Below are 72089 nucleotides of genomic sequence, written 5' to 3'. Positions count from 1 at the left end.
GCGCAGTCATAAAAAATTAAAAGTTATCTGCCAGTAAAAACATGTTTTCTACTTTGTTAGGAGAGATCTCGAGTGCCCATGTGAATATAATTTACTACATTAATAAAGTACTCTTGTGGATATTGTTTTATGATTGTTTTTACTGTTTCCCATAGGCTTAATAAAACCTCTGCAGAATACTTTACTTGACTCAGGGGCCCATGGTGCAAAAATAATACATTCTGTTAAAGGGATCTAGATAGGAGGATGACTGGACCTAGTTTATGGGTTTATACTTTGCACATCATAAATGAGTTGGAGTTCCTTTTTTTTAAAAAAAATCCCATCTGAGTCTAAGACTGAGCAAAAGATGGTCTTCCAAAATCATCCATGCTCCTTGTGGTTAGTCACATTGGCAAAACATTTAACAGAAACATCTGCTGTTGTTTTGAATTGCCTTTGCCCACACTGTGTTCCTCCCTGCTCGCTCCCATGCCATGGCCACTGCTGTTGTGTAACCTCTCCTTCACTTTTGCTCTCCTATCTGACACGACATCATTCATGGATTGTGATGTGGCCCTAGAACTCCTCCAGTGGCGGTTGTGCAATGACATTCTTACATTTTACTCCAATGCATTTTATTCCTGCATTCTGCCTTCCATTGGAGGTACATTTGTGCAAAATGCAAAGTCTGATATGTGACGCAAGCTGACCATGCTTGAAGGGCTATTATAGCTTAACAAATACCATGAAAACTTCCACTGCCTATAAACTGACACTGTTCAGATGAAGAGATAAATGCAAAATATTCAGAAGGTGTTATACATCCCCCCAGGGTTTCTTTCATGCAGTAATACATTATAATATTATACTTCCAAGATAGCTGGCATATGGCATCTCAGTTTCTGCCACATCAAGGCATTTTTAGAAATGTTTATCACTTTTTTCTTATTCCTTTTTAAGTATGCAATGAATATGAAATAATGATGTGTAAAAATAGATTTATTTGCCAACAGTGCCGCCTGGAGGGCCTATGGTATGTTCATAGGTGGGATGCAAATATATAAATAAATATATTTGGCTGGTAATGGTGCTAGGTTGTGCTTCTCTAGGTGTGGTTGAAGATCACATGGTCCATCAATGGCCTTACAAAATCAACTCTAGAAGGGCAAGACGAGTTAACAGCAAAATAAATAGTGGAGCATTCAGATTATTCTCTTTAGTTTACATTAGGGATCAGTGAGTCAATGAGCAAGGAAGTATTACTATATCAAGAACCAGAATGATAGCACTGGCTCTCAAACAGAGCTTTGGCAATTGCTGTGTTTCAACAACCTCTGCACGAGCCATACCCAACATCTTCAGATCCTTCAAGTGTCCCCATTTTCCAGGGACATCCCTAATTTAGAGAAGATGTCCCAGTTTCTGATTTGATCCTGTATAATGTCCCATTTTTCTGTAGGAGTTCCCTATTTTCATTGGAGAAATGTTGGAGGGTATGGAGTTATCCAATCCCCCTAGCCATTTGAAGGTAATCCTGTATAGGGAAGCTTTTTAAAATGTTTAATGCTTTATTACTTTTTTATATATGTTGGAAGCTGCCCAGAAGGGATATAAATAGTAAAATTATCATTATGGAATGGGGCATCCCTATTTTCACCGGAAGCTGTGCACCTTCCATTCCAGAAGTTTTGCTTCTACAGTCTTAGAGCGAGTTTTCATGTGCAGTCGCTTTTTGCAGCCCTTTCATGTTTAGAAATTTTATACTGTATTGTTTTAATATTCGTTTGGAAGCTGCCCAGAGTAGCTGGGGGAACCCAGCCATATGGGGGGGGGGTATAAATAATGAATTATATTATTATTATACTGCTATGTGTAATAGAGAAAAAGACTTGCATTGACCATATGGGAAGCTGTAGATTCCCACCTATACTGTAAATAACTCTGCAGAGAGGACATTTAGACTGGGAATATGGGGCAGGGGGTGATTTACACCCCCTCCCCATGCTGTAACCCAGATTTGAAACTTTCCATTCCACATACCTTTTTAAGAAATGTGGGAGGTCTGTTAGTTCTACCATGGCCCTTAGAGTCATGCACACAGCATCCTAACAAGGATGTAATTATGAAAGGGACTTCTCAGTATTTGTTTCAACAAATTAAGTTGAAAAATAAGAATTGTTCTGCCAGAATGTCCCACTAGAGTCAGATCTGATGGTAGAACCTACTAGGAAATATCCTTATTAGCATCAGATTTGCAATAACATTTTTCTTCAATGACTTGTTTACAATTCCTTTCTGAACCCATCGGGTATCAAAATGCATATAATGTTATGCACATTACATCTTTCAAGGCAGCATAGATGTAGCTACAGTGGTACCTCGGGTTACAAATGCTTTGGGTTACAAACTCCACTAACCCGGAAGTAGTTACCTCGGGTTGCGAACTTTGCCCCAGGATGAGAACGGAAATCACGTGGCGGCAGCGCAGCGGCAGCAGGAGGCCCCATTAGTGAAAGCGCGCCTCAGGTTAAGAACCGTTTCAGGTTAAGAACGGACCTCTGGAACAAATTAAGTTCGTAACCAAAGCTACCACTGTACTAGGTGTTGGGAGCTTCTCAAATAAGGCTAATGCCAACATGTGAAATTGTCTGCCAGTATGTAAGAAACACAGGGCCATTTGTACAATATTCAGTGGGACACCTATATATGTCATTTATTAACTTTATCATCATTCATGCAGTATTGTTACACTTTAGAGAAATAGTTTGAGGAGAAATGGGGGGGGGCAGTTCAACTCAGCCCAATGTAAAGCACATATTAAAAATCCTTTATCTCTGAAATCTTTAAAAGACACACCTCAGCATTTGTACAGGGTCTTGTGATGTCTTTCTGCTTCCCCCAGAGTTGTCTTCCCAGGGAACTCTTGAAATTGTAGCTGTGATGGGACTAGAGATCTTCTAACAACTCTTAGTACCCTTAGCAAACCACGATCCCCAGGATTCTTTTGGGAAACACATGGCTGTTTAAAGTGATATGGTGATGCCTTAAAAGCAGAGCTTTCCAAACGTTTCATGATGGTGACACAGTTTTTAGAAATGCATCATTTCATGACATAGTAAATCAGTTTTACTAGCAAACCAGAGGTTAAACTCAGCGGCAGAGCAAGCCGATCGGGCGCCTGGGGCGGCGCGTGTGCCCTGTGCCCAGGGGTGAGGCCAGCTGCCCGTGGGGGTGGGGCCAGCTGCCTGTGGGGCAGGGCAAGCTGGGGCAGGGCAAGCTGGGGCAGCTGCCCTACAGCTGAGGGGGAGGCTGTGGGTGGACCATTTGGGGCAGCACGGAGCCTGCGGACACCCAAGCCACCGCGTCACTCCCAGGAGAGACGCATGGCTCAGGAGCACTGCAGGCCCAGCAGTGAGTGCCACCCGGTATTTTGTCACCCTCCATAGTGGTGACACCTGGGGCAAACCGCCCCCACCACACACCCCTTTCTCTGTCCCTGTTTAAACTAACCCCTTTCCAGCCCTGGGAGGAACGCAGAAAGTGTTCACACGGCACACCCACATATTGCAGCCGACTCACTAGCATGTTGGGACGCACAGTTTGTAAAGCTCTGTTTTGAAGTATAGTACATCTGGGGCCAAAACGGCTATCATGGAAGTAACCTTAGTCTCCAGTGCAGGCTCTGACAGACCTATGCATCAACTTATCTTTCTGGCACAGCATGCATGGACCTAAATAATAGTCATGCCATGCACACATAATTATCTGTGATTATCTCCAGCAAAGAAAGAAAGGAAAGGCGTTGCAGTGGAGCAAAGTGGCATCCGATGCTATTTTAAAACGTCCAGTTCAATTAGTTCTCGGAGACTTGATTCAGCTTCTGCTTTGGGTGACGCCAAGTTGATTGAGTTTATAGCACCAGGCAGGGTCAAGTATAAATGGGCCCAGAGGTGGGGGGAGAAGAAGGGGAGGTCAAAATGGGGAAGAATCATTATCACTGCTAGGAGGTTGATTTGAGAGCAGCTCTAATCTCCCTAATAGCTCACAGCAGGTTCTTCCTGCTCCCTTTGAATGGTAGTTGAGATATGCTGTCTGCGCTACCCAATACTTTCAAGTTGAGATTCTGGGTTGATCAATTATGTAGGACAAGTGGTGCCAAGCCGCAACAGGACAAGAAGATATGGAGCTGTAGATCTAGCTATAAGCAGCTACTGACATCCAAGGATTTACTGGGCTGGGAAGGGGTGCTTTTTATCTGTATTTAAATTTTAAAGCGGAAAAAGGAGGCAAGGATCTGGAAAGGCTAGGTGCTACAGCTGACTTTGATGCACTGTTTTGATTAATCTGTTTTGTCAGACCAGATTCAACTACTGCGTCTCAGCCCACCGACCTGCTATTCATGAATCATGAACTAATGTGGCTGGTTGCAATTAATACTTTATTTCAGCTGCCTAGCTTCAAGAAACTGGGAGGCTGAAGATGGGAATGCTTGGAGAAAAAGCGAAAAAAACTGCTCAACAGAAAATAAACACTGGTCCGGTATATTCTTGACAGTAAGGTTGCTAATCCTATGCACACTTTCTTGGGTGTAAGCATGTTCAGTCCCAGAGGGCAGGGAAGGGAGGTACATTTGCTCCAGGGCTCAAACATTAAGATACACCCCCTCCAGTCCCAGTAACATCTCTATTCTCACTTCATATACGGTACCTGAGATTGTTGTTGTTGTTTAGTCGTTTCGTCATGTCTGACTCTTCATGACCCCATGGACCAGAGCACGCCAGGCACTCCTGTCTTCCACTGCCTCCTGCAGTTTGGTCAAACTCATACTGGTAGCTTCGAGAACACTGTCCAACCATCTCGTCCTCTGTCGTCCCCTTCTCCTTGTGCCCTCCATCTTTCCCAACATCAGGGTCTTTTCCAGGGAGTCTTCTCTTCTCATGAGATGGCCAAAGTATTGGAGCCTCAGCTTCATGATCTGTCCTTCCAGTGAGCACTCAGAGCTAATTTCCTTAAGAATGGATAGGTTTGATCTTCTTGCAGTCCATGGGACTCTCAAGAGTCTCCTCCAGCACCAGAATTCAAAAGCATCAATTCTTCAGCGATCAGCCTTCTTTATGGTCCAGCTCTCACTTCCATACATCACTACTGGGAAAACCATAGCCTTAACTATACAGACCTTTGTTGGCAAGGTGATGTCTCTGCTTTTTAAGATGCTGTCTAGGTTTGTCATTGCTTTTCTCCCAAGAAGCAGGTGTCTTTTAATTTCACGACCGCTGTTACCATCTGCGGTGATCATGGAGGCCAAGAAAGTAAAATCTCTCACTGCCTCCATTTCTTCCCCTTCTGTTTGCCAGGAGGTGATGGGCCCAGTGGCCATGATCTTCGTTTTTTTGATGTTGAGCTTCAGACCATATTTTGCGCTCTCCTCTTTCACCCTCATTAAAGGGTTCTTTAATTCCTCCTCACTTTCTGCCATCTACCTGAGACTATGGGAGGCAATATGCATTCCAAGTTTGTGCATTCCATCTCTTTTCTTTATCAGACTCTCTTGAAATAAAACGATTGTCACATGCTTGTGTTGATCTCTGTCATGTAGCTGCCAATAATATAACCTTTTATGTAGAAAGGCCTGAGGAGCAATGGGGGAGAAATTTGATTCAGTACACATTGATAGGTAAAACAACTTAGTTTGTACTTGCCACAGGGATTTTTTCAGCTGGAACTCGCTGGAACTCAGTTCTGGCACCTCTCAGGTGGGTGCCATTGCCATTACAAGAGAACAAGATATGTTCTGGCACCTCTTTTTCTAGAAAAATTGCACAGACTTTCCAAAACAATAGACGAAACAAAATACAGCCATTTCTCAAATTTGCATGTCTCAGAATTTTGCAGTGCAGCTCTCACACTAGGTAATATAAAGCAAAATCCATGTATATCTCTGAAAATAACATAAAATGTATTATATTGGGGAAGTTACTAATATGTGTATAATTGGGCAAAAAGATATGCATATTCAGAGGAATTTGCACTGGAATGTTATGACTGCAGAAATGACAAACCAAGAGAAACCGGAATGGCAGTTTCTGCAGGTGTCCCTATTTTCCAGGGACAGTCCTAGATTTACAGAAGCTGTCCCAGTTTCTAATTTGATCCCAGAATGTCCTGGTTTTCCTTAGGACGTCCCTATTTTCATCAGAGAAACGTTGGAGGGTATGGAATTATCCGAGGGTATGGAGTTATCCAACCCACAAGCCATCTGTATATGGAATTTTTTCAACTTTTAATGTTTTATTATGTTTTTATATATGTTGGAAGTGGCTGGGGCAACCTAGTCAGATGGGTGGGATATAAACATTATCATCATCATCTGAGATTCCTGCATTACGGCGGGTTGGCCTAGATGACTCTTGGGTCCCTTCCAGCTCTGCAATTCTGTGATTCTTTTATCATTATTGAATAGGATGTCCCTATTGTCATCAGAGAAATGTTGGAGGGTATTCAATTGACAGATTTGTCCATCTCTAGACCTGAGCAATCAGTAAGTGCACAGGAGACTCAATAGCCTGTGATTTAACTTATGGGCTGTCCACATATTATGTAGAGGATACTGTAAACAAATAAAGCCATATTGTGTGGATGACTTTAGATGTGCTGTAGATTTCCAAAGTCAGCATGGGGACTGGGTCCCTCAAAGATGTACAGTATAAATTGCAGGTACTCACACTGTATGTACCTGGATTTGAGTTCAAATCTCCATTCAGTCTTGAAGCTTAGTGGGTTACTATGTTTTAGATTGGGATGCGGGTGGCGCTGTGGGTTAAACCACAGAGTCTAGGACTTGCCGATCAGAAGGTCAGCGGTTCGAATCCCTGCAATGGAGTGAGCTCCCGTTGCTCGGTCCCTGCTCCTGCCAACCTAGCAGTTTGAAAGCACGTCAAAGTGCAAGTAGATAAATAGGTACCGCTCCAGCGGGAAGGTAAATGGCGTTTCCATGTACTGCTCTGGTTCACCAGAAGCGGCTTAGTTATGCTGGCCACATGACCCGGAAGCTGTACACCGGCTCCCTCGGCCAATAAAGCGAGATGAGCGCCGCAACCCCAGAGTTGGTCACGACTGGACCTAATGGTCAGGGGTCCCTTTACCTATGTTTCAGATTAATCTACCACACTGGACAGCAGTGAGAATAAAGTAAGGGATTGGAGGTCCATGTACATAATCTTGAGTTCCTTGGGTGGGGGGGGGCAAGATATAAAAGCAATAACTAACATAACACTGAGAAATGACTCAAGTCACTTTATGATAAGGAGCATATCTTGATAACTCACTAATAAGTCTTCTTGTCTAGCAGTTCTACAAACAGTGAAGTCATTTTCTCTTTCATCAGAGACAAGGTGTGCCCAGTTTCTAAGCACTTCATTCAACTGACTCTCTCACAAGAGCAGCTATTAATCAGCTTCAGAATACATATAGACATTTAAGGTGTTTATGATGTTACTAGCTCAGCAACCATGGCAAAATTAGTTCCATGGGAAATATATAGCTCACCTTTTCCGGTCGGCACAACTTCATTATGTGTTTTGACAACCTGAAGGAAAAAGTCATTACATTTGGTTATGAAAGTGGGCCATCTCTGCAAAGAATTCCATTATCACAAATAGACATGCAGTTCAGAGATCGCTAGTACCTAAGGTGCTACTTACAGACCTAAACACCTAAAAAGAATAGAGGAATTGAACATTTCATGCCCATTTCAAAGAGAAGACTAAAATTCCATGTTTTAGAGTATAGGTGACCCAAATAATTCTGAGCACCTAATTTAGGTGATCTTAAAGTAGCCCATTTAGCCTAGCATTCTGTTTTCACAGCGGCCAACCAGATAGATTTGGGTGTTAGAATTACTGATCTATGATTGCAGTCATAGGATTGTTGTCTTTCACATGATGGTATATGTTTTGACTCCTCAAAGTGGGAAGTGACAAAGACAGGATGTTTGTGTTACTGTGTTCTGTGAAGTGGGACTATTGTCCTTTGTCCTTTCTCTCTTTGCTGTCTGATGCTAGAGAGGGAGGGAGCCATGTTGCAGTGCTCCGTGTGTGTTTATATGTAAATAAAGTAGATTAGCCAAAATGCTGAGTTGCTGAGGTCTGTCACGCGAACTGCGCAGACTGTGCGGATCCCTAAGTGTGCCGATGTCAGTTGGCATCAGTCGCTGTGATGTTTGGGCTGAAGAAAGCTTATGAAGCTCCTGAACAATCGACCAGGAGGGAGGGAACATGCCAGTCGGGCATGTGTCTCTGCCAGGGTCCTACTCGAGTGTAGGCTGAACTCCTGACATTGGGAAGCCAAGAAGCTTCTTATGGAGCCAAGCGACGGAGAGATTTGCCCCCATCAAAGGTTGTAGTACATTTTCCTTCTTGAATAATAATTACATTTAACACGCTCCTAGCTTTATTTTGTACTTTGAAATTAGCACTGCAGAGTTATACAGTGGTTGCTCTTGCAATTAATTTCATGAGCATGGAGGGAGAGAGAAGGGAGACAGCCAGGGTAGAGCATCCATTTTCAACTGTCTCTCCCATGGCAAAAGTTATTCACATTAGAGATGTGCTGGGTGCCAATGGAGACAGAAAGCTTTTCTACAAATATTTTTGCCACACAGACGAACCAATATCATCTATGACTCCAATATGTATTATTTTGTGTTCATCTGGAAATAAACAATGCCATAAAAACAAATGAAGCCATTTCACAGTGGCATTTCCTATCATAAAGCACAATAACGGATTTCTCTCTTAGCGGCAAAGGCTCACAAGATCCTAATGATTTTTTTTTTCTGTTTGAGATAGGTTTGGGAGGGAGATTCTCCCCCTCCACAAAAGCATATTAGCTATTCCCCAAGGGGACATCGGTTTGTGTGAGCAGAGGAGAAAGATGTTTCCTTAAGGGATATGCATGTCAGCTGTAAAATGAGTTCCATTAGAATATGTTAAATTGTGTTGATACCAATGGATTTGAACAATGATATGATGGGTATTAGAGTCAATTGAGGGCCAGCCTGTGGTTAACAAATAGAAAGAAGAGCAGAGAAGGACCTAAATGATTTCTTTTTAATAAAGTCATTTTCTAGTGGTAGCAACAGGGCAAATGTGGCAGGACAGTCACACAGTATAATATACTCACTAACACTCAATGTATGTAGATCTATCTATCTATCTATCTATCTATCTATCTATCTATCTATCTATCTATCTGAACCATTTTCATTCCACACTGCAGTCAAGAAAGGCAATCAAAGCAGCTTATAAATCTCAGTGATAAGCAGTGGGTTTTTTATATATAGAAAAAAGGTGTCACTCTTTTAACATTTGGTGGAGGGAGTGTCAGTACTGTGTGCCCTTGAGTAACCCTAGGAAAAAAGCACTGGTGTTAAGGCAGTCCCTTCCCTCAGGATTACAATCTAAACAGCATGACACAAAAGGAAAAGGGATTGAGAGAGAGGCAGGCAGGGGAAAGAAAACCCTAGGAGGAATTCCCACTTAATGGCTGTGGCAATCGTTTCATCAGTGCAAACATTTCAGCTTGCCAGATGGAACGATCCTCCCCTCTCTTCCTGCTGTGTGTTATTCCGGGGTTCATTAATTGAATCTCGCCCTCTGATATTGGTCACACACTTCTGTGGATTATTTGCAGGCTTTTGTATATCTGATGGGAAAACACCAGGAAATGTTCATACCTCAGACTGATATTTGATATTAACTTAATCATCATGGTTAAGAAGATAAACTGATACGGCTTATTGGACTAACCTATCATTCCAAAAGTTACACTTACATATTCATTCATTTGATTTCTGTTCCCACCTGTGGTCCAGAAATATTTCCAAGGGACCTACAGAAGAAAAATAATATATTATTATGCTACAGTTGCTTATTTGCAATTGATTGAAGCTTTTCTGGGGAAACCCACCCACACACACACACACACACAAGTTATCCAGCATATTTTTAGACTTATAGGTGAATCATTTCACTGTGACCCATTTCATTGTTCTAGTGCCTGGTAAAATTTGCTTCACTAGCCCACTTTTTGTTCCTGGGCTCTAAGAAACCAGTTTTTATGTTACTGAAAGTAATGCTACATAATACTGTTATCACACAAGCCCATCTCCAATCGTCCCTCTCTCTCTTTGAGGGAAGCCACATGCTTTGAACACACACTGGTCATGCATGAAAGGTGGATCTGCCCACCATATATTCTGTTGCAAGGAAAATTTAAGGATTGCTTCCTAGCTTTTTGCTCAGAATTTGCAGCATGAATACCACCATGAGAAGTTGAATGGCGATGTTTTTACCCATTTTTTACATGTATAGTTTCTCTTTCCTTCAAGGAGCTCAAGCATCACCTCCCCAATTTCATCTTGACAACGACAATGCCCGGTAAATGAGGCTGAGAGACAGAGACTGGCCTGAGGTCACCTTCATTACTGTAGGAAGGTTTGAACCCGGGTCTGTCTCTTTTCCTACAGCAAAAAGCATGCCAAACAACAAGACAGAGAGAGGCAGGGAAGCTGGCTTGCTAATTGATTCCTGGATTGAAACAGAGGACCACCGGGGCTTATCTGGTTCAGAGAGATTCAGTGATGGCATTCATCAGGGAATAAGAAATAGTAGTAATGGACTTCAAGAGAATGGCTACTTCAGTGCTCAGTAGTCAAAAGTTCATTATTAGTATCGGTTCCCTCTAAATATAGCTTTGAAGCACATGGGGGGGAAAGTATGAGATGTCTCAGAACGGGGTAAATTAAATGTTTGTTTTAGGAATCGAAGGTTTCCATTAATTACAGAGCATTTTAAACACTACAGTTGCTACATCTCTCCATTGTTTGAGTTCCCAGAATTTTTAAAGCCCATAGTATTTGCCAAAGACCAGCAAATTCATTTTCCTAGCATTTGTTTCTGTTCAGTCTGATTGTTTATAGGAGGATTACATGAGACGGCCGCAGATTTTGCCATTTACACAAGGCCAAGCTTGCAAATTATGATCACAGTGATTGCAACACAGCAACAAATTCATTTGCCCAACATTTGTTTTCATATATCCAGTGGTCTCATGTAATCCCTTTATAAACGACAGCCAATTTTCTGATGTTGAAAAGGCCAAACTTGGTAGTTATCAGTAATTTCAAATTCAAATACAGTGGTGTTTCCAACACAGTCATTCTGATAGAAAACAATGGTACTGTGGCAAGGCAAAGTCAAATATGTTGAGTCTCTGCAACCGACCTGTTCCTTATGTGGAACACTGTACTATTTAATTCTCTGTTGGGAGAAAAGTTGACTTCACCAAACTGCTACATGGGTCAAATGGAGCCTACCAAAAACTTAACTGTTACCAAAATTGGGTGTCACCCCCCACTCTCTGCAAGATTCCAGGGACTGTGTTCCTTTGGAGAATTGAGACACGGCAGGGACTGCCATAGCTTTATGACATATGGTTTATTCACCTATTTATGCCTTCAGTGTGCATGGAGGGAGTCCAGATCTTACAACATGGTTATTTCAAGAGGGGCTTGTCTCCCACAGCAGTGCAGCCCTGGAGTCCAAGGCATCTCTGCCAGCCAACCTAGGGGTTTTTTTTTGATGTGTTCATTGGGGAACATGGAATTAACTAGCCCTGAGGCTCGAATATCAAAGCAGTAAATCTCAGTTACCCTTACATGGACCCTTTTGATGATTACTAGTTTGTCAGGTTACTAATACAACCATCCATCTCCAAATTCTAGTGTGATGGCAGCACAATATCATTAACAAACACAGTCTAGACCTTAGGCATGGTGGCATACAGAAAGGCTGCTACTTCTGTGGGATGGAAAAAGAAATATGGATAGAGATCACCCATGTGGGGTAATTAATAAAGGAATTGGCTGGCCCCCTAGAGCCAAAGTGTAGGGTTAAAACACTCTCCTGCAAGAGACAGCCCCCAGCAGAGTTACAAAACACAGAATCATGCAGCAGAGTGAAGCATGAGGACTATAGGCAGTTAGACCTTCTAAATATCCCATTTAGCCCGCTTATAGTCCTTCTTCTCTTGACCCTTCTCACAATGAAGAAGCCACACCATTAGTAAATTTAAATGCTTTACCTACAAGTGTCAAAGGTCAGATTCATGCATTAGTCCATGCAGCAGCAAGAAAAACATAGGCAGAAATCTTTAAGTGTATAAAACACAAAAATATATTTCTGAGCATGCAGTCTGTGCACGAAGCAATCAAGTCCAGATAGTTGCTTGGTTGGTGTCACACAGTGGAAAAGAATGAAGAAAGAAGATTCATTTTCTTCTTCACCAAAGGTGAAGGGGCAGGACCTGAGTCCGACAGTGTAGTTCTGTGGTCTTAACCCCTTCATACATTAACTAGACCTATGCTCGCTAGTTATATTTGACTACAATTTTCCACAATTCAATCATCCCTAGTAGGATTTTCATCTAGCTTTTGAAAATCTTCCGGCTGGTTTCACTGGGCTTAGTAACAAGTCTGTAGTAAAATAAGTAATAAAACATATAAGGACCAAAGTGAAGAGGAAAAAGGGGGGAGATTTTATCTTTTTACAGAAATCCTGAACAAAGCATTTCTCTGTGTAAACATGTATAAATGAAGCAGTTTCCTTGAGTTCCAGCTGAACCATAACTTGACCCAGTCACAGCATGATTTTCTATTGCCTATCACTCACAGCTGCATGGTATTTTCTTCAGAGGCAATTACTCAGATCTGAAAAGTACAGTCAGCCATCTATTACTGGTAGATGACCTAGCCTGCAGGTGTGTTAATTTCTTGAGTGAGTGCCATAGATCCAAGAACTGAAACAGCCTTCTCCGGGCTCCATAATACAGTGGAAATGTGGCACAGGTCAATCAAGTGGCTTTGGGTATTTACCCCTCGGTGTTCAAGTCATTATCTTGACTATGGAAAAACTAACAACTTGCCCTTGATTTCCTCAAGTACAAATCCATTTTCATGAGATATGATTAAAGAGAATTTTGAATTGCCTGCCCCTTTGAGATGACACCAAACTAACCCAAATTAAGCTTTTATAAATTGTTAATGTTATCCCCCTCACTTTTAAAACCCACAGCTTTCTAGTGCAGGACATGCCAAGACCTAAAGTTGAGCGTGCTCTCCTAGTAATATCCATGCAAATAAATGCAGTCGTACCTCGGAAGTCGAAAGCCTTGTGAGACAAACGTTTTGGCTCCCGAACACCGCAAACCCGGAAGTGATTGTTCAGGTTTGTGAACGTTCTTTGGAACCTGAATGTCCGTCACAGCTTCCTCATCTTCCAATTGGCTGCAGCAGCTTCCTGCAGCCAATCAGAAGGCGCGCCTTTGTTCTCAAACATTTTGGAAGTCGAACGGACTTCCCGAACAGTTTCCATTCCACTTCCGAGGTATGACTGTAATTTCAGATAACAACAGGAAGAAGAATGAGCATGCTATAATACTCATTGTGGAGGAAAGGATTTTCCTTCCTCCATGTTTAGCTTGGAAAGCGGAACAACCCATCCTTTCCGCACCAGCATAGAATTATGTGCACACATGCACATGAAATTCCTGGCTACCATATGGGTTAAGAACAACGGACTGAAAAGCTTATCTAGTCCAGCATGGTGTTCCAACAGAGGGCAACCAGATGTCTTTGGAAAGCCTACAAGCAAGACAAGAGCACTCCCTGTTCAACTTATTAAATATTATCACCATCATATAAAATTGAGTAAACTTCCCCCAAGTGTCTCCTCACTCTTCATCAATCACCACTTCTTTGCAAAGCTGATTTTCTGGCCTGGAAGTAGCTAAAGGAAACTTGTCTGCTCGCAAAAGACTTTCTGCCACTTGCTGAAAGAACACTTGTCTTCTCCTCTGGCCTTGGTACCCTCAGACATTTTGAATTCCTCATGTTAGTTTTTAATGATTCAGCATAAATTTATCTCTGAAACTGCAGTCACAGTTTTTCTCTAACACTCTAGCTCAGAGGTACCCAGTCTGACATTCTGAGAGGTGGCTGGTGTAAACTCCCATCTGCTCCAGCCAGCATGTCCAAGCTGTATCCTGATCCACCAGCCCAAAGATGGGCTCATGGGATGTCCAAAATGGCAGCACAATACATTCTAGTGCTTTATTATAAGAAATAGCAAGCTTACAGTAAATCAGTCTGCCAGGCCTTGCTACCATTACAGATGCAGGACTGACAACACAGCAGTTAGAGCAGACCCTCCAAATGTCCCTATTTTCCAGGGACATTTCTGGATTACAGACGCTGTCCTGGATTCTGCTTTGATCTGGGAATGTCCCGCTTTTCCTTAGGATGTCCCTATCTTCACTGGATAAATATTGGAGGGTATGGAGTTATGCCACTCCCAAGCCAGGGAGATAAGTAACTTTTAAGTAACTGTTTTTGGACTATAACTCCAATCACCCCTAGCTAGCAAGACAAGTGGTCAGGGATGATCGGAATTATAGTCCAAAAGCAGCTGGAGACCCAAGGTTGGCTTTAGAAGACATCTGAAGGCAGCCCTGTAAAGAGAGGTTTTTTATTGTTTAATGTTTTATTGTTTTTTTAAAAAAAATATGCTGGAAGCTGCCTAGAGGGCAAATGGGCAGAATACAATAATGATAATGGAATAGTATGACCCTATTTTCATCAGAGAAATGTTGGAGGGTATGTGAGAGGTCAGCATGACTTCTCCGCACCCAAGCAAATGTTGATACAGCCTTTATACAGTTTTCTTTTTGCCCAGAAACTCTCATCACACCTGGCCTGAGAGGCCATAGGTGGCAGCTATCCAAAGCTTCTCCTTTCTGAGCCTAGAGCCTAGCATCCCAAGGTCCACAAATAAGCACAGCATCAATGCCAGCTAATTAGCACATATCAAAGCAAGGAAACATACACATATATGAGCTCATTCTCACAACAACTACCAATTGCAGTGGTATCTCTAGTTCCAAACTTAATTCGTTCTGGAGCTCCATTCTTAACCTGAAACTGTTCTTAACTAGAGGCGTGCTTTCGCTAACGGAGCCTCTTGCTGCCGCTGCGCTGCCTGCACACGATTTCCGTTTTCATCCTGGGGCGAAGTTCTCAATTCGAGGTAACTCTTCCAGGTTAGCGGAATTTGTAACCTGAAGTGTTTTAATCTAAGGCATTTGTAACTCATGGTACCACTGTATTTTGACTACCCAGATGCTGTCTGCAGCTATTCCAGAACATTTCACGTTGGAGCCAAGTGAGGATTCCCAGGTAAGATCCTCCCTCTATTGTGTGGGCAGGTAATCACTCCCCTACCTGGCCTGGTCTCCTTGGCAACGCTTCCCCCAGGTGGGATTGGACAACTGACTGAGGTAGGCGGAGACCTCCAGGTATCCCACCTGAGGGAAGGCAAAGCCAAGCCTATGCTGATGGAGCCGCTCCAGATCTAGGGGCTGCACGCGTCCACGCAAAGGGCGCCCCCCGTTTTAAACGGGGAGCGGTCATTCCAGAACATTTCACGTTGGTTCAACACAATGGGTCAGGGATTGTGGGGGTCCAACCACCTCAATAAGACATCACACAAGCTATTCCTGCACAAGATTACTGTATCTTTTAAAAATTATTGTATCTTTTAAAAATGCAACATTTCAGGTTATTTTAAAGAAAAGAGGGGAAAGACTGCAGGAAGAGAAACATTATTTCCTTGTTTAACAGAATTTATATACCACTTAATCATCCATAACCTTTCATCAATTTGCATAGAATATTAATTACAAACTTAAGTAGATATTGAAAGCACAAATATCGTTTGTCAGTATGAAGTCCGTATCGAAATGTCATCGTCAGGCTCTCTACTTACACAATAAAAACTGATTATCAGAGTCCAATTAAACAAATTATGTCTCACATAACTCAAACTCTCCCAGTGAAGGGCAAATTAGCAACATGGAGGGAGAACTAAATTTGATTTACTGCTTAAATAACATTGGTGGCATTTGCACTTGTAGCTAAGTACCCTAAATTACTCATGAACTCTTTTTCTAGAGACTTCCATGAAACAGTTGATCTCAAAAGTCACAAAAGTTAAAGCTTGACACATAGTATCAATGGCATCACAGGAAGCAAAGTCATGAAATAATAAAGCTGTAACATGGGGGGGGGGGACCACAAAATATGGAAGTAACAGATCAATCTAGCCGTAACAATATCTAACTATTCAGAAATCTTACTCATGTGTTCTTCCAGTGCATGAGCGGATGGAGGGTAGTGCTGCTGTCAGGAGGCAGAGGAACCAACCTCGCTGGCAGGCTACCAAGAATGGACAAGACCAGGAAAAGTCCTTACCATCTGCTTTTATTCAATATTCACAGAGAGAGGCTTGAGAATGCAGCCTCTCAAAATAATGGCATTGCCCCAAGTGAATCTCCACCTCCTCTGTCTCTACCACTTCCTCATGAGTCATCACTATGGGTGCTGAAAGGTGCCCTCTGCCTTTGAGCTATTTGCTCTCCTACTTTCAAGGCCTGCTGGGTTCTGGGTGAGGGGTCTGGAATGCTTTCTAACGACACCGAGTCTCCTGGTGCTTCACCTCCTCTCCCATTATTTCCCAGTGTTCCCCCTTATCTGCCTCTGAGCTGTGACCTTCCTCAAACCCCTGTTGTAATTCTGAACTGTCTTCTTCTTCTTTGAAAGGGCTAGGCTGGGGAGGTGGTCTCCACCATTCCTCCTCTGCTCAGTCCCTGACAGCTGCATTCTGTAGCCATTTCATCAACATCACATGGGCTGAACAGCCATGACCCCTGGAATCTGTACATAGAGCCTAGATGTCTGCAACGAGAGAGCTTTCACAGATATGGCTTCCCTATTATCTGGAACCAGGCATGATCTAGGTTCCGATTTGATTGGACCCCTTCACAAATACAGTCATATCTTGGGTTAAATGTGCTTCAGGTTGAGCGTTTTCAAGTTATGCTCCGTGGAGACCCAGAAGTAACAGAGTGCGTTACTTCTGGGTTTTACTACTCACGCATGCGCAGACGCTTAAAATGACATCACGCGCATGTGCAGAAGTGGCAAAATGCAACCCTCGCACTTGCAGATGCACAGCCACATCTTACGTTCTACTCAGGATGCAAACGGAGCTCCAGAACGGATCCTGTTTGCATCCAGAGGTACCACTGTACAGCTTCATTCCTAAAAGATCCATCTTGGGATTCAGTGTGGTGTAGTAGTTAAAGTGTCAGACTATGACCTGGGAGACCGGGGTTCAAACCCCCACTTGGCCATGAAGGGGTCTGGGTGACCTTGGACCACTCACTGCCTCTCAGCCTAACCTTTAATCACGGGGTTGATTAAAAGGGGAAGGGGACAATCATGCACACCATTTTGAGCTCCTTGGAGAGAAAAAGATGGGATATGAATGTAGTAAATACATTAATAAATCTCTGCAGAGATTTACACATATGATGCCAAGTGACATGGCTGGTTGGTGCACACAATGTTTGGGGCAAGGCTAGTCAGTGTGTGTGATGCTAACATATGAGAGTGCTGGAGGTGAAATAGTTAAACAGGTTACCCAATCAGAACCCAGGGGGGTGGAGTCAGAGGGACTATAAAACCAGCTCTGGGAGGGGTGAAGGGGGAGTTCATTGGGAGTTGGGTGATTGGTTGGAGTGGGAGTGAATTGGGATAGAGTCTGTGGGGAGGTTGAGTTAGTGTAGCGAAATAAGCTGAGTCAGGAACAGTTAGGGGCTAGGAAGACAAGTAAATATCTGAGAGGTGGTTTAGTGAGTGAGAGCAGGTAGCGGAAGTTACAGGTCTGGCTAGGAACCCCATGAATGTAATTGACTGATACCGTTTATGAAACCACACACTTGTTAAACTGCAATAAATAAACAGAAGTTTATGTTCCAATTTAACCCTGACTGGACTCAATATTGTACCAGGTAGGGCCTGGGTGGTGGCAGCGAGACATAAAGTGGTGGCACAGGGATCAATAGATGGTGAAACGTCCAGGGACCTGTGTGATCGCCACAGTGTGAAAGCTACATCTGGATAGGGCTAAAGTTCACCTGCACTTGTCTCTGTATACTCACTGACCCTATGTTATTAAGGAACTCTGAAAGAGAAGGCATGGTTTGGACCCTGCATTGTTCTTCCACAAGCAGAAAGGCATTTAAAAGGAGATTTAAGTTCTCCTAGAGAGCTTCTACAGCTTTCTTTGCCATGGAAGTGAAGCAGGCTTGGAAAGGAGGTTTTGATGCCCGGAACAGCATTGTCCAGAACATCCTAGTTCTCCACAGTCTCCATCAGACTGGCTATGAATATCCACTGGATTTTCTGAATTTTACTAGAGGCAAAAACCTAATGGCAACTCTGGACACTTGCCATTCCGTTCCAGCAGGCCAGTGGGAAATCAATCAAATCTGGAATGCAAATACAAGAGTCAGCATATTATGCCTAAATGTTGCAAGAACTTCTCTGCATCACTGCTGTTGAAGTGTCTGGATACTGCTTACTTAAAGGAGGAAGATGTTTAGAGGGTGGACTGTATTGGATTAATATTTAGTGACAGGGAAGGAATATGTTAAAAAACCAAAACCCCAACAACAACACATTGATATGAAATCCATCCTGAATCCTCTCTGTCACTTTTTAAAGCTGAGAAACCTTGGACACACTTGCATCTGGCTAAGAAAGAATTTCCTTGTTATAAATGCTTCACTGTTATTAGCTTTCAGAGGCAGCCCATCAGTTCTCATAAGCATGGCTTGGGTATCATTTATTTCAGTTCCCATCAGTGAAAAGAAGATATAACTTGTCATAGGCTTTAAAGGCTCATGAAACAGACAAAGTTATTTCCTTTCTCCCCTCTTTCCATCCCATTCAAGATAATTCTGAGGCAGCACCAAGCTGACAGGAATTATTCCTTTCTTTACAGGCCAAGGAAATGATACACTTTATATACAGAAAACAGAAGTCAATCCCCTCTCCCACAGAAACATAAGAAGCTGCTTTATTTCACATCAGAACATCCATCCATCTAGCAGACACTGTCAGGCAGTGGCTCCTAAGGCTTCAGGCAGGAATCTTTCCCTAGCCCTACCAGGAGACTCCAGGGATACAACCCGGGATCTTTTGCATGCATAGCAGAACTTCATTGATCAAGAGTGGGGAAGGCGACATGAATTCATGACAAAATTATTCTGATATGAATAAACCTGGTTCAGGCTTCCTGGGCTAATTGTGTATACCAGAACTTGGTTCTCCATCAGCTTTCGCATTTCTTGAATCTTACAATGCTGTTTTCTTTTCTTTTTAAAGTATCAAATACACATTGGAGAGAAAACACATATAGAAATAAGTTTTAAACATGTTATCACTATCAGTGGCGTGCAGTCAGTGGACTAGGAGACTAAGATAGTCCCCTAAATGGAGTCACAATGTTCACGTACAGCATCACACTTATGGCATGATCTCTCTCTCTCTCTCTCTCTCTCTCTCTCACACACACACACACACACACACACTCCTTGCCCTCGCAAGCTGGCGCCTCTGGCCCTAACTGTTCCTTTACAAAAAACAATCAACACACGCCACTGATCACTATTAATCTTCTCTATTTTATTTTAAAAAATCACAGCTTAGTGAGGAAATGGGATGAAGCAGACTTATAGATGAACACATAAGAAAGGAACATGAACTGGAAATAGACAGATTCTCCCATTCATTCATGCATAAGAGAGCTCTTTAGTGTATATTAAACTAGTGGTACTCTCCTAGGTTGATGTTGACTTGTGGTAGGGAAGCAGGTGGCACTGTGGTCTAAACCACTGCACTTCTGGGGCTTATTGATCAGAAGTTTGGTGGTTCAAATCCCTGTGATGGGATGAGCTCCTGTTGCTCTGTCCCAGCTCATGCCAACCTAGCAGTTTGAAAGCACACCAGTGCAAATAGATAAATAGGTACCGCTGCAGCAGGAAGGTTAATGGTGTTTCTGTGTCCTCTGGTTTCCGTCATGGTGTTCCGTTGTGCCAGAAGTTGTTTAGTCATGCTGGCCACATGACCTGGAAAGCTGTCTGTGGACCGAGATTGGCTTCATTATTACCAAATAAATGAAGTTTTTAAACAGGACAGGAAAATTGGTTTCCAGGTGGAGAGATCAAAACTAGAAACAGAACTGTTGGAACCCAATACTAAGAATTTGTCAAGAATGTATAACTTGCTGTTGAAATGGAATACACAGGATGAGACGGTTAAATCAGCTATGATTAAATGGGCACAAGACATTGGTCATGACATTATGTTTGCTGACTGGGAACAGTTATGGACTACCGGTATAAAGTTTACGGCATGTAATGCCTTAAGAGAGAACATTATGAAAATGATTTATAGGTGGTACATGACCCCAGTCAAGCTTGCAAAAATCTATCATACGCCCAATAATAAATGCTGGAAATGTAAGGAAACTGAAGGTACTTTCTACCACCTTTGGTGGACGTGCCCAAGGATCAAGGCCTTCTGGGAAATGATCTATAATGAAATTAAGAAGGTACTTAAGTGTACTTTTCATAAGAAACCAGAGGCCTTCCTCCTGGGCATGGTAGGCCAATTGGTGTCAAGGAAAGATAGGACGTTCTTTATGTATGCTACAACAGCAGCAAGAGTTCTTTTAGCAAAGTATTGGAAGACACAAGAACTACCCACGCTGGAAGAGTGGCAGACGAAGGTGATTGACTATATGGGACTGGCTGAGATGACTGGCAGAATCCGTGACCAAGGGAAAGAGACGGTGAAAGAAGATTGGAAGAAATTTAAAGTTTATCTTAAGAACTGTTGTAAAATTAATGAGTGCTAAAATGTCATGGGTAATGTAAAACAGAATTGCAGTGATAAATAATTGGGTAAGAGGAAAAAGATTAGAAATTGAATTACAAGTATTGAAAATAGGGGTTGCTGGGAAAATTTAAAACAGGGATGCAGAAAAGGGAGGTATGGGGAAGTCGTTGAAACAAGGTTCAAGAAAGAGAGGTTAAGAAATTATATGTGTTTGCATGTTTGTTTGTTTATGTGTTATGTCGTTAATTGTTAGTTGTTTTGTGTTTTAATATATGTTGTAAAACCAATAAAAATCTATTATAAAAAAAAGAAAGCTGTCTGTGGACAAATACTGGCTCCCTCAGCCTGAAAAGCAAGATGAGAGCTGCAACCTGATGATCACCTTTGACTGGACTTAACTGTCCAGAGGTCCTTTGCCTTTTTTTTTTGTACTTGACTTGTGGTGAATGTGAGCCAAAAAGTGATGACCCTGCAGTGGAGGCTTCAGAAACAGCCAACCACATTCCAGTAAGCCGGGGTGACAATGTTGTTAGGAAGTCATCACTACTAGCTGCTCCTGCCGACTATGTGAAATATACATATTTGTGCCTATCATTTTCTGTCGTTAACCAGGACTCTGTCTCTCTCTGTGTGTTGAAATTGCGACTGTATTTCTGATGTTCCCACATCTGAAGTTGGTCCCATACTATATGAGCAGCAATAGAAAAGACATAAGAGCTTCCTGAGTGGAGAATGCAGCCGCCATCATTCAGAGAGTGAGTGGGAAATTTCGATTAGATAGTATTTATGATATTTTTTTACAGGCGTAAAATTCGGATCTCTGCTAGCAGGCATTTATTTTGTTCACTTTTTGTTGTGAAGTTGTGTTGGCTTTTGAAGATACAGCATCCGCCGGGGTCATTGCTCAAAACTTGCATTTTATGGAGGCGCACCATTTCCAAGAAAAACAAAAATACCATAATTCATTTCAGAAATGCAATACAAGAGAGACCTACTCTCAAAACTAGTTTGAGCAATATAGTAGGAAGGATTTTGACAGGGTGGTTTAGTAGTATTTGCTTTGCGGTATTAAAAGCTCTTGGCCTGAGGATTAGGTTTATTAGCTGGTGATAAACATTTTACAGCCCCCAGAACAGTAGTTGGTTTTAACCCCACATAAGATTTTCAGGGATAGCTATTCTTTGAGAATACATCTTAAAATGACTGTTTTTGACTGGGAAGAGGCAGATGAATTGATCCTTTACCTTTTTCTGATGTTCAAAACATTTAATTTGGCATTTCATTATATACAACTAAATTAAGAGTTGTGTCAGATAAATGTGTGAATTCATGTTCAGAAGGGGGAGCAAGACCACTATCTCTGCCCAGCAATTTCTGCATGCTCAGTATATATAGGTCCTCTTTCCACAATCAGTCATGAAGTCTGTTGATGTGTTTCTTCCTTAAAAAAAAGTACAACCTACCTGCCAGATGGACTCATCAATGTATTCTACGGGACATAAGAGATGATTTCAGATGTTCCTTTTCGTTTTTCATTTCATTTTTTTGCAGGAAGTTACCTAATAACAAGAGTTTTTTAAATGGCTCAGTAATTGCTTAGTAATTGTTATCAGAGGCCCTTCTCCTTGTGTTTCCTGCAAGGAAGTGTGGACAGTCACAATGAGAAAACAGGCCTTTTATTTGAGTGGCGGCTCTCAGTTGTCAGCTGTCAAACTCTCCCCTGGCACAGGGTTGCCATATTTAAAAAAGTGAAAATCCGGACACAAAAGTTGTCAAGCTTTTGAGCTATTTCTAATGAAATTCACCAGAATCTACACTTCTGACATGGACTGCCATATGTTTGGATTTTCCCAGACGTTTCAGCGATTTCCGCCCAGATGCTGTTTACATGGGCCGAATACCTTTGTCTGGGAAATTCTGGATGTATATAGCAGCCCTATCCTGATACCAACTTATTCTTTCAGTCATTTGGATCTTGATGGGTTTGAATCTTGGTGCTGTTCTCAGTGCCTATCTTTTGGATAGTTGGGTAATGGTATTCCCCTTGATACTGGTTGATTATTGATGAACAATGCTAGCATTTGCATTTTAATGTATTTCTATAAATTTTATTTTTTTGTAAGCAGAGCTCTTTTCTTGTGACAGTACTCACCAGCATTCAGTACCATGACTTCCCCAACCCGCCTCTGGCAGCCATTTTGTGCTGACACCCACAGCAGTGATATCAATGTTAGTAGCGGGACCTTTTTTTAAAAAAAAGCACTGGTTGCAAGTAGTTGTGAGACTCTTTCTGTAAAAAGTGATGGATAAATAAAAATAACTGTTTGGTACAGATTAAAGACCAAATTTACACACCAGTTGAGAGGATGCATTTGATATGAGACACAGCAATAAATGAGTGCATTCTATGGGCACATTATTCTTACAGACTTGTTTGTTCGTTGAGTTTGTTGTTGCCTAGCAGCTATAGGATCTTAAGGGGACAGCTTAACTCTGAGAAAGGCACAGATCCTTGACTTTACTGCAAGACCAGGAATAAATCTTTCTCTTTTCACTTTTAGCGTGAGTCTGTGACAAATACTCCGCTCACCTTCCCAACTTCTGGGTAGATAGGCAGGCTTTTATCTATAGAGTGGATGAATGTATTGATGATTGGATGCTGCCCAGATATAACTAATATGTAACTCATTGTTTCAAGCTATATACTCTCTTTCTTTTCCTTGTAAGTTCTTTAGTGGGTGTGAGGGTTAAGGGTATAAGACACACTGAAAACAACACATGTACTTCTTGGCTCTGATGGTGTTTCCTGCTTGGCAGGGGGTTGGACTCGATGGCCCTTGTGGTCTCTTCCAACTCTATGATTCTATGATTCTATGATCAAACATTTCAGTTCTCTCAGAAGCATATGTTGAGGGCCATGTGTGCAGTGGGAATGCATGTGTCTTCAGACATACATATGGAACATTTTGATGCCGAATCCCAAGTAGGGGAAGCACTGGTGGGAGCTTACTGTAGACCGTGGCATAGTTTGAGGTCTCCACCATCAATGAATCTACACATGATTCTAAACTACACCAGCCACTATAGTGGTACCTCGAGTTAAGTACTTAATTCGTTCCGGAGGTCCGTTCTTAACCTGAAACTGTTCTTAACCAGAAGCACCACTTTAGCTAATGGGGCCTCCTGCTGTCGCCGCGCCGCCAGAGCACAATTTCTCTTCTTATCCTGAACCAAAGTTCTTAACCTGAAGCACTATTTCTGGGTTAGCAGAGTCTGTAACCTGAAGTGTATGTAACCTGAAGCGAATGTAACCTGAGATACCATTGTAAGGAGTTAGGACTGTCTTGGGTCAAAGGCCTGTCCTTCTCTGTGTGTGTGCGCACGTGCATAGATAGAGATAGATGATAGATGATAGATATAGATAGATAGATAGATAGATAGATAGATAGATAGATAGATGATAGATATAGATAGATATATAGATAGATATAGTTGTTGTTTAGTCGTTTAGTCGTGTCTGACTCTTCATGATCCCATGGACCAGAGCTTACATATATATGAGAAAAAAACATGAATTAATGCATTTTTGTATTAAGAAGTGGTTTGGACAAACAAAAGCTTGCACAGGGAAATGTCATAAAATCATTTTCTTACTTGTGAGGTTGTGAACCTCTTTAATGATTCCCCCCTCTTCAGAACTCTACGGGAATCAACAGAAAGTAATTTTAAAAGGCAATAGGAGTGACAGAAGTAAGTTAGCCCTTCTTTCTCCCTCTCCCTCTCTATGTTTTTTAAGGAAATGTTCGATCCCTGACTTCTATGGAGTTATTTATCCTTTACAGGATATAATGATTCAGTTAATTAAGCAGCATAATAGAAAGTCCAGTCAACTTCATTCCTCCTCATCTTAAAATGCTTTGAATGGTACCTGCATGTGTTGTAAAGGCATATCCAGAACTCCAAGTGGGCTGTATTCAAGCTGAAGGTTAAGCAATTCAATGTGATATGTTACCATCACAAAATGTGCATTTCTGTGTCTTTATGAAAAACCATGGAGCAGGAATGAAAAACATTGGGGCAGGGCTGCCATACCACATTTGTGCGACAGTGATCCTTTCATGGATTCCTTAACCTCACTTTACTTAGAGAAGGATGCTCACGTGACAATGGTTTCCTTCAGTAAGATAGCCCATTAAAAATAAAAATAAAAGTAAGTATTCAGATGGTTCCAGAGGGCCTATAGAAATGTTTGTCCCAAAAGGTCTCTAAATATAGCCACGTTTTTCAACACACAGTTGTGCTTATTAACATCCCAATCTCAGCCATTTTGTTTCTTTCTCTGTTGTTTTATATTTAAAAAGAAAAGACTTCTCCCCAACACAACTATTTAATCTTTATTAAAACATGTTGAAAAATACCCAGAAAGGAAAACTTTTGGGTGCTGTCAAGGGACCACCAGTACTGAGAATCAGCTCAAACGTCTTTAGAAATTGTTATTCTGCTGATAAGGGACTTGCATAATGAAAAGCCTTGGTTTGTTGCTTGGGGGGAAAGAACAAAAAAAAAATGAAATGCTTTTAGGCTAAAAGAAGAATCCCCGCAAGAGTCGGTTGGGAATGGGTCATTTCATGAAGAAGGGGAGGGCGGGGAGAAGCGAGGGGGGGAGAACTAATAAAAGAACATCGCCGAATATAGCTGGGACAACAGATGAATTCCTAGAATTTCAGAGCAAGATCTAAAGGTAAAAAAAGTACATCCTAGAATGAATAGCCTATTTATTGATATTCTGCTCTCATGCTGCACTCAGACAGACAAAGGCAAATGTCAGATGCTTTTGTAGGGATTATTGAAGAATGTGTTTTACCTTCTCTGCTATTCACACACTATTTTAGGACTGCCTGGTGTATGACTCACTAACCTGGTTGCACCTCACCAGTCAGGGACAGTGCCCTGCTAGGTGCTTGACAGACCTCTGTGTCTTCTTTTTCCAACTGCCAGCTGGTAGCCTGCAGTGCCAAATCATTTGTACCTTTTTGCTGCAAGCAATTAAACAGACTCTCTTTCTCAGTCCAAACCAACTCTTCTTCTGACCGGACACAGGTTAGAGCTCAACGCCGAGCCTACCAAGTGGCGATAGCGACGGTGAAGAAGACTTTCTTCACCGCCTCTATTGCATCTGCAGAAAATAGTAGCAGGAGACTCTTTCAGGTGGTTCACAATTTAACGGAACCACCTTTACCACCGGGGCCTTGTAAAGACCCCAAGATCTCCTGCAACGATTTTGCAAAGTTTTTTGCAGATAAAATCACTCATATTCGGAAGGAGCTAGACACCACCGTGGGAGCAGGGCTGGGGCAGGAGAGTGCTAGAGCTCTGTCTGGTCAAGTTGCATGGAATCAATTTCAATCCGTTACCCCCGAGGATGTGGACAGGCTGCTTGGACGTGTGAAACCAACCACCTGTCTCCTTGATCCTTGCCCATCCTGGCTAGTAATTCAAGCCGGGAAGGGCTGGGTGATGGGCTCTGCGGGGTGGTGAATGCTTCCCTCTGTGAGGGAACATTCCCAGATCTGCTGAAAAAGGCGGTCATTAAACCGCTTCTTAAAAAACCATCTTTAGACCCGGCCAGTATAGCCAACTATCGCCCAGTCTCAAATCTTCCATTCTCGGGCAAGGTGATTGAGCGCGTGGTTGCTGAACAACTCCAGGCACGCCTGGAGGATGCGGACCATTTGGATCCCTTCCAATCTGGATTCAGGCCTCATCATGGGACTGAAACTGCCTTGGTCGTGCTGGTTGATGATCTCCGGCGAGCTAGGGACAAAGGTGAGAGTTGTTTCCTAGTTCTGCTGGATCTCTCAGTGGCCTTTGATACAATTGACCATAACATCCTTCTGGACCATCTAGAGGGGCTGGGAGCTGGGGGCACTGTTATACAGTGGTTTCACTCCTTCCTCCTGGGCCGTGTTCAGAAAGTGGTGGTGGGGGATGAGTGTTCAGACCCCTGGGCCCTCACTTGTGGGGTGCCTCAGGGTTCCGTCCTCTCCCCCATGCTTTTTAACATCTATATGAAGCTGTTGGGAGAGATCACCAGGGGGTTTGGACTGGGTGTCCATCAATATGCAGATGATACCCAGCTCTACCTCTCTTTCAAATCAGAACCAGTGAAGGCGGTGAAGGTCCTGTGTGAGTGCCTGGAGGCGGTTGGAGGATGGATGGTGGCTAATGGATTGAAGTTGAATCCTGACAAGACAGAAGTACTGTTTTGGGGGGACAGGGGGTGGGCTGGTGTAGAGGACTCCCTGGTCCTGAATAGGGTAACTGTGCCCCTGAAGGACCAGGTGCACAGCCTGGGAGTCATTTTGGACTCACAGCTGTCCATGGAGATGCAGGTCAATTCTGTATCCAGGGCAGCTGTCTACCAACTCCACCTGGTACGCAGGCTGAGACCCTACCTGCCCACGGACTGTCTCGCCAGAGTGCTGTATGCTCTAGTTATCTCCCGTTTGGACTACTGCAATGCGCTCTATGTGGGGCTACCTTTGAAGGTGACTCGGAAACTACAACTAATCCAGAACGCAGCAGCTAGACTGGTGACTGGGGGCGGCCGCCGAGACCACATAACACCGGTCTTGAAAGACCTACATTGGCTCCCAGTACGTTTCCGAGCACAATTCAAAGTGCTGGTGTTGACCTTTAAAGCCCTAAACGGCCTCGGCCCAGTATACCTGAAGGAGCGTCTCCACCCCCATCGTTCTGCCCGGACGCTGAGGTCCAGCGCCAAGGGCCTTCTGGCAGTTCCCTCATTGCGAGAAGCAAAGCTACAGGGAACCAGGCAGAGGGCCTTCTCGGTAGTCACGCCCCCCCCCCCCCCTGTGGAACGCCCTCCCATCAGATGTCAAAGCGATAATTAACTACCTGACATTCAGAAGACATCTTAAGGCAGCCCTGTTCAGGGAAGTTTTTAATCTGTGATATTTTAGTGTAATTTTGGTTCCTATGGAAGCCGCCCAGAGTGGCTGGGGAGACCCAGCCAGATGGGCGGGGTACAAATAATAAATTATTATTATTATTATTATTATTATTATTATTATTATTATTCCTGCTCACTGAGATTTTCTCTGCTATCGAGGACTTTGGCACTTATGAACATAAGTCTTGTTCAGGACTAAAGCCGGGGGGAGAAGGGATTCAATTCAGATTGCATTTAGAACTGAATTCACACTTTCCAGATCAATATGGAAACACAACCATCCTTCCAAATTCACGCTTCTCCACATTTTGCACTTCTCCAGGGAATTAATGAGTACAAAATTGCAAATACCAGATGTACAGTGTACACTTAATGCTTAAAATTACTGAAACAGCATACAAAATCCATATATAATTAGGGGGAATTCAACATGTGCATTGAAAATTCACACTAAAATGCTGAAGAATTTTCTTGAAGCCTTTTCCCAAAAAGTGATGTGGATTGTGGTGAACCAATCTTAATACTGGAAAAATTAGAAATTGAGATAGATCAAAACTGACATATTTCTGCATACCTACTCATGACCTAACTGCACAACACTTTAAAAGTGTACTGTGCAGTACAGCCATACCTTGGTTTTCAAACAGCATGGTTATTGTACGTTTTGGCTCCCGAATGCTGCAAACCTGGAAGTGACTGCTCTGGTTTGCAAACTATTTTTGGAAGCCAAATATCCAATGGGGCTTCTGCAGCTTCCGATGGCTGCAGGAGCTTCCTGCAGCCAATCAGAAACCGCACTTTGGTTTCTGAAAGTTTTGTCAAACGGACTTCCAGAATAGATTCTGTTCAACTTCCAAGATACGACTATATTATTAAATTACTACTAAATGCAATGATTTCTTACTAAATGCAATAATTTATTACTACTAAATGCCAACAAAGGTCGGTATAGTTAAAGCTATGGTTTTCCCAGTTGTGATGTATGGAAGTGAGAGCTGGACCATAAAGAAGGCTGATTGCCGAAGAATTGATGCTTTTGAATTATGGTGCTGGAGGAGACTCTTGAGAGTCCCATGGACTGCAAGAAGATCAAACCTATCCATTCTGAAGGAAATCAGCCCTGAGTGCTCACTGGAAGGACAGATCGTGAAGCTGAGGCTCCAATACTTTGGTCACCTCATGAGAAGAGAAGACTCCCTGGAAAAGACCCTGATGTTGGGAAAGATGGAGGGCACAAGGAGAAGGGGACGACAGAGGACGAGATGGTTGGATATTGTTCTCGAAGCTACCAGCATGAGTTTGACTAAACTGCGGGAGGCAGTGGAAGACAGAAGTGCCATGCGTGCTCTGGTCCATGGGGTCACAAAGAGTCGGACATGACTAAACGACTAAACAACAACAAACTAAATGCAAGGGGAGACCATCAGAACCAGGCCATGCAGGGAACCTGCCACAACACTTTGTTACTGGACTTTAACGCTTCCCTTCCCAGCAACAAGAGATTGGGGAAATCCCCTCTCCTCACAACAATCACTATTAAAAATAGAGGGTGATTTTTATCGGAATTGTGGTTGGGAAGCAAGGATTAAACCTCCTAGAAGAATGTGTATATCCGAAGAATGGATGGCTTTTTTGGACTGTTTAAAGAAATATTGGTTTTTGATGAACTTGCCAGCAGAATTTGAGCTATGAGCAACAGAAACAATTAGATTATAATATTGTGGTTATGGTTAAATAGAGAGAAGGTAGGGTGCAGCAGAAGGGGAGAAAAAAATAACTCCATGGAAAATGGGACGGAAAGTCAATAAAAAATAAGAGAAATTGTGTTTTGATTGCTTATGTTTAAAATGTTGAACCTGAATAACACATAATTGGGGGAAAGAGTGTTTATATCGGAGAAAATTGTGTAGAAAATTGTGTATACAGTAAGCTGTAAACTTACACGCATTTAACTTGTGCTCATTTAGCTTTATGTGCTTGGCAAATAAATAAATAACAGGGAAGAAAAAAGACTTTCACAATCCCACCTGCCATTGAAGCCCATGTGTTTTGATTATATGTAATTTTAGCCTGGGACACAGTCCCCAGACTGTAACCCACCCACCCCAATTTGTAGGCATTCTGTATAAGAAGGAATTTGTACTAAGATACTGGTAAAGTTCCATGAAGACTTTAGAAAAAAAGAGACCCATAAACTGATGTGGATATGTGGAGAAATGTGGAAAAATTAAAAACGAAGAGAAACTGATTTGAACAGATTTGTCCATCCATAGCTGGAACGACACTACAATGTGACATAACATTTTTCTGGAGGCATTGCTGGAGAAAACAGATGGGAGTTCATTAAAAAAGCAGGTGACTGTTAAAACCTACTCTGGATTTCTCACAGTAATGACTTGGTTTTATTTCCCTTTGCTCTTTGCTTCTGTGTAGCTGAAATGCTTAATTCCTGCCATAGGGCACTTTCTTAAGCTATATAGGAAATGCCACTGCCACATGACGAAAGATACATTAAGACTGTAAAGCCCTCGCCATATCTCTAGGCTGCTCAATTGTCATTTTCCAGCACATTTTCTAGTCTCCATTTTCTTTTTCGCATCCTTTCTAAACGCGTCCTTTGCAATTAGATTGATTCTGGAAGGTGATGTTTTTGCCATTCATGTTTCAAAAATTCAGCTACACCTGCTGTTAAAATAACTTTGTTGAGTCATCCCTCCCTTTGAGTGAATCTAAGCTGTTTAAATAAATGTTTAAAATTTCTCTCTCTGCATAACAGGCAGTTCAATGCCATCAAATGTATTTCTTATACCGGCCCAGTTGAAAGCATGCTATTGTATATGTGAACAATGCATAGAAAAAATGTTTTGTTCCTATAAGTAGATGCAGAGAGAACACACCATATTGTACTTGCTTGAAATGCATCAGTGTTTCATTTTCTTAAAAACTTGACTCCTTGTGAGTTTACGGGTTATGCTATATAAAAGTAACCAGTTCAGACTCTATTTCAGTGCTTTGGAAACAGCCCACTGAAGTCCAAGGAATGTATTATGCTGTTGGATCCACTTTAAGTTCAGTTTGTGTCTACTTCATTTCTTCTTTACATTCACTGCTGGGAAATAATGAAAAAATGAGTATACATTTCTTTGTTTTTGACAGAAGTGGATGAAGTTTGCAGGAATTCCATTCTGTGCCCCTGAGTGGAGAAAGCCTGCCAAATGTGTGGTGTAGTGGTTAAGAGTAGTAGACTTGTAATCTGGTGAACCGGGTTTGATTCCCTGCTTCTCCACATGCAGCTGCTGGTTGACCTTGGGCTGGTCACACTTCTCTGAAGTCTCCCAGCCCCTCTCACCTCACAGAGTGTTTGTTGTGGGGGAGGAAGGGAAAGAAGATTGTTAGCCGCTTTGAGACTCCTTAGGGTAGTGATAAAGCGGGATATCAAATCCAAACTCTTCTTCTTCTTCTCTTGCACCCCTGGGTAAAGAAGGCCCTGAGCATACTCCATGTGCAATGAACAGATCATCTGGAGCAACCCACACAGTGACATTTGTAGGCAGAAGACCTCGAACACACAGTTGCAAATTCCTTAGTGGGAACAACAGACCTACTGCCAAGCCAGGTCAGAATAAAGTCAAAAACACATTTTTGTTTCTGTTCAGGTATGCCCACAGTGGGTCAGCACGCCCCACCAAAGAGAACGCATTTAATTCTCTTGAGGAGGCAATCTTCAAAGGGCTGCTGCCCAAGTGAATGGCAAGAGGTGTTGGCGTGTGAATGACCCTTTGCTCCCTTCACTAACAAAGAAACATAAAATCCCATAAAAAGGGCTGGTCAGAAGGGACAGCTTTAGATGCTGAGGTAAAAATTTAATGTCATAGTGTCAGGCCTCAAATCTGCAGAGAGTTCTAAGCCTGTGGCGTGAGGACTATTCAGCCTGCCTGTGTGCACTGAACTCTACACAAAGGGAGAAAAATACAAGCTAACCTAACCTGGAGAGGGACAGAAAGAAAAAAAGGGAAAAGAGCAATAAGCCAGATCAGGCTTTCTGTCCAGTCTGAGCAATAAGGGAGCATAATTCTAGTTTGGATGCTGTTAAGGTTGCCATATTTCAAAAAGTAAAATTCCTGACACCTGCAATCGCAATGTTGTCAAGCTTTTTTTAGGGGAAACCTACCCCCCATAGTGATTTTAAGCTTTTTGAACTGTTTCTGCTATTTTTCCCATCGTATGTGGCAGCCTAGGTGCTGTGCAGGGTAGCAAGCAACCCTCATGCGCACCTGAATATCTGATTTGGGGGCTTGACATGTAAACCTACCTGAGCATCCTTTATCCCCCCCCCCTCATTTTAAAATAAAAGATAGAATGGTTTGCATCTGGTGAGGGAAAGGCCATGTAATTAAATGTAAAAAAATAAGTAATTAAATAATTAAATTGTTTTATCACAAGAAAACTTTCAAAATAAATACTTTATTTTTAGGAAAAATGAGGATTTTAGCCTAGCTTTCACCCTGACACACAAATCTTTTATATGCAGGGAGTTGGGGGGTGTCAATCAAACATTTAACACTTCCCCATGCACACTTGGTACAGTCAAAGAAGAGCATCATCATGTGATCTATTATTTCTACAGATCAGGCTACAGCTTCCCCTTGTTCCCTGCCCTAGGCTTCTCTGGATTTTGCTTCAACTTGCTTTATGCAACCTTGACTTGACTGACTCCAAGACTACCTCCGTTACACAGCAGCTAGGATTGTCACGTAGCACCCTCCTAAAGCAACATGTTATGTTTCAGCATTAAAAACCTTCATGGTTTACTCTAAAACAGGGACAGCGAACTTCAGGTGAACTTGAGTGCCAGGGATTTATTTCTTGGAACAGATTTTATATTGCTTCTCTCTGTCAAAGCCGTTTTCACATAGAGGCCCTGGATATACAAATATGAGGGAGTTGACACAGGAGTTAACATTTGCAAAGGCAAAATTGTGCAAAGTCAGGGAGACCACAGGAACCCATTTGACTATTCCTACCTTACAGGGCTACGGGAAGGTCATGAAGGTTTCACATGGCCCCATGAGATCCTGTGGGAGCCTCCCACAGCCTTCCAGAAGGATCACTGCATTTTGGTTTGTGCACTGGCTCATAAAGTGCAAAGTAAATAGGTTTGTTTTAAGATGCAAACTGAATTGAATTTATTCTCCATCTCCAGGTCTTATGTGGCCTGCAGATTTTTTATAGAAATACCACAGAAACATAATAGACTGCCCTGTATATCCTTAGCTTAGTATTGTCTATGCTGATTTGAGGATAGGGTTTTAGTCAAGGGATATTACTAGTTCTACCTGAGCAATGTCCGTTAAGCACAAGAGACATGGTGTGCTGCTTGTTCAGGAATGCTAGTTATGCTTTGGGACCATTTATATTGTGTTTTCATCCATTTGTGGGATTGGGTGATGTCAGGGAACTGACATTGGAGCCAGAAGTGGAGGCAGGTCTCCCAAGCGATGCCGGAGAAGGGCCAAGCAGGGAGAGAGGGGACTCATCAGCTGGGGAAGGAAATCAGCGTAACACCAGGGATAAAAGGGGGTGGAGGGGGGAATCGGAGAGAGGGCTCCAGGACTCTTCGCTGGAGACCAGCGGGGAGAGCACAGGTCCTCCGCTACCCACACCCACCCTGCGCAGAAGACTTCCGCGCAGGGAAAGTAGGCGTAGACTTGGTGTCAAAGAACTTCTTTGCTGGAAGAAGTTCAAGAAACGCCCACTGATGGATTCTGCTAGTGACTGAACAGCCACAAAGTGAAGGGCTGTCCAGCCAGGAAAGGTTTAACCAGGCTACCTAGCCAGGAGTGGCGGCAACTTACGCACAAGCAACCCCATATAACCATTACAGGTGACATTACAGGAATAATCTTGACTACACTTTGAAGGTGCCTCGGAAACTACAACTAATCCAGATTGCGGCAGCCAGGACCATATAACACCAGTCCTAAAGGATCTTCACTGACTTCCACTACATTTCCGAGCACAATTCAAAGTGTTGCTGCTGATCTTTAAATCCCTGAAGGAGCATCTCCTCCCGCATCGTTCAGCCCGGACACTGATACCTAGCTCCAAGGGCCTTCTGGAGGTTCCCTCACTGCAAGATGTGAACCTGCAAGAAACCAGGCAGAGGGCCTTATCGGTAGTGGCACCCACCCTGTGGAATCTCCTCCCATCAGATAAACAACTATTTGACTTTTAGAAGTCATCTGAAGGCAGCCTTGTTCAGGGAAGTTTTTAATGGTTGATGCCTTACTGTGTTTTTCATATTTTGTTGGGAGCTGCCCATAATGTCTGGGGCAACCCAGTCAGATGGACGACATCATCATCATCATCATCATTGATAATTTAAGTCTGAAACACTTTGTTGTTGTTTTAACAATCCAGGATTGCAGTGACTCTAGATAGAGCATCAAAAGTTAAAGAGTTAGAGATCCCATTTTCAAAATATAGATGAAATGTTCAATACACAAAATCCAGGCAATTTTAAAAAAACCAATTCTTATAGAATGAAGGAAAACATAAATACAAGTGTGTGTTTCTCTCTCTCTCTCTCTCTCTCTTTACAAAAAGGCTGGTGTGTGTTCGAAAAGGGAATCTCATTGCATTTCCCATTTCTTTGGACTCAGGTTTTGTAGAAGCAACGCCGTAAAAAACACTGCTTTGTTTTGTAATGGAGCTTTATGCAAATGAAGGACTTAATATTATCATGAATGTAACATAAAAGAGCGGGGGGGGGGGAGTCGCTCAGACCTTTTTGGCCCTCCAGTCTGTATATGCAAAATCAATTGTGCCTCGCTTCCACCGAGGAGCTGGGATGTTAGGAAGGATTTAGTGTAGTAGAAAATAATTTAGAATTAGCATTCTCTTTCCTTTCAGACACCTTTTCTTCCTCATTGCTTTGTAGTTTCCTGTGATCTGTATAATCTGCAGCTTTTTAAGTGTTTCGCGGTTTTACAGTAACAGAACGGTGCACTGGATTTACTAATACGTCTGATAACAGGATTGATAGATTTACTCCTTGGCTTATAACAATCGCTGAGGCACCAGAAGTGCTTTGGAGATACCCACTTCAGTTCAGGGTGCCTCACAAATATCTGTTTCACTTCAGACTGGCCCAGAATCTCTCCAAAGCAGCCTGCTTCATTCTGGGATTTGCTCAAATCTGCTGCACACAAATTAAAAAATCTGATATATGTAAGAGTACAGATAACTAGGACCGGAGGCTGAATTCAGGCCTCTGCAATGCCTCCTAGGGGTTGTGGGAATTTCAGCCCTTCCAAAAAAAATTTGAGTATCTAAACCCAGAGTCTATCTCTCTCCCATGGTACAAAGCTGTCCTGGCAGTGGCAAATGTTGGCTCACATTTTTTATTAAAAAAACACCACACACAACAACAACAGTGTGACAAAATCCCCTAAACTTGTAACCTTAAGGGTTGGCTGTCTTTCCCACTTGTGAGGGGTTAGACACCAGCCTAGTAAACATAAATGCTAGAGAAGAAAAGCCATTTAAGAGACCGTAAAATGGCTTGTAAATGTACATTGCGTTTGGCTACCTTTGTGATGGATCTATTTTCTCCACAATGGTTTAGAACACAGCTGTAACCATAAGACACTGGCAGCTGCCTTATACCCATTTGCTCCCACATGTCTTCTGGGATGTGCCACAACACAAGTCATAGGACCTGAGCAAGAGCATGGTGCCCCCAAACACATGTTTTTGGGGCTGCATGCTCTTGTGCATTTTGGGGTGCCATGTTCTCGCTTAAGATTATGCCCCCACATGGGATGTCCTAATTTAATTGAGACAGTTGAGAGGTTTGCTATACCAAGTCAGACCACTGGTCTGCCTAGCTCAGTATTTGTTGTTAAGTTGTAGGTGAACATATCAGACGACAAAGCGATTCTTCAAACAGCTCTTGTTTATTCACAGGCCAGAACAGAACTGAACTGAAGGGTTCAGCCAGCCTGCTTATATAGAGCTCCACTACAATGCAACAGTAACCACTTTCTGTAACTATCCAATCACTGAACGTCACTTTCAATCCCTTATTTGCATATGTGGACCTGAGTGAAAACTATCTACAGTATCCCCCTGCTGGCCCAGGGTGAGAACTTCAGTACTTCATTTGTCTACTCTGACTGGCACTCCTACCCTTGAGGATTTCAGGCAGGAGTCTTCCCAGCCTTTCCTGGAGATGCCAGAGACTGAACACATGTCCATCTGCACGCATTGAGCTATGGCCCTTCCTCATGGCACCATGTTAGTAGCTGTTCAGAGGTCTGCTCAGAGTTGTAGGTAGCCATACCCAAAACCTAGTAAAGGAAATGCCCTCTAGTTGAGGTCAGTGGGCAGAGCTCAGACCTTCAGCTGGAAGCACGAAGACTGGAGGAGCCTGTCCTCCTCTGCTTTCACCATTGACCACAACTTTGGTACTGCATGCCCACCACAGAAGCTGGTGATATATACCCCCATTATGTTTTGTCCCTGAAGAGGGCTCTGAGGCCTGAATATGCATGTATCTCAACAGGCAGCTCCATAAGCTCTTGAAACACCCTCCCATCAGATGTCAAAGAGATAAAGAACTACACAACTATTAGAAGACATCTGAAGGCAGCCCTGTATCAGGAGGTTTTTAATGTTTGACATTTTATTGTGTTTTTATATGTGCTGGAAGCTTCCCAGAGTGGCTGGGGCAACCCAACCAGATTGGTGAGGAATAATAATAATAATAATAATAATAATAATAATAATAATAATAATTAACAATAACAATAATAATGTTCTTCCCCAAACCCTGGAGTTTCAGGATTTGGCTGCTTGTGCAGTAGAGAGAGAAAGTGTGGAATAAGCTCTGATGTCAACCACGAGCTTATTAAAATATGGAGCTAATTTGTTTGAGAACTGCTAACAGCTTACATCAACCAGCAAGTTGCAACTGAATAAGACTCATTATTTTAATAGTCTAACTGGGAGCCAAGGGAAGATCATGGCATCTGGGCATTGTGTTTAGTGAAGTTCAGTGGTGCAGTGATGTGGCAGTTCAGTGAGCATTTAAGACTATGCTTGTTTTGTTTACAGACTCCCTGAGGGAAAACATGAGGAATATTTTCCCCCACTGTAGCCTAGCTGACAATAATGGGTAGGGGAGAGGGGAGAGAATGCAAAGGGGGGAAACTGAAATTGTTGTTGTTGTTGTTAAGAAAATGGCATACCAGAGCTGTTGGTAAAGGAAAGAGCAACCAAACAACTGCTGGCTTCTTTAAATAAAAATTTTAAAAACCCAAACAATTTGGGAGCAGTTCAGGCAATTAGCAGGCAGTTTGCTGATTCAAGAACATATGAAAAATTGTTATGCAAAATATGCTCATTTGGGAGGTGGAAAAATAAGTCCCCCAGTTATCTAATTTGGACAGTAATACAATGAAGCAATAAACACAAGCTGGCACAACAAAGTCCCTGACTGTGAAATTTCAGTGAATAAAAATTTCCACATTCATTTTATCCTTTCCAGAAAGCCACACTGAGAGTATGTGAAATAATTCACCCTGGGATACTGTGAGAGGAGGAGGCTGGCCCAGGAAACCTACAGTGGAGAATTAAGTATTACTAATGGGTAACAGGAATCCTTCAGGTAAGAAGAAGAAGAAAATGTCATGTTGATAAAGTATACACCAAAGAGGTAAATTCTGTCAGAGTCAAAAGCTCTGCTAAGGGATTACAGGGTATTTGCTTTTGTCACTAAATTATGAGAGCGCTGGTTTTTCAAAATGCATGTCTCTTGACAGGGAAGCTACATGATACCTGATGGTAGCTGATGAAAAGCTTCCCACAGGAATGGTGATCCTGTGAACCTGCAGATATTGTTAGACTACAACTCGTGTCATTCCTGGCTGTTGACTATGTTGGTAGGGGATGATGGGAGTTTGAGCCCAACAACAATTGCAAGATGCAGGTAGGTAGCCGGGTTGGTCTGACACAGTCAATATAAATAAAAAAAATTGTCCAGTAGCACCTTAAAAGTAAAGGGTAAAGGGACCCCTGACCATTAGGTCCAGTCGTGACCGACTCCGGAATTGCAGCGCTCATCTCGCTTTATTGGCTGAGGGAGCCGGCGTACAGCTTCTGGGTCATGTGGCCAGCATGACTAAGCTGCTTCTGGCGAACCAGAGCAGTGCATGGAAACGTTGTTTACCTTCCCGCCGGAGCGGTACCTATTTACTTACTTGCACTTTGACGTGCTTTCGAACTGCTAGGTTGGCAGGAGCAGGGACCGAGCAATGGGAGCTCACCCCGTCACAGGGATTCGAACCACCGACCTTCTGATCGGCAGGTCCTAGGCTCTGTGGTTTAACCCACAGCGCCACCCATGTCCCTAAAGAACAAGGAATTACCTTAGAGACCAACTAAGTTTTTTTTAAAATAATCTTTATTACTTTTAAGACTTACAAGAAAAGAAGAAAGAAGAAAAAAGGCGAGAGAAAAAGACAAAATAGAGCAGAAAAGGGACACAAAATAGAGCAGAAAAGGGACACGACAAGGCTGCCCAATTTCCCCATTGCTCTTTATTTCGGTCCTGGAGGTTTTGCTAAATATGATCAGAAGGGACCGTTTGATTAAAGGTATATAGGTCGGAGCCAAACAGTACAAATTGAAAGCTTTTGCAGATGATTTAGTACTGACGTTACAGGAGCCAGAATCTAGTACTAAAAGAGTATTGGAATTGATTCGAGAATTTGGTCATGTGGCAGGATTTAAGCTGAACAAGTTAAAAACTAAGGTTCTTGAGAAAAACTTAACACCGATTGACAAAGAGAGGTTTCAGAAGGAGACAGGTTTAACATTGGTTAAGAAAGTGAAATATCTGGGGGTTAACATGACCGCTAAGAACTTAAATTTATTTAAAGACAATTATGAGAAATGTTGGTCAGAAGTGAAAAAGGATCTAGAAATATGGTCAAATTTGAAGCTGTCCTTGTTAGGTCGAATTGCTGTTATAAAGATGAATGTATTGCCAAGAATGTTATTTCTGTTTCAATCATTGCAAATTTTGGACAAAATGGACTGTTTCAAGAAGTGGCAGAGAGATATTTCTAGATTTATCTGGCAGCGCAAGAAGCCCAGAATAAAATTTAAAATATTAACTGATGTAAAGGAAAGAGGTGGATTTGCCCTGCCAGATCTTAAACTCTATTATGAATCAGCAGCATTTTGCTGGCTGAAAGAATGGCTGCTTCTTGAGAACACAGACATTTTGGATTTAGAAGGTTTTAATAATGTTTTTGGGTGGCATGCATATTTGTGGTATGACAAGGTTAAAGCACATAAAGCATTTAAAAACCATATTGTCAGGAAGGCATTGTTTAATGTCTGGATAAGATACAAAGATTTACTTGAAAATAAAACCCCAAGGTGGTTATCACCGATGGAAGCGAAGGCTCAGAAAAAACTCAATATGGAGGCCAAATGGCCGAAATATTGGGAGATTTTGGAACAAGAAGGTGACAAATTGAAATTGCAGAGTTTTGAGAACTCTTATTATCAAATAAGGGAGGCTTACAATATGGATAAAAAAATTGGCTTCCAGGTGGAAAAATCAAAATTGGAAATAGAACTGTTAGATCCCAAAACTAAGATACTATCAAGAATGTATAACTTGCTGTTGAAATGGAATACGCAGGATGAAACGGTTAAATCTGCTATGATTAAATGGGCACAAGATGTTGGACATGACATAATGTTTGCTGACTGGAAACAGTTGTGGACCACAGGTATGAAATTCACGGCATGTAATGCCTTAAGAGAGAATATTATGAAAATGATATACAGGTGGTACATGACACCAGTCAAGCTTGCAAAAATTTATCATTTGTCTGATAATAAATGTTGGAAATGTAAAGAGAATGAAGGTACATTCTTTCACCTTTGGTGGACGTGCCCAAGGATTAAGGCTTTCTGGGAAATGATCTATAATGAAATGAAAAAGGTATTTAAATATACCTTCCTGAAGAAACCAGAGGCCTTTCTCCTGGGCATGGTCGGCCAATTGGTGCCAAAGAAGGATAGAACTTTCTTTATGTACGCTACAACAGCAGCAAGAATACTCATCGCAAAGTATTGGAAGACACAAGATTTACCCACCCTGGAAGAATGGCAGATGAAAGTGATAGACTATATGGAACTGGCGGAAATGACTGGCAGAATCTGAGACCAGGGAGAAGAGTCGGTGGAAAAAGATTGGAAGAAATTCAAAGACTATTTGCAGAAACATTGTAAAATTAATGAATGTTAAAATGATGTCGGATTGAAATGAAGCGGCCTTAGCAACAAGGTTAATAAGAATATGTAAAAATTGATTGATAACGGATGAAAATATAAAGTTATAATTTGTTGAGATATAGAATTAAGATAAAAATAAAGAGGGTAAGGATTTGCTGAATTAACCATGTGAACGGGAATACAAAAAAGGGAGGTGTGAGGAGGTCGGGGGAATAAGTAAATAAAATCTAAGATATGAAAAGACTGATTTGCTTTTAACTATTTTCTATTTATTTTTTCTGTATTTTACATTTTTTTCCCATGTATTTTTGTACTTTTTGTATTTTTCCTTTTTCTTCTTTTTTACTCTGTAACTTTTTTCTTTTTGTAAAACTTTAATAAATATCTTTTTTAAAAAAATAGAGCAGAAAAGAAAAAAGAAAAAAGAAGGAACAACACAATACAATATATAAACAATACAAAACACAACCTTAACACACTAAACTAAACAAAACAAAACAACAACAATTTAAAAACATATACCATACCATTTCATTACTCTATCTTTCATTCCCTTATTTCATCGACCTCCTCTCACCTCCCTTTTTGTATTCCACTTCTGTTACTTGTTTCAGCAATTCCTTTCCATCTTTCTCTATTTTTATCATTACGAATATCTTAACATATTTTTAACCTTATTTTCCATTAATACTAAAGTACTTATTTATACTTAACTCCTTATAACATTTCTGCTAAAGCCATAAAGTTTCATTCCAACAATTTTCTAACACTCATTAATTTTACAATATTTCTATATATAAACTTTAAACTTTCCCAATCTTCTTCCACCATCTCTTCTCCCTGGTCTCGGATTCTGCCAGTCATTTCCGTCCATTCCATATAGTTCATCAACCTGGAGATCTTCTGTCCGAAGCTCTTAAATCTTTTCCAAGTCCCTTCTGCAGTTTTTCTTCATATTCTTTGATGCTGAAGATGCTGAAGAGCAGGTCTCGGGGGGGGGGGGCGACCCAACCATGCCCCCATTCCCTCTCGACAGGCCAGCCAACTCTCCACAGCTAGAACCAAAGTCCATACAATATCTCAAATCATGTTTCAAAGCTCCTCCAGATCCAAAGGCCCCCACAACTCCAATCACCTCCTGACCCAGATTCAGGACCCAAAAGTCAGTAAATCCCTGCATGAAAGAGTCTATCCAACCTTCCTTCTCCAGTCCAAGTAGGGCTCCAATCTTCAAATTCTGACTTTTTCTATATTCATTCATAAAAGGCCTCCACTTATAGTCCTCGATTTGCCTCTGTAAGGCTGGGGCTCCCACTTGTATTACTTTAGGTTCAACAACAACAACTTTCTCCTTCGTTTTCTCCCCAGTTTGTCCTGTCAAAGTAGGTTCCTGTGTCAAATCCTGAACAATTTCTGTATTGATGATCACTTTTTGTCCCAAATTAATCATTTTTTGTCCCAAGTTCTCAAGTTTAGTAGTCATAACATCCATCTTCTTGTGGAGCTGTTCCAACGAATAGCTTATCTTACATAATACAGTCACTAAGGCTCCTTCTGTCGACATTCTTAAAATCCAAGGTCAATCTCTAATTCTCACAGTTCTTATCTTGCAGCTGGAAAAACCCCAGCTCCACTCTTGTAACAGTTTCAAAAGCTCCCTCTAGAGGCAAACAGTCTCCACTTGTATCAGTCCTTTCAAACACAATTTAAACTATAAAGTTAGTTTCAATTTTCATTTACTTTTCCTCCTTTTTAAACGCAGAAGGGGACAATGGAAACAATATATTTCTCTTATTTAGCCATCTGTCAACATACTTTCTGTTCACAGTCAATGCACTCTCCCAAGACGTCAATCTTACTGGCAGCCCGTTTCCAGGTTCAGAGCAGTGGTAATTTATTTTTTCACTCTCTCCTGCAGGCTCGCTAGGTCCAAAATTTCCCCCCTCTTCTCTTGCTTCCAAGGGGGGTTTAATAGTTTTAACCGATGGAAATTTAATCCTTTACAAAAGACTTTCCAAGGCTTTAACTTGCAACGTCTTTGCTTCAATCTATTTACAAAAGAGGAAGGCGGACTTCCTGTTTAAAACCTTCCTGTTTTGATGCCAAATTAAGGTATTTAAAGATCCAATTTTCCGTTCTACTCATGGGTAGTTGTTTAAAGTCAAATTGTCCACAGGAAAAAGTCAGCGCTCTCCGGCAACAGCGATGCGGCTTCACTCCGTGAAAGAAGCAGTCAATTCGAAGCACCGCGCTGCTCACCCCACTTCGCTCCGGATCCCCAAATCAGGGTTTCCCCGCGAGTAGGGGAGGCGCAAAAGGTGCCAGCCGAATCCCAGGTTCATAAGCTTCTCCCGCCTGTGATTTCAGTGGGTCTCCGCCTTCGCCGTGGCGGTCAGACCCTGATTTCCACGGAGCAAATTCCTCCCGATCGGAGGAACTCCGCCATTGCCTGGAGGCTTTTGAACTGCTAGGTTGGCAGGAGCAGGGACCGAGCAATGGGAGCTCACCCTGTCACAGGGATTCGAACCACCGACCTTCTGATCGGCAAGTCCTAGGCTCTGTGGTTTAACCCACAGCGCCACCCACGTCCCTAAAGAACAAGGATTACCTTAGAGACCAACTAAGTTTGTTCTGGGTGTAAGCTTTTGTGTGCATGCACATTTCTTCAGATACAGAGAAACTTTTGAAAGACTATTCTGAGACCGTCCTTAGACATTTGTTTTGAACACACAGCTTGATGATCCTCGCTACCACTCTGTTATATTGTACATATGTTCTTTGATTGGCTTATTCCTACAATTTGAATGATATCATTACAGTCATACCTCGGGTTGAATATGCTTCATGTTGAGCGCATTCGAGTTGCGCTCCGCGGCAACCTGGAAATAACGGAGCGTGTTATTTCCGGGTTTCGCTGCTCGTGCATGTGCAGACACTCAAAATGATGTCATTCACATGCGCAGAAGTGGCTAAAAGCGATGCGCATGCGCGGGTACAGATATGCCGTCACTAGTTACGTTTGCGAGGTAAACGTACGAGGTACCACTGTATTCTATTATATATTCTCTTTTAACTATTAGGCTATGTGTTGTGTTTGTATTGTTGTGATTGGTTCTTATTGCAACACAAGGGTTTGTTTTTGGTTTACTTGTTGTAACCATGCAAGAATGTATAGAATTGCCACACTGCGTGCATTCTTGACATGCCACCCAATTTGCATTTGGGGCTTTAGCTGGCCTAGATTCCTAGTTACCCACTTAAAAATAAAAGTATTGTAGTTTCCAAAATCATAAGGGAGGAAAAAAGAGGCAGGCACTGTCTTACCCAAACACTGAATAAGAAGCAAGTCTGTTCAATCTCCCACTGTTCCCATCAGAACTGAGGTTAGCCTGTGGCATACTTGGAGAACTTCCCTAGACTCAGTAGGACCCACTGGTGCCTGCCCTGGACCCTCAATAACAGCAGAAGTCCCCCATACATCCACCCATGGCTCTGGGAACTGAGGTGGGTGATCCTGCCACAGTGAGAATTTTTTTGGGGAGGAGTGATCTTGAGGGAAATGGGATGGGGCTGTCATTTTGTGGGTAGTCACACCCAAGCCATTTTTGTGGTAGCATTTAGGACCCACCTAAACTGAGTCAACTTTAGACTGAGGTGCATTCTCCTTTGACCCACCCATTTTAATTGGAGGTTTACACACAAATGTGGTTGAATTACACACACAAACTAGTTTTATATGGTGTGGGCTCCACAGCAGTTCTTAATAATAAAGAAAGGAGCTGATTCTATCCCTCTATAGATAAAGCTTTTGCTCAATTCTTTTTTAAATCGATGGAAAGACCACCAGCGATTGATGGATAACGCCTTACCATTTATCCCTGCTAAGCCCATGATAAATGAATAGAAACATCAAGGATTTGGTTCTAAACCATCTTCAGCTAAAGTAGCTGTGTTTCTTTTGACTCAGCTATTGCTGCATTACCATGACCCTGCCTGCCAGAGTGATTACTAACAGCATGGTTTGCAAGCATCCTAGCTTCAATTTAGGGATAAAAACAACCTTTAAACATGCTCTGAAGCTGAATCCATTTAAGCTCACAGGTCCTCTGTATCCTCGACAATACAAATAAATATACTGTGTACTTGTCTGAAAGCATTTGTACCTTCATTAGTAGGTTTGGAAAGCAGTAGCAGCAGCAAGTAGAATGCAATTTAGTTCAAATGGGTCTAGAGGGTGTTCATTACATGAATTCCTACCCGACAGATAGATGCTAAACCTCTAGGTCCAATGCACATTGCCATTTTGGGGGAGTGAGATGCAGGTTAGAAGATGCAGCTTGAAATTCGTCTTCTGGGCATACGATGGGACCTTGTGTGTTTGTTTCAGCACACACACACCAATCCTGATTTCTGCCTTCACTTCTTACTGTGCTATTGCCCAATCCTCTTGTTGTTTATTTAGATTTTGGGGTTGTTGTTGTTGCTTAGTGCTATTTATACAAGGAGGGAATCCATGAAAAATATTTGGGCTGGGGATTGGCCACAAGGGAAGTGTGCTCTTCAAGAGTAAGCAACAAGGCCTCTCCTAGCATAAAGTAGGAAGGGGTAGAAGGTCAACTAAGATCTAGAGGTAAATTTCTGTATGATCTGTAGTAGCTCATCAAGGATTTCTGACTTCAATTTCTCTCCTTCTCCCATTCCCCCCCCCCCCGCTTCTTAAGTTTAGTTCTCCACATTTTAACATCAATTTGCAACTTTAAAAAAAAAAAATCTTTGTGGAAATTCATTAGCTAATTTCTCCCAAGTTGCACATTTTTACAAAGCAATTTTCTCCTAATATTATGCATTCCCATGTTATTTTCACTAATATACACATTTGTATGAACACTTTACCCTGGTGAATGCATTTCCCCCCTACATATTACTTAACTGGGGAACAGCACTGCAAAATTCAAACAAGAGCGAATTTCAGGAGATGGCTGTGTTTCAGTTTTAATATAATATCGGAAAGCATAAATTAGATAAGTTCATATTTGAATGTGAAGTCAGTTGCATTTTTTTCCCATCCCTACCGTTCGAGTGGGGGGAGGGTGGGTGGTCTAGTTGCTTCCCATTCATACTGCTCAAAATTCTGCAATGCAGTTCTTCAACCCCATAAATGTGAGCATTTGGAGGAAAGCATTCATAAAAATATCAGTGGAGATAAAATACCAAAATGCACTGTACTGGATTAAAGCGGTTGTTTTTAAAAATGTATATATTAGGAATAATGCGCTCCAAAATACTGACAATTTTTTGGTGAGGACTTTGAAGGAAAGGAAAAATCACAAACAGATACAGAAATGTGGCAAACTGGGCTTTAGACTAGAAAAAAAAGAGAAACAAGGAGAAATCAAAACTGACAGACCCATCCATCTTTGCTCTGATGTGCCTTTCAGATGAGATCACAAGCCATTTCTTCCACAAGGCCCATACAGGGCAATCTATCATAAAACACTGCCCTTATCACCTTGAGTTTAGGAAATCCAACCCTTGATCTTGTGCTCTGCTACGAAAATGTAGGCCAACATTCTTATTGTTGTGGACCTCAGCGAGAAGAAAACTGTCAGTCTTTGGAAATTACATCACCTTTGCCTTATATGATTACAGTAATCTCTGTCCCACCATCATCATGCAACCTCCTCTATCAAACTATAGTATGGAAGATTAAATTTTACCTCACATGGTTTTGGGGTGTGTGTGTGTGTGTGTGTGTGTGTTAAAGAGCAGAGGAGATCTCATAGCTATGAGTCACTTTCTGTGTTGTGCCTAATACAATGTGTACTTGGCAGCTAAACAGTTTGTGGTTCTCTCCCTTCCCAACACCACCTCAATTTTATTTCATTCAGTGCTCATGGCCAAAGTTCTTGGTCATTATTAAATGTGTAATGGACACAATAAACTTAACAAACCATTCACTGAAGGAGACATGTTTGGCATATTGTGACTAGGTGACAGAGGGAGAGCTAATATACCTGGACTCCATTATTTGGTTTTATTTAAATGAGGGTTTACTTAATTCATGCCATTCAGTACTTCATTTAATTATAGCAGAGACAGCTCATGACCCTGCAACAAAGACTCTTGTCAGCATTTCTCTGATCCTATTATCAAGAAACAGGCTATAAAGGATTCATACTGAGCCGAAAATCGGCACATTACAGATTATCGCAAATACATTTGTTTTAAAAGTTTCAGAAAGAACTTGTAGGGTTTTTTTTTAATAAAGGGGGTTAGGAAAACACCTGTTTCTCCAGCAAGTTAATCTTTATGCATGTTCAAGAGTTCATTTCTTAGATTCTTTTATGATCATGAGGTAATTATCAAGCAAGTTTTTTCTTCTTCCTATATGATAGAACTTTAAGTACCTTCTGCTTGATTTCAATTTGTATTTTTAATAGGCCAGGGAATAACAATTAATTAGGTTTAAAAGAGGGGAATCCTTCTAACCTGAACCAATTCAGCAGTGGGAAAAGCTAGCTAGGGGAGCTGCAGAAATACTCTTTGGATTTTTAAAAGAAAATGCTAGGAAAACAGGCAGGAAGAGCTCTGGCAGGTGTCAGCCATGGGACTAACCAGAGCACCAGAGCTCTGGCCATTGCCCCAAGGTTGTCATGTACTGATGGTGGCCCCAAGGGAAGCAAAATATCCAAAAGGAAAAAGAGCAGAGAAAGAGAAAGAGAGCAAAACAAATCTCACACAGAGCTGGGAACTTCAAAACACTGTGTGCTGGAAGACATGAGTTACCATTATTACTTTTCCTTGCTAAGAAACATTAGCTCTGTTTTCATAATGTTCCCATCATTGGTAATTAGTGGCAAACAATTTTCAAAGAACAGGAAGAGGCAAGTCTTTATCAACATTTGAGGAATGGGAAAGCAACAACTGAAATTTAGAATCATAGAATCATAGAATCATAGAATCATAGAGTTGGAAGAGACCACAAAGGCCATCGAGTCCAACCCCCTGCCAAGCAGGAAACACCATCAGAGCACTCCTGACATATGGTTGTCAAGCCTCTGCTTAAAGACCTCCAAAGAAGGAGAATCCACCACACTCCTTGGCAGCAAATTCCACTGTCGAACAGCTCTTACTGTCAGGAAGTTCTTCCTAATGTTTAGGCGGAATCTTCTTTCTTGTAGTTCTTCCTAATGTTTAGGTGGAATCTTCTTTCTTGTAGTAATTTAATTTAACATACTTAGGGCTCTTTCAGGCTGTCACTATTTTCAGACATGTCTGAAAATAGTTGTGCAGTTAAATCGGATCTGGTGAACATGTGCCACTACCCCCCGCTTCCTTCCAAAATATTTGCAAGAAGGAAAGTAACAGGGAAATGCATTTGAAAGTGTGGGATAAGAATTGCTTGGTGCACGTCCTCACAAACTAATCAAGATGAATGCTCCATAAACAGCCAACATTGTCTACCCTCCTCACTAAGTTTGTGCACACGAAGGATGAATGCTCAATAAACTGACCATTTGTAGGTGACTTTAGGTGACCTACTTTAAACAAGTTTGGGAAGGAAGTTAACTTCACAGTAGCGAAGTTACCATGAACTCCATTATGTTGGCAAAGAGTAAGTCATTGGGAAATGATTGACACAGTATTATGGCATCCATTTCCTATAAGAACAGTTCATTATTACAGTGGTACCTCGGGTTACAGACTCCACTAAACAGGAAGTGGTTAAGAACTTTGCCCCAGGATAAGAACGGATATCGCACGCCAGCGGCACAGTGGCAGCAGGAGGCCCCATTAGTGAAAGTGCACCTCAGATTAAGAACCGTTTCAGGTTAAGAATGGACCTCTGAAACGAATTAAGTTCTTAACCCGAGGTACCACTGTATATGACACCTTATTGTTTTGATGTTTCACAGAGATTATTCTTTGTTTGTGGTCATTGTGTTGTTCTATATATTTTTATTTAATACATTTTTTTTTCTATTAAAATGGTCTGGAGACAAACAGAAGTGGAACATAGGTTGCGTGGAAAAGTGGCATCCGAGGAACATCACACAGTTCTAAAGCTTCCCATACTAAAGGCTATGGATGTGGCATCTCTTAGGCAAAGTTCCTTGACACTGAAAAACTAAGAAAAGCATCATTTTATTTTTTTGCATAGGCCCTTATGTTCCTCATTTATTAAAATGTGCAGTCACCAGCTAAGCTCATGCCACTGAGTTCAATGGGTTGGGGACTTCCAAGACTTCCAGTACAGCGCATAGTTTAATAATTGCAATCTCGTCATTTTTCTTTGTCTCTAGTTCAAGGTCACCAATAGGGTGGATGTGCTGTCTTGCTGATGTTTTCTCCTTTTTGCATAAGGAAGCCCTCTACCTAATTATCAATCTAATCCCCCTACACATCTTCAGGAAGCAAATCCAAGCCATTAATTGCTTTGATAAATGAGCAGTTTTTTTAGTGAGGAATCTGCAAGTGCTTGGCAAAAGTGCAAGGAGGTTAAAAAACAAAAGCGCAAGACAGAGGAAGACTAAATGTTTTTGCTACAACACAGAACTATGAAGGAGAACAGTTTAGTGATTAATAATTCACTTATTTAAGGCAGATCAGAGGTAATTAGTGCACTGAGCTCTGTGTGGCCATGAAAATTAAATGGCACATTAGATGTTTGGGTTTCAAATTGTAGCTCACACTAATTGACTCCCTGAGGGTTGAAACAAATGTTCAATAATCATGAGTCATGCTTTTTAAAAGTACATTATGAAACTTGACATGAAATTATATGGCTTTCTTTATTAAAAATAAAAAAATCCAACATGAGATTATTATTTTTTTCATCTACCATTGGGTTTTTTAAATAGGCTGATAACATGGGATTTCAACTCCACTTTGTGCTGTTTTGGCAGTGGACATTTTCTAGCAAAGCTCTGGAAGTGAAAATCTAGCTTGCTTAGCTGGTTATTTGAAGCACATTGTCACTGGGTTTCTAGATAGGAGTTTTCTGTTTTTGTCATGGCCTCTCTCCTGAGTAGCTGGTTTCAGCTAGGTTGATGGTGACCATATTCTCTTTGCTGTTTGTCCTACCTTAACGTTTTACTTGCCTTGTTAAAATCTACTTCCTTTGTACTGTCACCCAACATGCTTTAAGCCAGGGGTAGGCAACCTAAGGCCCGTGGGCCGGATGCAGCCCAATCGCCTTCTCAATCCAGCCCATGGATGGTCTGGGAATCAGTGTGTTTTTACATGAGTAGAATGTGTGCTTTTATTTAAATCCATCTCTGGGTTATTTGTGGGGCATAGGAATTCATTCATTCCGCCCCCACCCCCCAAAAAATTAGTCCGGCCCACCATGTGGTCTGCGGGACGGTGGACCGGCCCCCTGCTGAAAAAGGTTGCTGACCCCTGCTTTAAGCCCTTTCCGCTTTCTGACTAGTCAATCCATTTGAGCCTCCTTCACCTCATTCTTAAACTACTTTCTAGAATGTTTACACACATGCTTGAGATCATGGATCATAGAATCGTAGGAACTGTTCCCAAACTGGCCAAATTTGTGCTGAATTGAGCGACCCTGATTTATGCTGTGTTTAGGTAAGGACCACAAAAAGGCTCTCACGTTTTGCAAAGCACTCCTTAGTTATCACAACACACAATCTGAGAATCCTCACACATCTGGTAAGGCTGCCCTGCTGACTGGTGGCAGCTGTATCACCCCCAACCAGAAGCCGTACAATTCTTTCCTGCAGACTTCACTGAAGTATTATGAGATACAGAAATCTCTCCCATACCATTCCAGAAAGCTTAAACTACCCTGGAAATTTTATATACTGACTCTGAACATCCCTAGACTGACAAATATTGGTTCTATGCCAGTGATCAGTTCATCCATCCAGTCATGCCAATTGATAATGATTGCTCAATTTGCTGTTTGATTAAATCAGCTGAATTATTAACATAAAGTAATCAATGCTTTTTCAGAGCAGAATATCTAAGCTACTTCCTCTGCATATCACTTGCATTTTTTGTATTGATTTAGATTGAAAGGCCACTTAGGAATCTCCAAAAGCATTAAATCACAGCCATTTTACATCTCCATCTCAATGTCCTTTCTCATGCTGATCCTCAAAGCAAACACTACAGATATATAAGTCATGTAAACACAAGAATTACCTCATCCCTTTCCCTGTTCTGTTACCCAGAATCTATCAGATAATTGACATGTGTTCTGTGTCACTCTAATACCGGACCTGAAGTTTTCTTGTTGCCAGTATATGCCTGCTGAAAAAGTCTTTTTTTAAAATAAAAAAAATGGAGGTGGATTTGCAAATTCTTGCTCAGAGAAAAAGCCTGAGAAATTTTGATAGAACATAAATAGCACCCAAAGTTTAGAACCTCCCTTGCTCTCCAGAATCTCTAGAAGAACTGGTGACATGGTACCATTTGCATTTCCCACTCCACTCCACTCCACTTCCCAGCAGCTGCCAATGTTGTGGAGAAGAGGCAGTAAAATGCAGAACGATGGAATGTAACAAACAGAATCCAGAAAGTGCTATTTGACAATGTGCAGGCAGAGGACAAGCTAAGGGAGTGGCAGCCATCTTTGAGGACAACCACACATTCCATGTACTAGGTAATATTCAATGTGATCCAGACTAAAAGTAGACCTATTGAAGTTTATAGATTTCTGTAACTTCATTTATTTGAAAGGGTCTACTCTTGGTATGACTAAAATTGGATATCACCCAATTTCTTCCTTGGTCCATGAGCAGCGAACTCTATTTCCACCTGTATACTTAAGTTCTTGGCCTATTGCAATACTGTGAGGCAAGCTGTGAAGTTGTGTAGAGTTGCACCCGTGAGCCTCATTGATTTCACTCATGTCGTGTGCTTGCATACGGGATCACAGCCAAGCGTTGTCAATTTCTCTGAATGAAATTTCCCATGGATTGATCCATATCTTTGCAAAGAATATCATCGTATCCCACTTGGAAAGCACCACCTTGAGACTTGCCCCATTCTAGATTCAATTAGAATTTTTAATTAGCTTGCATTTTAATAACCTTCCCTGCATCCTAAGAGAAATGGCCACCCGCTCTGTTGCAATGGTTCTCTAGGGAAACACAGTACCGAAGCTTTTTTCCCTTTCCTTTTTTTGCAGCTGTACTGCAGGTGGGTCACCAAAGACAACTAGCACAGAAAATGATTTGCAGAAAGACATTTAGGGAAAAGTTTGTTTTTTCCCCTAGGTAGTAACTCCTTTCTTCACTCCCATGCTATCAAATTCACCCAAAGTTTTGTGACATTTAGCAAATCATTCTGTAATGATGATGATGTGAAGTCAGCAAGTATTTTATTTGACAAGTCTTATATATTCACTTAAATTATTGTTTCTCTCTCTCTCTCTCTCTCTCTCTCATGATAGCCATACGCTTTGGCTATTTGTGCAGTTTTCCATTGTGCTAGGTAAGTGTTTAGTATCTTGACTCTGAAATCTCCAGGAACATATGCAGACAAAGCAAGAGAATTGCAGCGTGTACTTGAGGACATCTACAGTGGCATCTCAGAAGTCGAACAGAATCCATTCCAGAAGTCTGTTTGACTTCCAAAATGTTTGAAAACCAAAGCACGGCTCCTGATTGGGTGCAGGAAGCTCCTGCAGTTCGGCTTCCAAAAATAGTTTGCAAGCCAGAACAGTCACTTCCGGGTTTGCGGCGTTCGGGAGCTAAAACATTTGAGAACTAAGCTGTTCGAAAACCAAGGTAAGACTGTACATAATATTAGTCCATGAGAAGGGATTGTGCTACCAGTGTGAGATCTTCAGAAAATGCAAATGCCTTCCCCTTTGCCTGTCCCTGATTTAATCCATCCTTCTTGGGCAGCTCCTGAATTGTCTTAATACTTTATGACCAAAGTGTCATACCCAGGGCATTGCAAAGATACATAATTGCAGCTATCTGAAGACCTGCTAGCATCCATCAATGATAGGAACCCACATCCAAAATATTCACACCTAACCACTTTTTGCACAGCACACTCCTTTGCACTCAAAACACATGGCAGACTATTTAGATCCCACTGGTACTCCATGTACCTTTTCCACCCTTTGATGTTGGTAGCCTCTCCCTATAAGAGTTGCCAGCTTCTTAGCCTTAGTGTTTGCTACTAGTCTACTCAATCCTGGTCTGCAAGAGCCTCACCTATAGGTTTAGTCTAGATCAGTGTTCCCCAACCTTGGGCCTCCAGCTGTTTTTGGACTACAACTCCCATCATCCCTCACTAGCAAGACCAGTGGTCAAGGATGATGGGAATTGTAGTCCAAAAACAGCTGGAGGCCCAAGGTTGGGGAACACTGGTCTAGATGGTTCCAGTCCTAGTTGGCTTGGTTTCCCTTCCTACTCCATTTGCATGGTTAGAGCCTATGGTTTGAATCCAGACTTGCTCCTTCCATTTGTGCAAGGACTAGAGACACAGCAAAAGTTCTAATTGGAGGAAGGGGGAGGCAGGCCTCTGGCACTACCTCCAACCCCCCAGAACAGATTTTTTGTGGACATAGTGACCTCAGCACTACTCACCTCCTCGCCTTCCTGTGGCAGCAGTGTCCCATAAACAGAAATCCACTGGCTCCAACTCTATTCCTATAGACCACTAATGATGGCTTTATGGCCAGTTCATTGGCATCTGGCTTGCCACTGTGATTATACTTCCTACTCACTCCCAACACATTAAAAAGTAAAGGATTGTACAGGACTCAATGATGTCCTATCTATGTCATCTGTCATAAGACAATTAGTTGCCAAAGTCCTTTGCACTAGGCGGGGGAGTCAAAGCCTGTACCAACCCATTTATTTTCCCAGTGCGGCTAACATTGAAAACAAAATGAATTTCTGCCTGATTTAATGCCTGACTCTGAATATTTCAGCACCTAGCTTCACTTACATTCCACCAGGAGTTCAGGTTTTAGCTTCCTTACTCCCACCGGTGACTTCAAAACTTTTATGAAGCTAATAGCACAAACGATGTAGCACACATGTGCAATACTAATCAAGAGAGCATTGTTTCCAGAGCACACACAGAAACTCAGTTGCCTTGCATGATGTTACAGCTGAAGAAATACAACCTGTGCCATTAATGATGACTGTGCAACCCATACAGCACATAGGCAACAATTGTATGGTGTTACATGCTGGTCCGTCTTCATTCTGCTGGATCATTTTGTCTACAAAGAGCAATTCTTAAAGTGTTTATTTTATTTGTTGCCTTTACAGATTTGCCTTGCCCCCAAAGGAGCTCAGGGCAATGTAGTGGGCAGGTGGATGGAGGCAAAGGGCTCTGTTGGAGGAAGGCTCTGGTTCACTCTCTGCAGGGACTCTGCACATGCTTCCACCAGCATTCCCCCTAGCTGCCCAGTCCACCAGGGTGCACAACACTTGCCCTGCCCCAGGCACCAGCAACCCATGCTACACCACTGTGTTTCTGATAAATAGGGACAATTGAAGCATGCCTAGTAATTCTGCTTATCTTTTAAAAAAACAAAACAAATCTTGCTGTGATAATGATGATCCATTTAGTCAGAGATTTCTTTGACCATGCAAGCCCTCTCCTATTTACTACTCTGGAGTAATTTATTTCAGCAGATAATCAGTCTTACTCTGTTCTCCTTTCCTCTCCCAAAGTCATAATCTGAGGCAGATAACTTTTTTTCTTTCTTTCTGCAAAATTAATCACTTTAGGCAGCTAGAGTTCCATTTCCTTTGTACTGATCAGAGTTTGATGGGGACTGTGTTCTCCCTTCCCTGCCACTGTTGCAGAAGGTTACAGTTGTTGTCTACTAACTCCCTCTACAGGGAGCAGCACACTAGTCCCTGTTGGTGGCACTGTAGTCAAAATCTGCATTTAAATTGAGACATTTAGAGAAGGGAAACACATGGGAAGCTGGGACTATTGATTTCTTTCCTTTAAATGAGGCATTTTACGACTCAAAAGAGTTTATTGAAAGTATACATTGCCTGTTTAAAATAACAGAAGGATCCTTGCGGGGGATGCAAATGTGACTCGCACAGATATAATGAAGGCATCTTTATATCCCACAATGTATGTACAGGTTTTGGTTGTTTATTTGCAAGGTGACTTTCAAGGAATCATAATAGATATATACACTATGAGCCATCAAGCTGTTTACAGGCCCTTTTTTAAAAAAGATTACTGCTCAGGGAAGCCATCACAGAAAAAGAGGCCAAAAGAGTGGGACTAATAATACCAGCACCTTGTTATGGTGAGTGAAAATTTGCAAGATAAACAAAGTTGACATTTTGTCTGGTGCTTCATCTATGTCTAGGAATGGGGTTCAGGAGCCTCATTGATTAGATTATTGTACATGACCAGTATTGAAATACTTTATTGTCACTTGTACAACTGGTATACAGTGAGATTACACAAACACCCCACACTCAGCTCTCTTAGTCTTAATTCCCCTCGTTTACTGATGCATACCCACCAAACCCGAAAGTCAGTTGCCCTGTTGTTATCTTTTCATTCAACAGCCTAACAGCCCACGGATAGAAGCTGTTCTTTACCCTGTTGGTGCGACTAATTATGTTTCTGTATCTTCTGCCTGAGGGCAGGAGATCAAGAAAGTGCCGGTCAGAGTGTGAATCATCCCTGAGAATTTTCCTTTTATTTTAATTTTATTGTATTCTGCGAAACATGAGTGACCCAAAATAGCCACCCCAAATAACCCACCCCATTTACAGATAGTGAATTAGACCACTGAAATAACCTCAAAGAGGCTCATAATCCCCTTGTGGTGGGAAGGGGCTCTGCACCTCTCCCATTTTTTGATTTGTTCCCTCAAAATTCCTAGATTGTTTCGCCAGACCTGGCCCCACCACCACCACCACCACGAACAACAACAACTTATTTATATGCCGCCTATCTGACTGGGTTACCCAAGCCACTCTGGGCAGCTTCCAACCAATTAAAACACAGTAAGAGATTAATCATTAACAACTTCCCTGTTCAGGACTGCCTCCATATCTCTATTCAAATCTCTGTTCACCTTCAAATTCTAGCCAAAATCCAGTGCTAACTATATTACCAGTTGAATCATTTTGCAGTCCAAGCCTGCCTCATGAGAAACATCAGCATTTTAGATCCAAGAGTTGTTGTTTTTAACGCAAAAGCTGGAAACATAGACATCGGGATTTGCCAAACATTTGGGGCATATTTGGATTTTTGAGTAAGCGCCTCTTGTTTGTTTCTCTTCCCCCTCTTCTGGATCAACTCTTCCCTGCTGCCATGGAAGAGACAGAAAGAGGAAAACACATACACACACACACTTTGCTTTACCAAGGAATACAGCTTAAAGTCAGATTCAGTAGAAATAATCTGCACCTTGAAAAGAACAGAGGTGACAGAGGAAGTCGCAAGGACTGTCACTCTTCCAGGCGCCTCCTTTAATCGTCAACACTTATCAAGGGGAAAAGGGCAACGACCTTCATGAATTGAAGAAGAGGGGTGCTATGAGCCTTTGTGATCACCAGGAGAAGACCCTGAGGGTGCAACTACACCCACAGGTGCCATGTTTTCTGCAGCAGCATGAAGGTTTATACTGTCTATATCATGGGTAGGCAAACTAAGGGCCGCAGGCCAAATCAGGCCCAATTGCCTTCTGGATCCGGCCCGCGGATGGTCCAGGAATCGCCGCGTGGATCGCCAGCATGCACGTTCTTTCCCTTTCCCTCACACGACAGTGGCGGCACCTCCTCCCTCCCTCCTCCTGGCTTCTCCCCACCCTGCCTAGAGGAGGAAGGGGGCTGGCTGCCATTTTAAGCAGCCCCTCTCTGGAGCCCTTTCGTGTGTCACTCATCGTCCCTCCACCGCTGCCGCCACCAGCCCCTGCCACTTTCAAGACACAGGTAAGCAGCCACCGGGGCTCATGGTGTTCTTGCATCAATTTTTTTCTTTCCCAAAATATAGTCCGGCCCCCCACAAGCTCTGAGGGACAGTGGACAGGCCCCCTGCTGAAAAAGTTTGCTGACCCCTGGTCTAAATAGTACTATTTTATCCTTTTGTTCCTTCAGCAATGACTGTGTATGATATCCACCGTGTGCATTCCACCCAACTGCCATCTAAATATCACTAGCAGAATGTGGCAAGATTTTTGAGTGTCGCCATGAAATTACATCACCTAAGAGCCATTTATGTACCTCATGTTGTCTGAACAGTCTTATCCTAAAGTATCTCCTACTATATTTTGTTGTGTTCTGATCTGTGTATACAATGCACTTTTTCTGTGCCAGTAAAGGAGATTGATTGAAATATCACTAGCACCATAATACATAACAGTAAGAACCAGAGCAACACTTGAACTAAATATTCAACAACACTTCACATAATAATCTGGGTAGCTTTTGCAACAGTCCTGCAAGTCATGGTGGGCATATTGTATTAATCCCGTATTTTGCAGGTGTGAGGCCGAAATGAAAAAACCTTGAAGTTAGTTATGACTAACTCAGTTCCAGAAGGTCTTTGTTATGTTTAGAAAAAGTATGGATCCAACCAGATAAACATGTGTGCTTTGACTTGCTCTGCTTTACTATGAACATGCTGTTGATAAGACAAGCCTAGCACCTTTGCTGGACTGAACATTTTGTACACCTAAATATTTATTCAAAAGGTGGCAGCCAGCAAAAAAAAAAAAAAGCTGTCAAATAACAGCAACAGTTCCAGATGTTCTGTCTATAGCTGCCCGAAAAAGCACAAACAAGTCTGACAAACATTTTTTAAAGTACCCTGCAAGCCTTGTACTATAAAGGTTCCATCTGTGAACTTTATCAGGGCAGAATGACATGCAAAGTGTGCGTTATTTCAATGCGGCTTTGACAGGAACAGGATGTAACAAGGGACCTGGGTGAAAAGTTCAAACATTAATTGGAACATCAACACTAAAAAAAGGGGGGGGGAGAGATCAACTAGAGGAGAAAGTCTGTTGTTTAGCAGCAGGTATGAAAAAATGGGATGGCAAGGATCCATCAGGAATATGAAGCAAAACCATCAATGAAAGCTTTGTATTGCCTTAACTAGGTTGACTCTCGGGGTGGGCTGTTGTTTTGGGGGTCTTGTTGTGGGGCTGGGAGGTTGCTGCTGTTATTGATACTATTTTTGTATCTTTATTTTAGATCTTATTACAGTGGTACCTTGGCTCTTGAATGGCTTAGTTGTTGAACAAATCGGCTCCTGGGCACCACAAACCCGGAAGTAAGTGTTCTGGTTTGTGAACGTTTTCAGAAGCCAAACGTCCAACGTGGCTTCTGCTTCAGTGCAGGAAGCTCCTGCAGCCAATCAGAAGCCACGCCTTGGTTTTTGAACAGTTTCAGGAGTCGAAAGGACTCCCAGAATGGATTAAGTTCGAGAACCAAGGTACCACTGTATTATTTATGTGGAAATTATTTATTTTGCTTGTGTATTTAAAATGTGGGTTAGCTCATGGACGTAGCTAAGGGGGACAGGGCCCCTCCCCACAATGTCTTATTTACAGGGTCTTTATACCTGTGATTTCCCAAGAAAAGCTGAAAAACTTTGATTTCCTTAAAAAAAAAGCTAAAGCTGAACAACTTTGGCTGCCTCCTGCCCCCCAACAAAAATGCTGGCTACACACCTAGGTTAGCTGCTGCTAATCCCCTGGAACTAGCATAAGTGAAGAGTTGAATAACACAGGAACACTTCCAGAGTTGTGTATTGGATGTTATAATCTTAGCCAAATCAACAGGTGTTCATGAAGTCAGGCAGACTTCCTTGTGAGGTTACTGCCTGTAGGGACAAGCCACAAAGGGAAGAAAGGGGCATATCTCATTTGCAAATGTGTGGGTTGCCTCCCTCCCTCAAGGGCTAAGTGTGAATAGTTGTGTCGAGCTAATCCTCTGTCACGGCTAAAAATTGGCTGCTGTTTCTTTAATGCTAAAAGAACTAAGTCAGCATGAGTCAGTGGCCTACAATGACACATGCAACCTTTCACCAAATTGTTCCTGTATATATAGAGTGATCAATGTTAGTGTTGGGTGTGGGGTGGTTGGATGGTAGAAAGCTGGTTGCGTTTGGTGTGTGTAAAAGCTGTCGGTCATGGTTGGAGAAGACGACTTTTAAGAATAAAAGCAATACTCTGCAAAGTACTCTTTCTTATGGACTCTTTGTGCCAACTAAGGTCTGAGGACTAGGCAAAGGAGTAAAAAGGAGGTCAGAACCTTTTCTTTTTCAAACACTGACATCCTCTTTGTGGTAATGAGCTTTAGCACATCAAAGGAGGGACCTTCACCTGGCTTATAAAAGAGACCGAAAGTAGGCTGGGGGGTAGGCGCTATGGGGTGAGAGTTGGGAGTCATGTAGCAAAGAGAGGAGCAGGGTTGTGGTCTGCAATGCAAGATAGGCTGCAGAGAAAGAATGGTGCTGGGGATGCTACTACTGGGAGCTCCTCCAATGAAGACTCCGGGTTGTATATATATGTAAATAAACCATATTATCACAACAACATATACCCTCTGTTGTGCCACATTCCTGAAGGAAATACTAACCCTGGGTAGAATGCCTACAACCCCTGGAATTTTAGGGTTGTGTGTAAATATTTTAAAGGTCTAACAGCTTATTTTCATTTTTATCTATTTATTGAATTTATATACTGCCCTATACCCAGAGGTCTCAGGGCGGTTCATATAAAAGGATCACATTATATAAAATAAAAATAAAAGCAATGACCCAATAATACCCCCCCCAAAAGAGCCACATTTTAAAAGGGTATGGGATGTTGATTAGGTCAACCAAAGGCCTGGTTAAAAAGGAACATTTTTGCCTGGCACATAAAGGTGTATGATGATGGCAACAGGCGAACTTCCCTGGGCAGAGCATTTCACAGATTGGGAGCCACTGCAGAGAAGGCCCGTTCTCATGTTGCCACCCTCCGGACCTCTCGAGGAGGAGGCACACAAAGGAGGGCCTCAGAAGATGATTTCAGGGTCCAGGTAGGTTCATATGGAAAGGGACTGTCCTTGAGGTATTGCGGTCCTGAGCCGTTTAAAACTTTATAGGTTAAAACCAGTACTTTGAATTGGGCCCACAAACTAATCGGTAGCCAGTGCAGTCAGACCAGGATCGGTGTAATATTTCCATGCTTTGAGATTTTAAATCTCTTTCTAGGGTTGCCATATTTCAAAAAGTGAAAATCTGGACAAAAAGTTGTTGAGCTTTAAAGTTTTGCCCAAAGTTGTCCCCCACAAAAGAAGTTTTAGAGCTATTTTTAATGAAATTCGCCAAAATCTACACTGCCAACACTATTTGCCATACGTCCAGATTTTCCCAGACATTTCAGCGATATCCGCCCAGACACTGTTTCCAGTGGCCAAATCCCAGCTATGTCTGAGAGATTCCGGATTTATGGCAACCCTAGATTCTCTCACCAAAGAGTACTTGCCCCAGACTTAGATCTTGGCATTCAGGAATTCTTCTTTCTATATATATATATATTAGTTTTCCTTGAACCAACACTACCTTCCTACATTGTGCAGTGAGGGGCAAAAAAATCCCCCATCCCCCCCACATAACATTGGAAGGTAGGAACTTTTACCTGTGAAATGTAGGGATATAGTTTCTCTCTCTCTCTCTATACTCTCCTCCTGCCAGGTAATGCTACTTCTTTTTCTGCTGTGATGATGCTACATAGTCAAATGGTCTCACTTCTTGTGAGATGTCTGCTTTGCTGGGAGGAAGAGGAATGGAAGAATGGAGAGATAGAGTCAAATCATGTAGAAATGGGTGAAAATGATGCCTGTGACTGAAAAGGACACACACATATATATATATATAACATTCATTAAAGACAATTAACTTCATTGTTTGCAGCAAGACTGTCTTCTACATGGCTGGTTGAGTGCAGATTGGGAAGCAGACAAAAAGCAGAGCAGAAACTATCTGGGGACCTGGAGGGGGTTGTTGCAATCTCTTTCAAAGATAGAGGTACACATAATACAATATTTTACGAGGATTCACAACTAGTGTCCCACCACCAGCTATCGATGCAGACCTGCTTATCTATATTCTGTGCACCAGGAAGCCACCAGTCCATGACTACCACACATTTTTGTAAGTCTTTGAAATGAAAGGGGGTAACTGGCTCTGAACCCCTGAACAAAAGGAGTCTCCAGAAAGTCTTTGGTTGCATTCACATGACACCATTCACATTTGCCACCATTTCCCTAACTGTTAATTTCTGCATTATATTTGGATGCTTTTGGATGATGTGAAAGCCCCTTTCAGGAATCTAGCAGACTATAATGCAGATCAAGCGCTCATTTTTGTAGTAATTGCTTCCAGAAAAACATTTTCAAGCTGCAAAGCCCAGAAAAATTGCAGGAGTTTGGTGCTATAGGTTTCCCTTATGCCTCCTCTGAAGCACCCTTTGGGTGGAGGGTCCTTCAATAGCTTCTTCTTCCATAGTTTGTTCCCGCAGCCTTCCCCCCTCCCACCAGTGGAGGGCAAACCAGGGTGGGTCTGGGTGGCTGAAGAGAAACCACTGGGGAGAGTTTTTGGACTCTCTTTTTTTCTTCAAAAAAAAGATTATTCATTTTATAACACAAATAAAAAACACAGACAGAAAAGACAAACAAAAAACCAAATTCTTATCATATCCTTATTTTTCTAAACATTGTTAAGTTGGCTTCCCCAAGTCCCATCTATCTGATTTTCATTTTACTTCATCTTTAGCAGTTTACACATATCATAATTTCTAGCCATCTTTTTTTAAAATCATACTTAAAATAACTTACATTTTATCACTTACAAATAATACTATTTTAAAATACCCTATCTTCTGCTCCTAACCCTACAGTCTATATCCACTTCCAAAGCTATTCTAGGGTTTAAATATTAACATATTTTTTCAAATATTCCTTTAACTTCTTCCAGTCTTCTTCCACCGTCTCTTCTCTCTTCTCTCTGGTCTCGGAGTCTCCCGCTCACTTCGGCAAGTTCCATATAGTCCATCATCTTCATCTGCCATTCTTCAATAGTTGGTAAATCTTGTTTCTTCCAATTCTTCGCTAACAATATTCTCGCAGCTGTTGTGGCATACAGAAAAAAAGTAACATCCTTTTTGGGGATTTCACCCCCCCACTATACCAAGTAAAAAGGCTTCTGGTTTTTTAGCATATGTGTTTTTCAACACTTTTTTCAATACATTATAAATCCTTTCCCATAAGTCTTTTACCTTGGGGCACATCCACCACATGTGGTAAAAGGTTCCTTCTTTTTCTCTATATTTCCAGCATTTATTATCATGAGTATGATACATTTTTGCTAACTTCACTGGTGTTAAATACCATCTGTACATCATTTTCATCAAATTTTCTTTAATATATTACAAGCTGTAAATTTGATTCCCTTTTTCCACAATTTCTCCCAATCCAGAGTTTTTGGACTCTCAAGGGAGCCACCTCCGTCTGCTGAAGCAGCCATCATCAAGGAAAGTGGGGAAAGGGAAGGGAAAGGCACTTCTTTCCATTTTTTAACCACCTAGAAGACACCAGATTAGGGAAGGCTGTCCTAGTATAAAAAGGGTAAAGGGACCCCTGACCATTAGGTCCAGTCGTGACTGACTCTGGGGTTGCGGCGCTCATCTCGCTTTATTGGCCGAGGGAGCCGGCGTACAGCTTCCGGGTCATGTGGCCAGCATGACTAAGCCACTTCTGGCATACCAGAGCAGCACACAGAAACACCGTTTACCTTCCTGCCGGAGCGGTACCTATTTATCTACTTACACTTGACGTGCTTTTGAACTGCTAGGTTGGCAGGAGCAGGGACCAAGCAACGGGAGCTCACCCCATCACAGGGATTCGAACCGCTGACCTTCTGATCAGCAAATCCTAGGCTCTGTGTTTAACCCACAGTGCCACCCGTGTCCCCCCTGTCCTAGTATATTTGAGCTTAATTCCTTGCAGTAGCTATATTGCTTCTTCCAATAGTTACTGTAGATGTTATGATTCCAGTTCATGGTTGTTTAAGCATAGATTTTATGGTTTATTGTTTGTATTATCACATTAAAAAAAAAAAGTCAAGTTTTTGGAACCAAATTAGGCATTTTAAAAGCAAAATATTATTACAGTCATGTAGCAAAATATTAAATCATGTTTTGGATATTTTTAGCCCCAGTTCCGTTTGCTTAAAGCCAGCCATGTTTATACCTGCATTTCAGAATTTATGCAAGTAGTTTGTAAAGAAAGGAAGGCTTTTGGAGCAGCTGAAAAGAGCGGCACGAACACAGCCAGAAATCCTTATGTCCACATCCCTTAGTAAAAGAAACTTTACGGCACTTTTGATAAGGAATTGACAGCATGAAATGAAAGATAGATTTTTTTACAGACAGTCCACTGAGATTAGTGTGGAAAGACAGGGTTAGAGATAAAAATTCTACGTTGTTTTATCAGGAAGCCTCAAAGCTCTTGCCTTTGCCAGAATGCCAGTTTGGAGAAAAAAAGACCATTGACAGAATATGATCTCTGGAATGACTTTTAATGTATTATTTGCTCTATGCATGGGGTGGGTGGATGTCTGGAGGGGGAAAGATCATACTAAAGACTGAAATATACATTTTCAACTCACTAATTTCCCAAAGTCAGTCAGCCAGTCTGATGGAGTAGACAAAACCCCAGTTTTCCAACTTGGACTTAAATGGTCTGCAGTTGCAAAGTTCATGCAGTGACACTGAGCCACTCACAATTCCTCTATGTGTAACCTCCCTGTTATTGCCTACGTACGGCCATACTATTCCTCTGTGTGACCAACCTCACAGAATTGTTGTTGAGGATGAAATTTGGGTGAAGGGAATTCTCCCTGCTATGGAGCTCTAGTGCTGGTCCAAAGGGCAGAGGCACTGGCGATATTTAATTACCTCAGCTACACCTTCTCTTACTTCCTTGACATAAGTGCAGGAGAAACCTTTTCAAACTGAGGGCCACATTCCCTTCCATGCAACTTTCTGGGCAACATGCCAGCGTTGGGCAGCACCTGAGGTAAAAGCAGGCCCAGCAATGAATGTCAATTTTACCTTTGTACAGTAGCCTAGTGTCTACACAGGCTCACACAACCCTCTCTGCTCTCGATCCAGGGAAACAAAATGGCACCTCTGAGCAGGGCCCACGGTTGCGATGGAAGTGAGTGTGTAGCCTGAGGGAGTCCTAAGGATCAGATAGGGAGGACTGGCAGGCTGCCTTTTACTCCTAGGCCTGAGGTTTCTCACCCCTGAAGTAAGGGGCTTCCTTGTAATCATCGCTATTCATTGATAAGTACATCCCAATATTGTTACCACATTTCACCTGCAGCGGTGCAATTAGAGTTGCATCTTGGGCTGGATCTACACTGACTTGCTTAACGGTATTAGATACAGTGGAACCTCGGGTTGCGAACGTGATCTGTGCGGAAGGCATGTTTGCAACCCACAGCGTTCGCAACCTGCAGTGCCGTGTCTGCGAGCGCCGAAACCTGGAAGCAACCCATTCCGGCACTTCCGGGTTCAGCACGGTGCACAACCCGAAAACACATAACCTGAAACGTCTGTAACCTGAGGTACCACTGTATATTGTTCTAAAACATCACAGGGCATACTTGTAAAACAAAGCGTTTCTGACTTTGTCTTTTCCATCAAAACGCTGTCTCCCTACGGCTGCTTGCTGCTTGCTCTGCAGCACCCTCTGATGCCACATCTTAACAATGCATTATGAATGTTCAAAGTAGGACATCATGTATCCATATAGGTTATCAAAACCGTTCCTTAACCCTTCCTCAACGTTAAAAACCATGAGTGTAGATCTGCCCTTGGTGACAAAAAAGTGGGTTGAGGAGAATTTTTACTCTCTCTTGCTCAGTTACTATAACCCACCTTCCATATGGTCAAAGCCTATGCCCATCTCAGTACTCTTGCTTCAATTCTCAGACTCCACTTCCAAGAGTTTTTCTCGAGTGGAACTCTTATAACAGGTAGGGGCGGAGGAAGGGGGCTGTGGTGGGGGCGGACCGCCCTGGGTGTCTTCGGTGAGGGGGGTGGCATTTGGCATGCTGCCCGCCCGTGACTCCCAAGCCTATCCCAAGCTGTTGGGGGAAGGAGAGAGCTGCGCCACTTTGCGGGTGGCATCCCCCCTTCCCCTTTGTGGGTGGCGCCCACCATTGGTGGCTCACTCTGCCCCTGGCTGCAGGGCATGCACGCCACTCCATGCACCCCAGCAGCTATACCGCCCCGTCCCCCTCGGGAGCGCACCTGCCCTGGGCAGCATGGGCATATTCTCCGCTGCTGATAACAGGATGCTCCCACCAGCAGAAAAAGGCATGATTTTTCTCTGATTTGACATTCCCTTGTAGCCCCTTTAGCCCTTGAAAATCTGCTCCAGAGAGTTGGGGATCCTCTAAAGCAGCATAAGAGCTACTGCAGGGGTGGCAGTGAAAACTGCACCCCAGTTCCCCCAAAATAGAATGAGCACTTCCTCTGTATCCCCAGCCTCTGCCACAATCTAGCATTTAAGTGGGCAGGCATTGAGAAGCAAAACTGTCAACACAACCGAGAGGGGAAATCCAGAAGGCACCATATGCAACATTGAAATTTAAGTAAATCAGGGTTCTCACTACGTTACTTTCAGGAAAAGTCATTTCAGGGATGCTTTACGTGTCACTCTTGCATGTGCTCACCTGCCTGAGTGTCAATAAATTGTGGATTCCACCAGACTTCCATGGCTTTCCTTCTAGTAAAAAAGGTGTCTGTACTCACCAGGAAGTTGTTATACTAAGCGCCACACTTTTAACCAGTACTTTTCTTCTACCAAAAATATATATATGCCGGTACTTTGTACCCTTGAGTACCCCCAGAAGAAGAAGAAAAAGCACTGGGTCCTACAATTTGTGAGTGGGGCTAGTATTAGCATCTTGTTTGCCTTGGCTGCATATGAGCACGAGGCAAAAGGGGCACAATTCACCAGTGCTACCATCCACCTAACAATGATTTTATCTTATTTTTAGCATGGAAATTGAGTTCCATTGAGGAGTGGGGGAGAAATAATAGAAGATGGTCCTTGTTCACATGCAAAGAATGGCTGATCACTGAAGACAGAGCATGAATCGCTAGAGCAGCAGTGAAATTTTGCCTGTTTCCTTGGCTGTAATCTGCTGCTTCTGTATTAGTTACATGAACATCTGGTGCGCATAGCGATTAAATAGCTACAGATGGAGGCTAGGCAAGGATGAAGAGGCAATTTGACATTAATGGATTTAGCACCTCTGAAGCATCGGGCTCTGTTTACACATTCACTGTGGGGACCAGATGAACAAGAAGCGTACTGGCTTCTGCTCACCCTTGGCTTAAAATGATCTTCTCCCCAAATAAGCTTCCCGAGGCTCTTCGAGTGAACAGAAACCTGGGAAGCTGCCTTATACAGAGTCAGATCATTGGCCCAACTTCTTTCTTCTTTGGCGATCACTCATAGCTGAGTGAGATTGTAAGTGGTCCATGTTTCACAAGCATACAACTAGCTGAATATTGTCCAACAAGCCCAAATAGCTGAGTAGAAGAAGAGGAAGAAGAGTTTGGATTTGAAATCCTGCTTTATCACTACCCGAAGGAGTCTCAAAGCAGCTAACAATCTCCTTTCCCCTCCTCCCCCACAACAAACACTCTGTGAGGTGAGTGGGGCTGAGAGACTTCAGAGAAGTGTGACTAGCCCAAGGTCACCCAGCAGCTGCATGTGGAGGAGCGGAGACACGAACCCAGTTCACCAGATTACGAGTCCACCGCTCTTAACCACTACACCATGCTGGCAGAGTATTGTCTGCTTTGTCAGTGGCTCCTCAGAGTTTGAGACAAGAGTCTTTTCCAGATGTAATGGAAGATGCCGGGACTGAACCTGCTCTGCCACTGAGCTAAAGCCCATCTAAGTGGCTGCTGTTTAAAGGTTTTAACAGCAACAGAAAGACTGCAGTTCAAGTATAGACATATTTAAATCAGATCACGAAAAAGAACCAAGCTGGTGAAAAAGAAATGCTTCTGTTTCCCGGTTTAATCCAGACATCATGAAATCATTATGCATACATGCATATGCATTCATTAGCAAGAACTTAACAGAAATTCAAGTGATAGTAAATTGGTCAGGAGATACAATCCACCACCCCAGTCCAACTAGGAATACACCAGACAGATTACAGATGTTGCTCGTTTTATAAGACACTTCAGTGACTTTGTGTGTTTGGGGGCATAATTGCAAATATTAGTTTTTCCTGTATTTTTGTTGGAAGCCCCCAGAGTCGCTGGGACAACCCAGTCAGATAGGCAGGGTAAAGGAAATAAATTGTTATTGTATTGTTATATAAGCAGCTGAGACCAGGTTTATCTAAAGCACTTACCCTTCTCTCAGGAGGACTGACCTCACCTTTTTGAACAGGTCAACTCAGTAGCTGAGAAGAAGTGGAGTTACAAAGATGCTAATCTGCCCCCACCTCACTCCATTGTATTAGATTACTAGGAAAGATGCACCTTTTCTGCCAATCTCTCTTTGGGGAGGTGGGGTTAGGATGTTTTAAATTAATCTGATGTGCTTTCCTTTTGTTCTGCTTGTTTTATGACATTGCTCTTCCATTATTGCTGCTGCTGTTTGGTTCCCCACCCCCCATTCATCCTAATTCCAGGTTCCTGCACCTATCCTTCTAAATTCTAGGGGAAACTCTATGAGGTATGCAATTTTCATTTTATAAAAGTGCTCCCCACAAAGTCACAGGGAGACATGCAAATCTCCTTTAGCCGCTCACCAAATCAAATTTGTCCCAGTAAAACAACATGGGAGATTAAGTGATTATTTTCTTTAGCCACTCCTGTGGCAAACTACTGACAAGAAAACTTATAAAATTTTATTTCTGAAATTTCACTGCCTTTTTGCAATATTCACCCAAGTCTGAAAAATTATACTTGGTTGTTGTATTTTTGTGAGGGTTTGCCTACTATAGTGAGGCACGAAGCTTCATCCCCCCCCCCCCCAAATCATGAGGCAAACTCTGAGCTGCATCAGGCCATCTCAGAAACAATTGGACCAAATGCACTTTTTTTCTGAAGCATGGGCTGGACCAAATCTTGTGCATAGTGCATACCCCTAAAAAACAAAAAGTTTTTAAAAACCACAAAAGTAGACAACAAAGTTTTAAAAAGCAGAACCTTTTAATAAAACAGCGGATGTTCCTCAAGCAAAATCTAAATGTCTTTACCCTCTGGCAAAAGTCAGGCAGTTCCTCTAAGGGGAGGCAGTAGAGCTATACCCCCATTCCACACCTCCCATCAATATTATGAAGTTGCAACAGTAGAAATAAATGCATTCACATACATTTCATGTCTTAATATTTTTTTTTATCAGAATCAGAAGCCAGTGCATGATGCTATACATCACTGAAATGCTCTCATTCTTCCAAGGTGTGGGAGCTCTGCCAGTCCTGAAAGCTGTTCGTTGGCAAAATCTGCCATGTGGAAAAAAGAAGTCATTCTTTTCTTGTCCTTTTTTTTTTTTTTTACACTGAGAATCCCCATATCCTTTATAAGCATTAAATTAATCACAGACCTTTAATTGGAGCTGGCCATATGATTGCAAATCGGTTTCTAAACCCTGGTGAAAAAGGAATGACAGCCTAATTCATTAGATGCCCTGCTGGCATTGTTGGGCCTGATGGCTTCTTTTTCCTTATTATCCCAACAGCCGTTTGTGTCAGCAGTATCCAAGGATACCTATATTTGCATGGAATTATAGGCTCCGTTGCTTTTCTGAAGTCGCCATCACACAGTGGGAAGTGGTGTAGTGGTTAAGAGCGGTAGTCTCGTAATCTGGGGAACCGGGTTCGTGTCTCCGCTCCTCCACGTGCAGCTGCTGGGTGACCTTGGGCTAGTCACACTTCTCTGAAGTCTCTCAGCCCAACTCACCTCACAGAGTGTTTGTTGTGGGGGACGAAGGGAAAGGAGAATGTGAGCTGCTTTGAGACTCCTTAGGGTAATGATAAAGCGGGATATCAAATCCAAACTCCTCCTCTTCTTCTTCTTCTTCTTCTTCTTCTTCTTCTTCTTCTTCTTCTTCTTCATATTAGCTATGAAAGGTAAAGGGACCCCTGACCATTAGGTCCAGTCGTGACCGACTCTGGGGTTGCGGCACTCATCTCGCTTTATTCGCCGGGGGAGCCGGCGTACAGCTTCCGGGTCACATGGCCAGCATAACTAAGCTGCTTCTGGCGAACCAGTGCAGTGCATGGAAACACCGTTTACCTTCCCACCAGAACGGCACCTATTTATCTACTTGCACTTTGACGTGCTTTCGAACTGCTAGGTTGGCAGGAGCAGGGACTGAGCAACAGGAGCTCACCCCATCGCGGGGATTCGAACTGCCGACCTTCTGATCGGCAAGTCCTAGGCTCTGTGGTTTAACCCACAATGCCACCCGCGTCCTTATTAACTATAACTTACACTAAATTCCACCAATCAGGAGCAGAACTGCCTCCAAGACGAAATGTGATTATGCATGTTTTGCACACCTTATGAAGGGAAGCTGGGGGTGGTATGCGGGAATTTGTTGTAACTCTCTTAACATATGAGAGGGTGGGATGGCTGAAGTTATGCAGGCAAATTCTGGCCTGCATTACAGGTCGCAAAATAAACATGCTGAAAGCCACTCACTTTTGATACGCATTCAAGCATACCTTAATTGAAACAGAGTGTCAGGCAGTTTCTACCTTTAATAGATGCATTTGGCAAACATACAGAACTGCCATCAAAACTCAGATAGGGTGGGAATCTGAAGAGCTCCAAAATAAGGGACACATCATTGAGACCATTAGAAGGTGACACCTTGAGAGCATCAGAATATTCATGGTACTTGAAGTAGAATATTCAAAACTTGAAATGTATTAAAATTGGACTTAAATAGGAACACTGCATTTCAACACTAAATAAGGAACTGTTTCTGGAAAGAAAGAACAGAAAGGAAGCCTAAGGACAGACTGCTTATATTAGCATCTGCTCAGAATGCTTCCCATGCCATGATGAAGCTATGGTCTTCTGGGTGTTGTTGAACTACAACTCCCATCATCCATGACCATTGTCTGGATTGTCTGGGGCTAAAGGTATCTGGAGTCCAGCAACATTTGCTTTCCCACCTTTGCCATAGAATCCTGGGAACTGCAGTTTTTTAAGGGTGCAGATTAGAGTTTTTACAAGACCCCTACAGTTCCCAGACTGGTTTAACAATCAATCCCTCTTCCTAAGAAACTCTGAGAATTGCAGCACTGTGAGGAGAACAGGGATTGCCCGGAATCTTTGGGGGAGCCATGACTATTCAAAGTGGTATGGTACTGCTTTAAATGTATAGTGCAGAAGGGGGCTTTGTTTGCTTGTCAATTTGTGTGTGTTGGCTGCTTTTTTTGACATTCTGTTTCTTGGGGAGGAGATGTAGCTACACTACATAAAAAAGATAATTGTATTGAACTGGAGCATTGCAGGAGGCGGCTTCACATAGTATAGTGCTCCCCGGCTTAAAAAGCTCCCTGAGACTTCCGGGTTGGCGCCTCCGGCAATGGCGGAGCTCCTCCAATCGGGAGGAACTTGCTCCATGGAAAGCAGGGTCTGACCGCCACGGCGAAGGCGGAGACCCTCTGAAATCACAAGCGGGAGAAGCTTGTCAACTTGGGATTTGGCTGGCACCTTCTGCGCCTCCCCTACTCGCGGGGAAACCCTGTTTTGAGGATCCGGAGCGATGTGGGGTGAGTGGCGCGGTGCTTCGATCTGATTGCTTCTTTCACGGAGTGAAGCCGCATTGCTGTTGCCGGAGAGTGCTGACTTTTTCCTGTGGACAATTGGATTTTAAACAACTACCCGTGAGTAGAACAGAAAATTGGATCTTTAAATACCTTAATTTGGCACTGAAACGGGGAAGGCCTTAAACAGGAAGTCCGCCTTCCTCTTTTGTAAATAGATTGAAGCAAAGACGTTATAAGCTAAAGTCTTTGAAAGCTTTTGGCAAAGGATTAAATTTCCATCGGTTAAAACTACAAAACCCCCCTTGGAAGCAGGAGAAGAGGGGGGAAATTTTGGACTTAGCGAGCCTGCAGGAGAGAGTGAAAAACCAAATTACCACTGTTCTGAACCTGGAAAAGGGCTGCCAGAAAGAGTGAAGTTTTGGGAGAGTTCATTGACTGCGAACAGAACATTTTTGACAGCTAGTTAAATAAGAGAAAGATAATGTTTCCATTGTCCTCTTCTGCGTTTAAAAAGGAGGAAAAGTAACTGAAAATTGAAACTATCTTTATGGCTTGAGTTGTGTTTGAAAGGATTGATACAAGTGGAAACTGTTTCCCTCTAGAGGGAGCCTTTGAAACTGTTACAGGAGTGTAACTGGGGAATCACCACCTGCAAGATAAGAAATTGTGAGAACCAGAGATTGACCTTGGACCATTTAAAATGTTGACAGGAGAAGCCATTGTGACGGTATTATGTAAGATAAGCTATTCGCTGGAACAGCTTCATAAGAAGAACGATGACATGTCTTTTAAAATTGACAACTTGGAACAAAAAGTGACTAATTGGAGACAAAAAGTGAGCACCAATACAGAAATAATTCAGGATTTGGTACAAGAATCTACTTTGGCAGGACAAATTGTGGAGGAGAAAGAGAAAGCTGTGGTTGTTGAGCCTAAAGTAATACAAGCGGGATCCTCAGTCTTACAGAAGCAAATTGAGGATTACAAGTTGAGGCCTTCTATGATTGAATCTAGAAAAAGCCAGATTTTGAGGATTGGATCCCGGCTTAGACGGAAGAAGGAAAGTTGGAAAGATCCCTCTATGCAGGGATTAACTGACTTTTGGGACATGGACTTGGGTCTGGAGGAGACTGGAGTTCTGGGGGCCTTTGGATTTGGAGGAATTTTGAAACATGTCATGAAACACCTCATAGACCTTAGCTTCAGCTATGGAAATTTGGCTGACCTGTCCAGAAGGAATAAAAGTATTGTTAGGTTGGAGCCTTCCCGAGATCTGTTCTTTGGCCTTAAAGAATATGAAGAAGATCTGCAGAAGGGACCTGGAAAAGAGTTAAGAGCCTCAGGCATAAGATCTCCAGGTTGATGGACTATATGGAATTGACGGAAAGGACTGGCAGAATCCGAAACCAGGGAGAGGAGATGGTGGAAGAAGATTGGAGAATTTAAAGTTTATATATAGAAATACTGTAAAATTAATGAGTGATAGAAAAATGGTGGAAAGAAATTTTATGGCCTTAGCAGAAATGTTATAAGGAGTTAAGCATATATAAGTATTTTAGTTTTAATGATAAAAAATATGTCAAGATATCTATAATATGACAGAAAATAGAGAAAGATGGAAAGGATTTGCTGAAACAATTAATAGAAGTGGAATACAAAAAGGGAGGTGAGAGGAAGTCAAGGAAACAAGGGAATGAAAGATAGAGTATGGAAAAGGTGTGATGTATGTTTTTAAATGGTTTTTGTTTTGTTTTGTTTAGGGTTAGGGTGGGTTAGGGTTTTGTTTAGTTTAGTTTAATGTGTTTAGTTTAATGGGTTTAGGTTGTGTTTTGTACTGTTTATATATTGTATTGTATTGTTTCTTTTCTTTTTTGTTTTTTCTCTCTTGTCTTTTTTCTTTTTCTCTTCCTTTTCTGTAATCTTTAAAAGTAATAAATATTATTTTTAAAAAAATAAAAAATAAAAATAAAAAGCTCCCTGAATACAGTGGTACCTCAGGTTACATATGCTTCAGGTTACAGACTCCGCTAAACCAGAAATAGTACCTCGGGATAAGAACTTTCCTTCAGGATGAGAACAGAAATTGTGCTCCGGCAGCGCAGCGGCAGCAGGAGGCCCCATTAGCTAAAGTGGTGCTTCAGGTTAAGTACAGTTTCAGGTTAAGAG

The sequence above is a fragment of the Podarcis filfolensis genome (assembly GCF_964270895.1).
Source record: "Podarcis filfolensis genome assembly, chromosome: 17".
Classification (NCBI taxonomy): domain Eukaryota; kingdom Metazoa; phylum Chordata; class Lepidosauria; order Squamata; family Lacertidae; genus Podarcis; species Podarcis filfolensis.
The sequence above is the reverse complement of the archived record's forward strand: the minus strand, read 5'-3'. Positions refer to the sequence as shown.